This window comes from Vigna umbellata, chromosome 3 (assembly GCF_029865625.1).
Source record: "Vigna umbellata cultivar VRB3 chromosome 3, Vumbellata_1.0, whole genome shotgun sequence".
NCBI lineage: Eukaryota > Viridiplantae > Streptophyta > Magnoliopsida > Fabales > Fabaceae > Vigna > Vigna umbellata.
In genome coordinates this window covers 2247549-2319637 of record NC_142167.1, presented here as the reverse complement: position 1 = coordinate 2319637, position 72089 = coordinate 2247549, and the positions used below count along the sequence as shown (strand labels likewise).

The 72089-nt window shown below is 30.6% G+C and overlaps 4 protein-coding genes and 2 pseudogenes across 6 annotated transcripts; 2 read left to right on the top strand and 4 right to left on the bottom strand.

The window, feature by feature from the left end:
• Positions 1–3215: 3215 nt before the first annotated feature.
• Positions 3216–7837, bottom strand: LOC124845758 (integral membrane protein (Protein of unknown function DUF92, transmembrane)). Its single transcript, XM_047322916.2, has 5 exons — positions 7319–7837; positions 6559–6812; positions 5795–5918; positions 4084–4188; positions 3216–3792 (listed from the first exon to the last, which is right to left on the bottom strand). The coding sequence occupies exons 1-5, from the start codon at positions 7790–7792 to the stop codon at positions 3700–3702; spliced, it is 1050 nt and encodes a 349-aa protein (XP_047178872.1). The 5' UTR covers positions 7793–7837; the 3' UTR covers positions 3216–3699.
• A 3479-nt stretch (positions 7838–11316) lies between these two features.
• Positions 11317–13038, top strand: APC11 (anaphase-promoting complex/cyclosome 11). Its single transcript, XM_088108724.1, has 2 exons — positions 11317–11435; positions 12746–13038. Exons 1-2 carry the CDS (start codon positions 11378–11380, stop codon positions 12859–12861), a joined length of 174 nt encoding a protein of 57 aa, XP_087964850.1. The 5' UTR covers positions 11317–11377; the 3' UTR covers positions 12862–13038.
• A 1547-nt stretch (positions 13039–14585) lies between these two features.
• Positions 14586–30640, top strand: LOC124845802 (receptor-like protein 14; annotated as a pseudogene). Its single transcript, XR_015784611.1, has 8 exons — positions 14586–15007; positions 21552–21701; positions 21791–21871; positions 23768–23923; positions 24019–24093; positions 27890–28051; positions 28170–28244; positions 28491–30640. The product of XR_015784611.1 is annotated as a receptor-like protein 14 (transcript).
• Positions 30641–33049: 2409 nt separating this feature from the next.
• LOC148201398 (protein trichome birefringence-like 42) lies at positions 33050–34942 on the bottom strand. Its single transcript, XM_088108196.1, has 5 exons — positions 34444–34942; positions 34032–34206; positions 33760–33938; positions 33508–33666; positions 33050–33425 (listed from the first exon to the last, which is right to left on the bottom strand). The coding sequence occupies exons 1-5, from the start codon at positions 34710–34712 to the stop codon at positions 33158–33160; spliced, it is 1050 nt and encodes a 349-aa protein (XP_087964322.1). The 5' UTR covers positions 34713–34942; the 3' UTR covers positions 33050–33157.
• Positions 34943–43090: 8148 nt separating this feature from the next.
• On the bottom strand, positions 43091–47798 carry LOC124845805 (protein trichome birefringence-like 41). The gene is made up of 5 exons (XM_088110605.1): positions 47387–47798; positions 45205–45376; positions 43937–44112; positions 43638–43796; positions 43091–43545 (listed from the first exon to the last, which is right to left on the bottom strand). Exons 1-5 carry the CDS (start codon positions 47644–47646, stop codon positions 43251–43253), a joined length of 1062 nt encoding a protein of 353 aa, XP_087966731.1. The 5' UTR covers positions 47647–47798; the 3' UTR covers positions 43091–43250.
• Positions 47799–58905: 11107 nt separating this feature from the next.
• LOC148201397 (putative LRR receptor-like serine/threonine-protein kinase At1g53420) lies at positions 58906–71387 on the bottom strand (annotated as a pseudogene). Its single transcript, XR_015784581.1, has 24 exons — positions 71297–71387; positions 70870–71029; positions 67538–67609; positions 67392–67460; positions 66846–66917; positions 66676–66747; positions 65994–66065; positions 65808–65879; positions 65658–65729; positions 65471–65542; positions 65245–65316; positions 64003–64074; positions 63609–63671; positions 63406–63471; positions 63282–63317; positions 63137–63177; positions 62588–62961; positions 62280–62475; positions 61763–61909; positions 60914–61032; positions 60614–60825; positions 60264–60501; positions 59894–60044; positions 58906–59356 (listed from the first exon to the last, which is right to left on the bottom strand). The product of XR_015784581.1 is annotated as a putative LRR receptor-like serine/threonine-protein kinase At1g53420 (transcript).
• Between the last annotated feature and the right edge of the window lie 702 nt (positions 71388–72089).

The window sequence follows — 72089 nt, the reverse complement described above, 5'->3', positions numbered from 1 at the left end:
ATATAAAAAATTATGAAAACCACACATAGATTTATACATTAAAGATTCAACAAATGAAATATAGATTTATATCATCTGAAAAATACATGTTAAATATGTTCAGGTAAAATTTAATCCAACATTCGTACTAGTCCACTATTTAAAGATAAAATAAGTGCATATTTATGTCCTTATTTGACCTTTAATAATAGATTCTTAGTTAGTTTTTATACTTTAATAAGATATTTTATATAAAATTTGTTATAATTGGATTTATTTAGTTTGAGATATAAAAACATGTTAAAAATAACTTTTCAATTACATAAATATTTTTACTTATGAATTATTACATACCGATTTAGATTTGTATGTAATAGACCTGTTACATACGATATTATATATAGATATTAGAAGTTAAGTTATATATAAAAAAAAACTTCTATATAATGGAAAAGATCTTTATATATAAATTTTTCTTATGTAAGATTCGTATATTAGAAATTAGTGAATTGTTTTTATTTTGCTTAAAAAACACATAAAATGTGTGTGTGAGTGCGTGTTGTGCGTAAATTTGCGGGGTGCAGTGTTTGATTAAGTTTTGGGATAGAAAGAGATTTGTTGAAACTCTGACAGTGGTATAAGAAAAAATGGGTTGTGACACATTTTTTTTATATATATTATTTTTGATAAACTAAATTCAAGAAAATTAAAAGTAGTTTATCAAATTTGAAAGTTTATTCGTTGTTATTATTAAGTGAGTGATTGTTTTGTAGGATATGACTTGTTCTTAAAAAATGTGATTATAGAATGAAAGTTTTGGTATGTTATACAAGTATTTGGAATAAATGGATTAAAAAGATGGGTTTTATGAAGATATATATTTTGAAAAGTTGTGTTTGTGAATGTGTTTTACCATAGCAGCAGAGAGGTAGCTTGGAAGAGTTATTTGCTTCATTAGTCAAGGAGCTACTTGGAAGAGTTATTTGTTCCATTAGTTGGAAAGATTACTCAAAAGAATGATTTGTTCCATTAGTTGGAAAGATTATTTAGAAGGATGATTTGTTCCATTAGTCAGGGAGGCTATTGTGTGAGAGCAATGTCTTCCATTTTTGGTCGGAGAGACTCTCTTGTAAGGATGATACGGTATATTTTTGGTCGGGGAGGCTACCGTATGAGGACAATCACTTATGGCTAGGAAGACTTCTCTTTAAAGGCATTGGGTGTATATTTATGTGAAAAGATTTTATTTATTTATTTAGGTTTAATCACTTTGGAGGACCCTATTTCTGCAAATTCGTATCAATTGGGTCCTCATATTTTGAAAGTTCTCAATTGGGTCTCTATTTTGGTAATATTGAGTCAATAATGCCCTTGTCGTTAATTGCTGTGGACGGCGTTAGCTTTCTTGCCTGGTGACATGCTGAGGTATCCTTTAATAACCACGTGGCACAGAATAAGGGTATTACGTGGATTTAAATGATTTTAATAAAAGCATAATTTAAAAATGATTTGTGGAAATCAAATAAAAAGTTATTAGGGTTAACTTTCCTATGTTTAGGTCAAATATTGAGTTTATGCGAAATTAGGCAAAATAGGGTTTGTGGGTTCATCCTTGTGCTTGGAAATTGGTGAACTTAGTGACAAATTAGCTATAGATAAAGCTTCGTTGTACGAAATTGTTGTCATCTATCGGTGGTTTTTCGGTCGAAACGGCTAATTGTTGGACGGTCAATCACATGGAAGAGTTTCGCGAAGGTCGTTGGAGGTGAAACACGTGTTGAGGTTAGTAATTGTTGAATTGTTTGAATATTTTGTCCTTTTATGGTTTTTGGACAATGATGCATGGTCATTCGTGTTCTCTTGTTAATTGTAATGTGGTCCCCCATGTTTGAAGTGTTGTCGTAGCGTGTTTCTAATGTTGTGCTTTAAATTGTTGTTGCAATGTGGTCTGCCAAGTTTGTTTCTTGTGCTTTTTATTTTGTTTAACTTATGTTGTCCTTGATCCCCATGTTTCATTGTTGTGGTTCTAATTTTGTATAATTTTTGTTGTCGTTGGCCTTGTTATTATTTTATAGGATATATATTGTTATACTGTTGTACATGGAGGATCATTTTGAAGTTGTTTTCCACCATGGAGGGTAGTTCATAAATGATGGACCACTTAAGTATGAGGGGGAAAGCACAACTATGTCTTTTGACCCAGACATGTGAAGCTACTTCCCTTTAGTCAGTGTAGTAAAAGGACTTGGATATGATGAGTTTAAGGACTTGTGGTATTCTGTAGGGGGATACTATGTTAGATAATAGGTTAGAGCCTTTGTGTGATGATAGAGGAGCCATGCACATGATTAACTTAGCTAGGCTAAATGATGAGGTTCATCTATTTGTTGTTCACACAGTCTCTAAACCTGAGGTCATACACTTATTAGAAAATCGACCTGGGCTGAAAGTGTTTTTTTTAAGAATTAATTAAAATCTTATAGTATGTCAAACCATTTTAACCCTTACTTTAACCTCTCTCCCTTACTTTAACCTCTTTTGAGAGGGCTTTGAAAGTGGATTAAGACTTAACACTAGGTTATGGATCAAATTTTGACAATCGTAATTAGCATAAAATCAATGAGAGAATTTATATATCTTGCAGTATTTAATGGGCTGCTTGTAAGTTGCGTTGTAATTGTTTTAAACATTGGTTAATTGATGAAATAATGGGATTACATGTTCTCAAGCTAATTTGATATTGGTCTTGTAAATTATTTTGTCTATTATATCTGCTTCAATTATATTTATAAGATCGTGAAGAGGTGCTTGACTGGCTTTAGCTGGGGAAGTGAATTGGCTGAAATTCTAAGTTTACAATATGATTGGACATTATTAACTTATCTTCTGGTTTGCTGCCATTTAGTCGCCCTATTGTGATTGGTTGGATAACATTGGATGAATAATCCTTTTAGTATGTTTATTTAATTCACTAAATAGCAAAATTGGGGGAGTGTTCATCCTATACAATAGAAACTTATAAATTACTTGTATCTTAGTGTAATGTTATTTAGTCCTTTTTTACTTTTTTCTTTTATCTCCTTTAATAGCTTAAGTCAGTCTTTTTTGTCAAGTAAATGGTTTCAAAAACAACAAAATACTCTCATAAATTGATATTCAGAGACTAAAAACTGCTAAAATAGAACAAAGGACTAAATTGAAAATTTTAAAATGAAAAATAATTAGAGGATCAAATCTAAACCAAAATATTAATTCCACGCCTCAGTCATCTTATATAATTTTATGAAAAGTGTGAAGTAACGGTGTTCGATTTGCTAGTCAGAAACGATTACTTTTTCCAAAACTAGTTTAATATAATAAAAGAATATACAACTTTCACGTAATTGAATTTTGTACTAAAACTTATGAAACCTATTTTGGAGATGAAAGGCCTCCAAACATAATTGAGTTCACACCTACATTCCAGAGAGAACGGTTAAATTTCTTGATAGTAAGCTGGATCAAGAAAAGGAAGTTCACACCTACATTTTGAAAGAACCACAGCTTCTCGTACATTAGACTTGACTTGAATCGTGACAACAGCTTAATTGAGTTTTCTGTTTCAATTGCCACTGCTATTCAGCTTTGTAATAACCAAAGTCATCTGAGTATGACCACTGATCGGAAGGACAGTCTTCTGTCCATGTTAATGTGATTGAGCTTCTCAAAAACTCATCAACTTTAAGAACACCAGATCTGGAGTGCTTGCTGCATGAAGACGGCTATGATGCTGCCCATTAATATATTGATGACATTGACTGCGTCATTGTTGAGCTGCAAAAAATAGAAAAGTAATCATAAATAACTAGTGAAAAAGTACATCTTCATACTGCTACCAGATATACAAAAGTTAAGCTGGTGAATGTAAAAAATGAAATCCAGCTTTGAGCGCGCAAGCTCAAGCATTCTGTTTGAATTTGGACCAACATTTAATCTTATTAGCAAATTGGTATTCAAGAATTCCATAACTCAGAAGAAACTAGAACATATGTACGCAAATTTAATGGGCAAGACGGACTTTTGACATGGATCTGAAAATAAAATATTAGTGCTTTGTTAACCTACCCATTTAAATCCTTCCTTCTCTTGAAGTGCAGCACCAATTACACTCTCGCCAAGATTAGCAATCTGAGCAGCTAGTACACATATAATTGCTTCATGTGAACCAACCTGTTTAACAATAAAAACACTGAAGCAAGTCACAAAAAGAATTTAAATTCATAAAGTCATCAACAATTGGTCATAAAAGAATAACTACATACGTAAAAGATTCTTCTATGCTAACTTTGCAGTAGAGGTGACTTAAATGGGAGTCAAGCTATGTTCCCTGAACTTGTTGAGCCAATGATGTTTAGTCGCTTAATTTGCACTAAATTTCACATTTTACTCCTATGATAAAGTTCCAATTAAAAAACATAAGAAGGCATTCACATAGTTCTGCTCCTATAATTTATATTCTATCCCTCACAAAAACCCAAACAGCAAATTGTAAAATTATTGATGTGGTTTATTTTATTTTCCATTCCCTTTCTCAATATCGAATTTCCCAATTTCATAGGCATGTCTACAACAATTAAGTGTTGATGCCCCTGTTTCAGATCTAACAGTAAAACTATGTTTTATGTTATATGTCAAATGAATCCCATTTAACTAGTTCAAAGTTATGAAACAACAAATGAGAGAAAAATTATTCATTAGAAGGATGCACGGCTAAATTTCAGGAAAAGTATCTTAACTCTTTGTTGATATGTTGCATTTCATATTACTATTAGGTATCATTTTAGTTAGGAAGGATCGCATTAATTCATGTTTAGGACTTGGCTTTGTAAATTTGGTGGATCTTTCCTTTTTTGAGTATTATATATGCAGTATATCCTATTTACTTTGTATTGTAAGAAATAAAATAGCAGTCGTCCCTTTTCCTGCTATAGCAATTTCAGAATTTGACAGGACCTGCTAAGCACTACTATCTAAGATTTATACTTTTGTGTTCAATGATTAGAAAGCTGATCTGTTCATACTAAACCTACCACTCACTTTAAAATAATTTAAAAACAAAATCAATATCCTGCTATTAAATCCCTCTAAGATGTTCTTTCAACAAATGAGTGCAACACCAACATCTTTCAAACACAAATCAACTGGCATAGAAATGCACTACCACCTTAAAAAGACCTAATGCAACCATTATTAGCCTTGCAAAAGTTAGAACTTTACCTCACACAAAACCCTAACACCACCACAATATAACCTAAAAAGGTTGCCGTAATTCAACCAAATTCCATTTCCATAAGTTTGTATATTTAACCTTATAATAACATAGTATTTACTATTTCAAAATCAATTTACTAGCATTTCAGACCCTAAACACAGCTTCCTGAATGCCAAAAACAGTAATATTGTAGGTTTAACAAGCCATCGAGGGGAGGACATGAGAAGCCTACTGGCTATCATGAAGCAAATTATAAGAGCGCAATTCAAAATTAATGTAATAGAAGCTCTAAAAAATAATAAATTACTCTCCCTGTATGTACTCAGAAAACACTACATTGCTCAAATAGTAAAAATTGAGGTAAGTGGTTAATTATAGTAGAGTTTGTGATCTAGAGATAAGTGGTTGTTTATTTCTCTCGCATTAAAGATGGAGATGAATTGTTTCAATCCCAAAGTGATAGAGGTGGTTGCTTAGGTTTGGGAAGCCTATTCTCTATTTAGTATTTCAGTTTAAGAATTTGTGATTAGTATAGATGTTAAGAGACAGGAATTACTGAAGTACCTCACCCACGAGAAAACTGATAAAAGCAAGAACTACGGAAGCTACAATTCCTGCCAAGGTTCCTTCAACGCTAACAGCCCCTTCTGTGCCTCTTGGAACAACCTTAAATGTCGTAACTAGGTACCTGGATATTATGCCAGAAAATGTTTAGAATTGATAATCATAATTCACATTTCACAATTAATGAGAAACCAGGTTAATAAATTCAGAACAAAAGTACTAGTAGTGGCAATAAAAAAATGTACAAAAATATATTACATCTGATTATGTTATAGATTGAATTCACAATGCAATAGATATTGTCAGCATAATCCATGCACCACAACATATGGGTTACGCCAGGGTAGCTTCCAGTTGGAAAATTTATCACCAGAAATTACAGAACAGTTTAGAAGATCTCTGCATCAATAGGGAATCATGATTCTTTGAGGGGTTTCCTCAGTTCATGGCACAAAACTAATATTAGGGGAAGGGGGCAAGGTTCCAAGGTTTTAAAAAACAGTTTGCAATTGCAACTTTAAGTTCAAATGCAATGTTATGGTTTTTGGGGTCTCTTGTAATCACATTGCATCCACAATCGTGGCCACACCAACTGCATTCATCCAAAATTTTCCACAATATCAAGATAGCAGCAAAACAGTGTTTGCAATTTCAAACCTTGGGGTTCTATAAAAGCTAAAATATAAAAATGCATAACAATCTTCATAAGTAGAGATTGATAACAAAATAACACAAACAACATACACATAGAGTTCACTACTCACGTTGTTTTTCCATATGCCTTCCCAATCTCACTTGAGACAGTGTCGCTCAACTTGGTACAGAAACTGGCAACAAACCCGAGCCTCCAAAGCCGAGAAAATGTCTCTCCCCCAACACCAAAAATAGTAAGGAAGGCGCAAATGCAACCAGCAGCACTAGATCCAATAACACTACCGGGACCCCTTCTTCCTCTTCTTTTCTCAGCAACCCCCTGAGCCACTTTCTGCGCCATTTTGACCTTTGTAGCAGCTGTACCCTAACAAACCCCAAACAAATCAAATCCAAAGAACACAGCCTCAAACCCAGAAGAAAAAGAAAGGAAAATTCTCACGTCCATTCTCGAAATTGCACAGAACTCCATCAATAAGCAATCCCTCTTCTCTAAAAAAAGCTCATCATTTTCGCCATACACTAAATCTAGAAAAACCTCCCCACCCACCTTCAGAATTGAATATAATTCCACGCAAAACCATTTTTTCCCTCAAAACTAATATCTTTCAAATCAAGTTAAGGAACAACTTGATCTCCCACACTATTTGATCTCCACAGTTGTCATTCTCAAAATAAGGAAAAACCACCACCCAATTTCACATCACAGTTGTTCAACTAATACCAAAATTTGATCTCAACATTCATCACTCTCAAAGAGCCCACATTCCCCACCCCAGAATAAAACTCCACGCCACTCCCCAAACCCCAACTTTAAACTGAGAAAAGCACCACCTTCAAAACAAGCTTAGCAAGTAAGAAAAGTGAACTCACAATAACAAAGTAGACAGCAACAAGAAAGAACCCAGAGGGCCCAAAAGCGCGCCAAGTAAGCGTTCCGAGCAGAAAAGCGGCAACGATGCCGGAGAGAGACAGCCCAGTGACCAAAATCGGAGAACCCAAAAGAAATATCATGGCATTGCTGAAAAGCGCAGAGTGCCATGTGGCGGGAGACGATTGGACGAGGGAAATTGCCCCTCCAATGGCATCTTGGATGGACGAGACGTGCATGGCTCGAGGGAAAGAGCGAAGGGGACGAGAGTTGAGAAGTAGAGTGGTGGGTTTTGGAAAGGAAGAAGAGGGTTTGAGGTGGGAAGAAGAAGAAGAAGAAGAAAAAGTAAAAGAAAAGGAAGGTACTGGGAAGGTTTGGAGAGTTGAAAAGGCCATAAATTTGTATTGTGTGAGATGGCGTGAATGGGAATTGAAAAGGGAAAATGAGAGAGGGTTACTCCATGTCGCTGATTCCATGAGGGTGGTTGCGTGTTGGGAAGTCTCTTCAGTACACACCACCAAAAATCACGGTGGCAAGTCTCATTGAATACATATCATGGTAATTTTACCCAAATGAAGACCTAAACCCTAAACTTTTAATTAACAATATTTTATGAAAAAATAATTTGTTATAATAATATACAATATAATCATAATTATTAATTTTTTTTCAATATTTTTGTTACTTAAAAAGATAGTTCCTCTGGTAAAAGGTAAAATGTAAGATCCTCACAAGTCATGTGTTAGAATTGATATTATGTTTTAAATAATGATATTTAATTATTTTAATATTAAAAATTTAAAGTATAAATAGAATTTTTATAAACGAGTTTTATTATCTTCAATCACATAATCTCTCTAAACTTTCTTTCTCTAGAACTTTCTCACTCTTATATAAAATTTTTAACCACCCACACATTTGTTTGTTTTTAATCATTAACTTGTTCAGTTGTGGATAGTTTATGCACAACCTTGAACTACTATCATTATTTTTTAAAAACAAAATTGAAGCTCCCAATATGTCTGATAAATTCTTTTCTAGCAGTTCCTCAATCTATCTCTTTAGCTTTGCTAACTCTGCCAGAACCATTCTGTACGAGGCCACAAACACTAGTCCAACTTTTGGCCCAAATCTATAAGAACTCCACTTCTCTATTTAGCGACAATCCTGACAATAATACATTCGCAAAATCTCCTACCACCGAGATACCCATTGTCTGCTCCTCAGAACTCTTCTTCTTCTCCTAAGCCATCACCATAAAAAACATGGTTCCATCACTAACGTCCTTTAGGACTTCCTTGGTTGAGATAAACTCTAAACCATTTGAGTCTGGAAACACCAATTGTTGTCGTCTACAGTCAAGAAGAACATGATTGGTAGTCAACAATCCATTCCTATATATCCAGGCCTTGAAGAGACAAGGAGATCAGTTCACTTTGAACTTACATCCGACGACTACAATCAACATCCAACACAAACTAAATTGGTCGAGATCTAACCGATGCTAGTGTAGAAACCATCAGTTCACACCTTAGATCACTCACTAGTAGACAACAAAGCAGACGAAACAAAGGAGCTCCAGAATCATACAAGACATGCACACATCTTCCAAACAAAAAGACATGTGTCTAGGATGAGATTTTCTGGCTTAACGGCCTCTTCACCAGTCAAAGCAAAAACTCTCCCAACTGCCTTGGGCTTCACCCTCGAGGAACTTGGTTGTTGTTGTGCATTCACCATCTTCTTCTTAGGACAAACATGAACAAAATGTCCTGGCTTATTACACACAAAGCACCTCTTCTCTTCAACCTTCACTCCAAAGAGCTTAAGGCAGTTCCTCTTGTAGTGCGCACAACCGCATTCAAAGCACTTCACGGCTACTGGCACAAACGGTTGGGATCACTGATAGGGCTTCTTCCCTGGCTTTCCTCTAACAAACTTGTTCTTATGAGTCTTTTCGACTCGGCCTCGGTTCATCTTCAGTATCTCTACTTTCTTTGTCTTCCTGACCAAAGCTGGAAACTTCTTGATTTTCAGAGGTACAATCATCCTCATTAGATCATACCTCAGCCCCTGTTCAAACCTTTGACACTTTTACTCTTTCGCCATACTTTGACTATAAAAACGAATCAGATACTCAATCTTGTCGATGTAGTCCTGCACCGACATCTTGTCTTGACGCAATGCCAAAAACTCATGCTCCCTTTCGATCTTGGCACTACTCGGAAAGTATTTTTCTAAAAACATAGCTTTGAAACTGTTCTAGGTGATAGCCTCCCAGTCAAATTCCATCAGCCACTGCATACCATCCCACCAGTACTAAGCTTCTTCTTCTAACAAGAAAGTTGTGTAGTTCAACTTTTCCTCCTCTATGCATCTGATCACACGAAAGTTATTACAAAAAGACCTTACACTTATATATTTTCTATTTCTTAAATAATTTATTTATCCATCTCTTATTGTTTAATAATTAAAAAAAATTAAATTTAATATCTTTTATTTTACAACATCCAACCATAAATATAAATATACTTCAATCTACTAAACATATATATTTTTAAAAATTTTTCATACCCTTTATTTTGATGAAATTCGAAAAAAAAATTGTAAAACCAATTCAGAATTCAGATTCCCAAAAATCGAATTTGGACTGGTATTAAGGTCAAAATTTCAACCAACCATGTTCAAAATTCGTGTCGAGGAACCCCATTCTAACCTACAGCCAAAACTCTACTATGTAGGTAAATATTGAATTTGAATTCTTTACTGAGTTTTTTCTGTATTATCCCTCTGTTGTGTCTTTGTAACATACTAATGACCACTGATTTTAAAATTTTAAAATATATTAAAAATATTTTTAAATTATTTTTAATGCTGAAGGACAAAACCAAAAAATCTAGAAAATCTGGACTCATAAATATTATCTATGCTACTTGGGTAATTGAAAATCCAACCTGTGCTACTGCAGAAAAAAAAAAAAAATCTAATTTTCAGATCTTACAACTTGTATAATATGTTGATGAAAATTCAATATTAAATATGATTTTTTTAATGAAATATTAAAGTATCATACATTGCAAAATTTATTTTTATTTAAATATTATCTTTCAAAATAAATATATTTACTATTTTTAAGTAAATTTTATTATTAATAAGAATTATTATTTAATTAAATAATATATAACAAAACTTCTTAATACATATTTTTATTTAGAATATTTTACTTAAAAAAAATTATGTTATTTTGAAAATGTTATCTATATTGTTAATGTTTATTTATTTATAAAATTATATATATTCTAACTGTTAAGTTAAGAATGAAAGATTTATTGATGAAAAACTGAGAGGGCTGGCTCGCATTCCATCTCTTCTCTTTCTCGCAGGCGCGGCTCCTCCATTAGCCATTGTTGTTGTTAGGCACGGGATCGGAGATGAAAGTGAAGATCTTGCGTATCCTTTTCACATTCCGTTTAGCATCATTTTTCCCCTTTATTAGTTGATTGATTATTGCATCTTTGTTTTGGTACAGTATGCTTTTCAAATTTTCATTGCAGAAAACAAATTAAATAATAAAAATGATGTTTTTCTTGACTAAGGTCTCTGATTGGGTACCTCCTGATTTTCTAAACAGAGTAAGTTCTTTCTTTTATCTTCAACATAACTTACATGCTGTTATGAATTTGTTTTGCTTAGTTTATCTGTCAGATAATTCATGGATGATGCTTTCTCATATGTGTGGATTACCATGTTTGAATAGTTAAGGTTAGAGAAGATGAAAAGTAAGGAGGGAGTGGAAATAATTTTTAGGAGGACAGAAGTTGGTGCCGGTGTGAAATTGAGTTCCATTGCCTTTTCACTTCAATTTTCTATTAAACATGAAGAATTTAATTTAACCCTATTTTTGTTCTGAATTGTCAGTCTCCTTTATCATTTTTTCTAGTCATTTGTAAATAAATGTTAAGCTCTTCCTAAATTTTTTGTTCTTTCTTGGTAAATGTAGATGGCACGGTATTGCTTCGTGGACTTGGGATGCTCAGGATGAAACGTGTGGGATCTGTAGAATGGCCTTTGATGGATGTTGTCCAGACTGTAAACTTCCAGGGGATGACTGTCCTCTGAGTAAGCTATATATAATTTTTTTATGTGGTAGACTGTGTTGTTATTATATTTGGACCAACTTGTCCTAGTTAAATTTCTCGATTAATCATTGTGCTTTGGGTAACTGTGTTAGTGATATAGTGTTAAACTCAACTACACATTGTGTAACTGTTTGTGATTTTATTTGATTTAAGAGTCTCACACTGAGTAGAATATAAGCCTTAAGACTCTCCTACTTAATGGACTAATTCTTAGGTTGGAATACCCTCTTGTATTTAAGTCCCAACAATTGTTTCTTTTATTGAGAGTTATCTTACAGGAAAAAGGCTAATTATAAGCTAGATTAAGCTGCAAAGCCAATACTAATAAATGAGTAAAGTTGTCTTAAAAGCTTTATGCTCAGTGTCTCAAAAAAATTAATATGCTCAGTGTCAATAGTGTGAGAAGGTTATGGACATCAGGCATTAAGGGGGTTAACAATGTTAAAAGTGTCACATTGAGTAGGATAAGCTGTGAGCTCTCTTACATGATGGACTATTCTTTTGGGTGGGATATCCTCTTGTGCTTAAATCCTAACGTATGTGTTCTGTTATTATTTGTGTAGACAGTGGTCCTATTGTGAGGGCTGAAGGAAGTCTCAGAAAAATGTTTTAGTTGTAATATCACTGCCTGGGCCTTGATTAACTAATCATCAACATTGTGTAAATGAATCAATGAAGCTTCCAAGCTTTGCTTATAAGTTTGTAGGATTATAGAAAAAGAGTCCTTTTATTTGGTTTCTTTTTCTCTTCACACATAGTACACTGTATCACTCTGTCCAAATTTTGTTAATTTTCTAATTATCTCTAAAATTACATCGTTTGTAGTCCTAATTATGATGCAAATGTATTTAAAATGCAAACTTCTCTTGTTGAACTCCTGCAAAGATAGTTGTTGCTCATGTGGGTGACTTGACATTTATGCAAAATATATACTCTAACATTGTATGTTACATTCTTTCCAACACACTTATATTAGGTGAAATTCATGACAATTTCGTTTGTTATTTATTGAGATTCTCACAAATTTACTCAACTAAAGTGTGTGTTACTGTTAGTTTTTGGTTTATGCCGAAGCAGTTTCACATGATTGAGAACCTTTTAAGACATCAGTAAGATAAAAATATTATATTTTGAGCTATAAATTCGCGCTTGACTCCCCTTGAAAAACTGTTTGTATTAATGTATGGATGATATCTTTTTCTCGGTGTCAAGATTTGCTCATCAAATTGTAGTGTTATGTAATTCTTTATAACGAAAGTGAGTAATACTTGTTCTTTTTTCTTCTTGCAGTTTGGGGTGTATGCAATCATGCGTTTCATTTGCACTGTATCCTGAAATGGGTTAATTCTCAAACATCACAAGCGCATTGCCCAATGTGCCGTCGTGAATGGCAGTTTAAAGGATAAGAGCATTGGCTTTTTCCCTTAAGGGTGACTACTAAACATTGTAAATGTGGTCTTGTTAATTTGAATATACTTCAATTTTACCATGCATATAAATGTACTGGATTGTGATTAGTGTTGTATTGTGCCTCTTCATGGATTGTAGGGTTCTTATTTATATTTAGTTATTTCTTTTTATCATGATTATGCCAAAATTAAGGAGTGTCATGCCTGATTTTTCTCATATAATTAATCTATGAATTGGACTTTTTCTTACCCAATTTAGATAGGGCCCTTCAATGATTTGGGATTATTCTTTAGTAAATTTTATGTGCTGATATCTTTACATTATTGGAATCCTCGTGTTACTTATTTTTATTTGCAGAAGATTTGGTATTTCTTTTGTTAGTCTCCAAATAGGGGCGATCTCTTAATTTGGTATAAAATCTGATACAATATTTTCCTATTATATTGTCTGCTTGATTGTAATTTTTGAAATAAATTTCCTAACAATATTTCAAATATGTACGCAATATTTTGTTATTTTTTTTATTATTCACACTAATACATTGTAGTTTCCTAAATTGGTTTGGTGAGCGTTTGAAGATTCAACAGGTTCCTCAGTCTTGGCAGTGTTGGCCCGGAAACAAAAAAAATCTAATCAGAAACAGGTTTTTCTGAGGCAACATCTAACTACAGAATTACTAAAAAGTCACGTTTAGACATTAGTAACATATTATTACGTGTGTAGATGTAGATTGTGATTTGTAAGTACCATGTTTCATAATGAAGTCTCAAGTATTTGAAGCATGAAACTGCCCTTGCGATGTAATTTTATTGTGGGTGGTAATCTCATGTTTTTCTTTTATTATTATTTTTTTAGTTTTTTAATAAAATCTTTATATAATGTTAGCGAGATAATAACATAAACTTACTTGGAAAATGCAAACCTTGTTGACTTTTGTGGAAAAAATGCTCGACAAAGAAATATAGTATTATAAGTTTCAAATTCTCATGGGTTGAGACATCCCTAATATCTCATTATTTTAGTTATATATTAATTATTATCGATAAAGAAAAACAAATCATTGTTGATATTATACTGACTAATATTTATTTATTAAAAAAAGTTAAAAATAATTTTTTAACATTTTTTAAAAAGAACTGGACTTTGTGTATTGCGTGAATATCAAGAAACCATTAAACTAAAATCACATTTTAGTCAACACTGATATTTAAAAATTAATTTTATATTTTATTGTAGTATCATAATTTTGCATAATAACAAGTGTCACAGACTTTAGAGGAGGACCCTCTAGAGACCTGGTCAACCTCACAAGCGCAGCAAAATTGTTTAAATATAATCATGACATGGATATGTTAACACAAGTCGGACAATCTGGAATCTAATTTAATATATTTTCGTCATGACATAAGGTACCCGTATTGACGTTACAGTATCGTCAAGAGCAAACAAATACTTATCTTTCTAAGTAGTGTGTGGAGACACGGTTTTATTTGTAATCACGCACTCGGACAGGTTTTTGAGACATGCAGAAGATTTCCATCCACTCATGAATCTTTCTAGGGTTTATCTCGCTATTTTTATTCAATGGTTGAGTAGCAATCGTATGTCGCGTTCCAATTTTGCCAAAATGTTAAGAGGGTGATTGCTATATATGCACATTACAAATTGTAAAGTAGTAATTTTGAAGTCATTCTTCCATATGGAGTTGTGTGGGAAGAAAGCGTGGTTGGTGTTGATGGGAGTAATGGTAGTTTTGGGTCATGTGTTAGGCACAAATGGTTGTTTGGAAGAAGAGAGGAATGCACTGTTAGATTTCAAAGCTAGTTATGGCAATGAGTCATATGTGCTACCTTCGTGGTTGAATGACCCAAAGAGCAATTGTTGCTCCTGGGAAAGAGTCACGTGCAGTTCATCTTCTGGCCACATCATTCATCTCGCACTTGGCAATCTTCATACAAAGGAAACTGGAATGGAACTATATGGATTTCCATATGGTGAAATGGGACCATATAGGTAGTGTATTGAGACCATTTTGTTTGCAGCCCATGCGTAGCTTAAACTGGTCATTGTTCCTTCCCTTGAGGGAACTGAGAAGCCTTGGATTGTCCAATTTTTGTTTTCCGGGATTCGTTCTGAATCAAGGTACAAAAAGCTAATATATTGCATCTTCATTTACTTCTATACTCTTTATTTCTTTATTTTAATTAATTGTTGTTTGGGTTCCTTAACTAGATATTTTAGGTAGAGTTAGTTCATCAGCAAACAAAAGAATATAGGAAGCATTCGGAGTTTTTCAACCCATATAGTAAAACATGTTTCGTACATATATGATAGAGAATGCGCTCATACTCATTGTTTCTTTCTCTTATCCTTTCAATGTGCCAATAATATGCATTTGGGGATGGCAACAAGTCGGTGAAGCACGAACAATGTCTACTCGCAACCTGATCCGAAAAAAAAAAATTCACCTACTATTCAACCTGGGGTATCGCTCCCTCCACCACCACCCCTTACTCCCTCCACCACCCCATTTATGTTTTACCCCTCTTCTTATTTTTCCATTCCTATTTTATCCTTAGTAAAATTTTAGGGTCAATATTTTTTAACCTCTACCCACTCCAATCATCTACATGTATGCAGCGACAACTCTTCTTCCTCTTTATCGTTCGTCCCCTCATTGTTTCATTACGTTCTTCTTCCTCTTTTTCACGTTCCACTTCTTTCTCTCATTCTTTAATTGTGATAGAATTGTGGTCTCAGAGTGTGATGGACTTTCATTAGATGGTGTGCTTAGTGAGAGATTGCAAGTGATGGTGGAAGCAATTGATCAGCCGTGCCAAAATCGGTGTGTGGTGGTGCTTGAAGGATTCGTCGTGAATGTGCGTAATAAACCCTAAAAAAATAAATGTATAATCTTTAAACGGATGTGAGCATCCCTCAACGGATGTAATTTATATGTTTTGATGTATTACTTTTGAATATATTTTTGATGTATTTTAATAATGTATTTTTGAAGATATTTATTGTTATTAGTTTATATTTATATTTTTTTTGTTTTTTTCGTTTTTTGTATAATATATATTTTTATATATGCTTTTTGTATTCTTTAACAATTTTATAATTATATTAAAAATTATTTATTAGTTTAATTATATAAAATATATAATTTTATTATATTAATATTTTTGTAATTAAAACAAACGGATGTGGTGGAGTTGGGGGGTTGGGAATCTGAAAAGAGAGAAAATGAGAGTTGGGAGGTGGGGCTGAGTGGAAAGTAAAAATGGGTAGAAAGACAGGGTTTGAGTTTAGTAAAAAAGTTGTAATTAAAATTTTTTTCAGAAGGTTGGGGAGGTGGAGGGAGAAGTGGTGGTGGTGGAGGGAGGAACACCCCTCAACCTGTTTATCTACTTAAAAAATATTCGCGAATATTTTAAAATCTATGAATACCTGCATATACTTGCAAACATTTAAAAAAATATATTTTTATAAATTATTAAAATAAAATTCAAATAAAATTACAAAAAATATATAAAATATAATATAAGTTAAATTAAATATAAATTAAAATTTAATTTTAATTAAATTTAACCTTATAAAATATAAATTAATTTTAATTTTAATTAAATTTAACTTAATAAAATATAAATTAAATTTTTTTATTTTTTTAGGATAACAGAGATATGCGGGTATGAATAATATAATATCCGCACTCGACCTGTTTATAAATGGGTATTAAAATATCTGCTACCCGCAACCCACGGATAGTAGATATCGACAGATACCAACTATTTGTCGCGGATTTTATCCACAAATATCTGTAGGTCTGTGGACACGAATTTTTTCGACTTTCATATATGCATTTCACATTGGTAATAACATCATCACATTATTGATTTAACTTGCTTAATTTCTTGAATTCATTTTAACTTGTGTTATGTTGTTTTGATGAGTACTTCAGTAGTTGTTGTTCAAGTGACCTATTAATTAATCCGTGTAAATCTTCACCAAATTAGTCTTGTGTGCATTTCCTCCTCAGTATAACCTATGTAAAATTTGAAATAAGTTATTTTTCAATAGTGTGGTATGACTATACAATATAAAGTTGTGTAATTTATTTGGGGCTTTCACTTCTTAAAAACACAAGAGGAATAACCTAAATACAATTATTAAGATTTTTTTTGGAAAATATTATTTTTAAAATATATAAAAACTGCTTAATTTTTTTTAAGATTTATTTTCCCCGAAACACTCACATTATTATCACTACTATTTTTAAGTGAAATAATTCTTTAACTAAAGCTCAAACAAGCACTCCATTTTAATTTTATGGAACTAATTAAAATATTTTGATGTATAGGCATTTATTTAGAGAGACCTGGATCTACCAATAAATAAATAATAATTCGCAAGTTTTAGCAAAAATAAAACCCACTTGTATATCCCTTTCATTATCAATAAAAAAAAAGTACTATATAAATCGATATATTAGAACAGTTTTTTATCATTTTGTTCACTTGAATTGATTTGGGGGAGAGTGATTGAGTGAATTTAAGAGAATTTGAAGATAATTTTTTTTTTATTTTTTAATTAAGTGAGAGTGAATTTGGAAGCAACATTTGTGAGAATTAGTGTAAGATTTGATTGATGTGACAAATTAAAAAAATTTACTTCCAAATTCACACTCACTTACCTCCAAATTCACTCAAATAAACAACAAAAAAGTTTATCTTCAAATCCACTCAATTACTCTCCCCCAAATCCATTCAAGTAAACAAAGCCTAAAAGTGAAACGGTTGAATTTTGTCCTTATAAATAGATTATTCGTTTTCAAATGATGTAATTTTAGTCATGCATCAAAACATAATTGTTTATCGTTTTAAGGTGTAAAAAAATCAAATTCTTATGTGAATTAAAAAAAAAATGTAATCGCATCATACTATAAGACAATTTTCTTGGTATAGAAATTAAGCGTGTTTTTTTTTTCTCTTACTTTAAAGAATTAGTCAATACATATTTTCAAAATTCTTAGACTGTGTAGCTTAACTTCTATGTACAATAAAGTGAATAAAATAGAAGATGTCTTTCTACAAATCCAACCCTTTTTGTTGAACAAAATTGTTTTTCATTCTCATCTTCATTCACACTATTTTGAAGAAAATCTTGAGGTGAAGTTGATGTAAATTCTTGTTATATTTTTGCAAATACCGTGTAATGTTCATTAAGAAAGCTGAATGAAGATTTTTACTAGACATTAAGATAGCAAACTATCTAAATGTAAAGGTTCACTTTAAAAAGTTTTAGAGGAGAGGAGAGTTCACTCAGACACAATAACAAACGATGATATTCTTTAAAACACAAAATAAGTTGAAATGACAAGTAAATGGAAAAAAATAGAAAGAGGAGAAAAAGGTGATAGAGTGTCCCTTGAAGGGGGTCCTAAGGCAATCCAACCCTTAAGTTGAATGGTGAAGTGTCACCACTTGAGCTTGCTCAAGATAAGGCAAGGATAGTTTCACTCCAAAGCAAAAATCTCACACCAAAGGTTGAATAAAGTGTTTATATTTCTTCAAATTGATCACCCTTTTACAAGTCAAGTATAACCCCTTAAATATGTGAGCATAAAGAGTCTCTAAGCAAGGAAAATATGACCTAAGGGTGTCTCTACAAATAACAAAAGTTAGTTTCTAGAAACTAGATTAACATTAGGTTAAAAAGAAGACAACTTTGGTGTGAAAAATGGTGGTTCCAAGTTGATTATGTCTAAGCATATGGTAGGCGGCCTAGGTGCATGTACCAAGGTGGTACAAGTTGCTTTATACTTTATGCCTTATTATTTCCTCTCTTCTCCACCTCATATACGACCCACTTTTTGCCATGCCATTTAGGTATACCTTAAACCATTCAAATTGTTAAGACAATATTGTTTATAAGACATGACCGTCTATCACTTTCATGTTTTGAAGTTTAAAAAACGATAAACGAAATGAGCATTTGACAACGTATAAACCCTGTAAAAACAATATCGTTGAATGAAAGACATTATATGAAACAAGTGTTACAACATCTGAAAGAACAAAGAAAGAGGTTTAGTAAACGCGCTACTAAACGATGTTTTATTATGAATTGAAATTGTGAGAAACACTAGAAGGGGGATTGAATAATGTTTCTGGAAATCTTTTTTGATGCTAATGTTTAAGAATCCTTTGTAGTGATTAAATGATCCACATGGGCAGTTAAACCCTTGATTTGTAAAAAATTGCTTTGATTGAAGCGTTTATAGCTCCAAGTTTAGCTAATTTTCTATAGCGTCTAAGAGAACTAGCTCTTAAGGAATAATGTGTCTCATGATAAGATTGTTTGTCAAAGATTAGCTATGCAAAACATCTTTTGCGTTTGTAGATAGGATGTTTGTAAAGCTAAGACACTAAGCACAAACATTTTGTACCTGTTCACTCAACTTATCTACGTCCAGTTCTCCTTTAAGAATCTTATAGGGTTCCATTAGATTTTCAATGAAGTACATTTGAGTATTCGCACTACTCCTGGCTACACTAGTCAAACTCAGTAACCCCCGTTATTGTGACTAGAACTGAGTATCACCCACTCCTAGTTGTGCAATATTCTTCATCACTCCTAGTATCCTTAGACAATCCCGATATCTTGCCGATACGGTGTCTAGTTGAGTTTTACCTACTCCCGGTTTTCCTAGTCAACCTAGTAACCTCCGTTACTCTGACTATAATCGAGTTTCACCTACTCCTAGTTGTGCATTATTCTTCACCACTCCTGGTATCCCAAACAATCTCGGTATCTTCCCGATATGTTGTCTAGTTGAGTTTTACCTACTTCTGGTTTTCCTAGTCAACCTAATAACCTTGTTACTGTGCTATAACTGAGGTTCACCCACTCTTGATTATGCAATATTCTTCACCACTTCTGGTATCCCTGGACAATCTCAGTATCTTCTTGATACGTTGTTTAGTTGAGTTTCACCCACTCCTGGTTTCAACTAGACAAACCCATATAGTACCATTTAACCCCACTGAGTTAAGCGTTAAGTGTTTGTATTCTCTTCATAATTTGCAATCAATCAGACCGCTTACAAGTCCTTAGACGATTACTCTCACAGAAAGGATATGTTTACAATACAATTTAATCTAATAGACTTTTTGAATTTTTTTTCTCTTCTTACAAATGTAAGTTTTTGACTCTATACAGATCTGAGAGTATTTTCTAGAATTCTTGGTCTTCCATGAGGATGATTTTTCTTTATGTCTCTTATGTGCCCATCCTCTCACTCTTCTCATCCAAAGGTCTTCTTTTTATAAGCTTTATGAGAATTTAGCCATTAGATGATGCTTGTCTTTGATTTTCAACTCTTCATAGCCTTTGTCATAGGTAATTGTCATAGGTTGAAGTCTACTTGTCAAAGTAGACATCCTTTTTAAGTACTTCATCAAAAGTAGGTTGTACGAAATCTTTAGCACGACTTTTGATGGAGAGATCATTCCGTGAATGTCTTTTTTGTCTCTAACGTCCATTTCTGACTTGTATATAATAGAGAAGTGGATGCTTGACTTAGGCAATCTGCATAGAGTAGAGTAGATATGCATTCAAGCATATATGTCCTTTTTGCTTTCACTTTTGTTGTTTTGAGACGTTGTGCATTTAATGTTATTTAATGCACGTTCAGAACAACTATAAGCTTTTCAAATTTTCGTTGCTAGATCAACATTTGATCTTTTAAGCATTCTAGTAGAGATACCAAGCAACTCATGAGAGTTTCATCTTGGATGAAAACATCGTTTAACACAAGGTATCACTTAGCCTATGCAGGGCTTTTCCTAGCAGCGCCTTATTTAGTGATTATTCGTTTGGTTCAAGAACGCGTTTAATAAGATATCTTCCAACATAAGTTTTTGAAACAATGTTTGTACCTTTTAGCTTTTTTACCAAAATCATCATTTTATACATCATAGTGAGATGTATTTGTACCTTTTAGCATTTTGTGAGGAAATTGTTTGGTAAAGCGTCTACTCATATATTGGTGCGTTTACTAAGACTTTTCTTTCATAAGAAGCCTTTTGATATGGGTTACACAAAGGTAATGCTTTGTTAATCATCTATTTCGCTCATGACTTGTTCGTTAGTCCTTAAACCATGTGAAGATGCTAGATGATCTTGATTTTTGTCTTAGCAAACTTCATTTCTTCTTGTAGTATTGATTTGTTGTTCAACACTAACGTTTTGTATTATGTCTCTTCTTAGGAGTGAAGTGTTGTCTTTTAGGCTAAAGATACATTCTTTTATTTTGCAAATATTTTCTTTAAAAAACAATACCCGTTGCAAGGCATGTGTTACTTGATTGATTCTTGTGCTCAATGCTTTACCAGATTTACTTGGACATTTCTTATGCTCATTACTTTGTGATTGTATATTTTTAGGCATACTATATGTAGACTTCTTCTACTGATCAGACGCTTCTATGTCATTTCAGCTCATCTCTTCCGCGTTCTTCCGTCGTTTAACGCCTCATATAGCTTTACACATAACCTTGATTTTTACTCCTTATGGTTTTTGAAGCATAGATTCTTCTAATCTTTAGACATTGAATTAGTTAAGCCTATTTAAAACATATACAGTGAATGGTTGTAAATAATGAAGTGATACATATATCTTTCAGATGATGGCAAGTCAACGTTAAAGAAGTTAGAGACATTAGATCTGAGTTATAATTATCTCAATGAGAGCATAATGGAACTTGTGGGTACTCTTCCATCTATCAAGAATTTAAATCTTTCTGGTAATTCTATTCGTGGACCTTTTATGAAAGGTATGAATGCAACTACGTAAGTACTATTATATGTTTCACACTTGGAGATTATAAATGTTCTAATTTACTTTTTTTTTCTTTGTTCCAAGAATTATCACGTTTACCAAACTTGGAAGTGTTGGATTTGAGCATGAATTTTATTGGCAATGGCACCTTTCTTGCATCTCAAGGTACATGTGTGTATCGTTGCTTTTTTAGTATCATTTAATTGTTCGAGACCATTGGCTAACAAAGTGATGAACGCATAATAAGAATTCTACCAAAAAGAGAAATTACACTACTGCTTGCTAAAATTTGCTAATGACACTAGTAAAAAACATAGATTCTGTTGCGCCATATACGCTTCGTTTATGCGAAAACCGAAGTGTACAACCATATATACCTCGGTCACAACTTAACCCGTGGCGGAACTAAGATATTGCCTCAGTCAACATGAGACCCGAGGTCTATACCCCTACACAGTGCTCCTATTGCTTCGGGTTGACTGCAATCGGTGCCTAAATCACTCTCTATTGTCTCGGTCTGCTTGGGAACCGATGCCTAAACCACTGCTACACCTGCCACTTACCTGCTACGCTTGCTCCACTTCATTTTTTCAAAACCCTTGCGTCGCACAACTTCTTCTTCCTCTGCGTATACCTTCTGCTTCCTCTGCGTAAGTTCGTCTTCCTTTGCGGGTTCGTTTGCGCCACCCCTGTGCTGCTAGTGGTCTCGCCACCCCTGCCTCCGTCTTGCGGGTTCGTCTGTGCCACCCTTACCTCCGTCTTGCTAGTGGTCGTGCATTCCACCGCTCTTCGTTGTTCTTGGCCATGCCTCCTGCCTTCGTTGTCGCGCCATTGGTGCCCCGCCGGTGCTACCTCTGCCATTACTGCCTTCGCTGCTGCTGCCTCCACCGCTGCTTCAGTCTTACTGCTTTCAATCTTCCACGACGAAGGCTCCGTCCTCAACGTCGCCACCAAAACAGTCAAGCTTCCCCTTTTTCACTGCGATTCTAGGGTTCAGACCATCCCTAACAGGTTTAGCTTGATTTTGCAGGTTGAAAATTTTTGGTGAGGATGAATGGAGGTTGAACAGGGTTGCGCGAAGTAAGGTTTGGGGATTTGCGATCTGCGTGGACGCTGGCGGTGGCTACGGTGGTGGTGGTGCGATATGTTGGTTTCCTTTCTGATTGCAGGTTGTGCGAAGGAGAGAGAGAGCTCTCGCGGTGGTTCTGTGTGGCCGGTAAAGGTGGTTCGATGAATGGAGTGTTGAAGATTGGTGGAGTCGTGACGGCGTCCTGGTTCTTCAGTGGTTCTGTGGTGGTCCGGCAATGGTTGCCTTTCTGGTTCCCTCATTTCTAATCTGAGTCACGATATTGTGCGACAGTCGCGGCGGCGGCGTGCTGGTTCTGTGGCTTGGTGGGTTCTGTGGCTTGGTTCTCTGGCTGTGAAAATGGAGAATATCGGTGGTTCTGTGGTGGTCTGTGGCTTGGTTCTCAGGATTGGTTCTCTGGCTGTGAAGATTGGCAGGACTCGAGAGTGAAAATGCCAAAGTTACCTGCTCTGACCCGAGAGAACCCGAACAGACAATAGCAAAAAAAAAATAGTAATCACCTTACTAACTCGGTTCAGAAGGAACCAAAAGTCCTTAAAAAAGTAAAAAAAAAAACCCTACTATTTCGGTTACTGTGAACCGAGACCAAAAGCCCATCCCTTTATGCCTCGGTTCTGAACCGAGGCCAAAAGCCCACCCCTTTTTACCTCGCCTGTATATGCCTTGATTCAAGAACCGCTATCGTTTCTCCTGACTGCACTAGTGTGATATGAATGATGTTTCTTCTTTTATCTTAAAAAAAGTGCTAATAACTAATATTTACTGATAAAGAAAAACTGAAAAAAAGTGTTAATAAAACAGTTAATGCTCTTAATTAGAAATATGAAGGGATCAAACTATTTTCTAAATCTATACGCAACACAATTTTGTTAAGAATAATGTCCTTATATTCATATATATGTTCTTAGAATTTATTATTATATTTTTATTTATTTTTTCATCAATCATTGAAGTAAATTTCGGAAACCTTGCAGATTATCAAAGCATGTCAAGATTGAAAAAGTTGCGAACAGTAGATCTGAGTTTCAATTATCTCAATGAGAGTATAATGGAACTGGTGAGTGCTCTCCCATCCATCAAGAATTTAGCAATGGCTGCTAACTTTTTAGGTGGCCCCTTTCCGATGAAAGGTAAGAATATCTGAATGCAGACAATTAATAATTATTTCATCTCTAAATTGGAGACCTTTTTCACATTCTGATTTGTTTTTGTTTTCTTCTTCAAGAATTGACACTTTTACCAAACTTGGAAATGTTGGATTTGAGTGGGAATCGTCTTGTAAGCCACATTCCAAACCAAGGTATGTACTTTATGCTGCTAAAGGTGTTCTTTGTAGTTCAGACTTTTTTTTATCAAGGTTTGCTAAGTTTTAGCTTATGTTTAATAATTTCAAGAAATTAAAATTTATGTATTTAAATTACTAACAATTTTCATTTTTTAAATAGTTAGATTCAATAGAATAATTAAAATGTTTCAAATTTAAATTTTCTTATTTAGATAAAACAATTTAGTTTTCCTTTTAAAGAAAATTTTTATTTTAAATATTTTTGGATAACTTGCCTATAGCTAGACTTTCAACTCAAAATGGCTCATCTTGATCTTCAATTTAACCTAACTCGTCCTGACCTTTGACTTGTGCTGATTGTCATGACATTCAGTCATGATTGAGACGAGTCGCTCTGAGTCTAGATGGACTCATCTCGACCTTCGGCTTGAGCAACTAATATGGACCTTCAGTCAGATTAACTCATATCAACCTTCGACTCGAGTCTAGTCGTCTCGACCTTTAACCCACCTTAATCATCTCAACCTTCAACCTAGTTTATTTGTCTTAACCTTTGGTCATCATGAACTTTGGCACAGGCAAACTCACTTGGACCTTTGCTTGGACTAGTTTGTCTCGACCTTTACCCGAGTCTGCATAAACAAGACCTCCAACTTAGGTTGAATCTCTTTGACCTTTGGTCCTAGTCGACTGACTCAACCTTCGACTTGGGTAGATTTAGCTCAACCTTTTTCTTAGGTCGAGTCAGCTCGACCTTTTGCCATACCAAATCAACTCAACCATTGAGTTAAGATGACTCAACTTTCTTCCTGAGCCGACTCGATTTGTCCTTTAGTTTGGGTTGACCTTTAGTTTTGGTCGACTAGGGTCGATCTTCATCCTAAGCCAACTAGACTCGAATTTTGATCCAAGTCGACTCGGGTCGACCTTTCGATCCAAATCAACTAGGATCAAACTTTGACTCGATCAACCTGGGCTCACTATGGCTCTGTCCAAACTAATTTGGATCGATCTTCTATCTACATTCTTTTCGAACCAACTTGAGTCAACCTTTGACCCAACCAACTAAGCTCGACCATCAATTAAGGTTTACTTGACGTGTCCTTGATTCCAAAGTGAATGAGCTTAACTTTTTGCCCGAGTTAGAATTGCTCAACCTTCAACCTCTTCTAAACAATCTTTATGGTTGTTCAACCATCTCCTTCTAAAGAGTATTTCTTTCATTTGCCATCACATGTCACTTTGCATCATGGTTAAAGTTTTCAAATTTTACATTTACCTTTTTTACTTCTTTGAGCTCCTTATGAAGACCAGCCAGATTTTGTAGCTTATATCCTTAAGATTCTCACCCTTAATGATATTTCACAAGGGATATTCGTACAAAAGAATCTACCTTAAAAAATAATTTGTTGTATTTCATTTAGAATAGATCGCTGGAGTATTTATCTTTATCATGGTGGGCATAATTAATATCCTTTATTTTTCTCCTATTATACTAAGTTAATTAAAGGTCTTTATTTTTAGGCTTAAATGTTTACTTCGTCCTCATGTTAAGAGGTGAATTTCTGTTTAGTACCCGGTTTTAAAAATGAAGACATTGGGTCCCTATGTTATGAAAAGTGTATGAATAAGGTCATGTCCGTTAAGTTGACAGCAACGACGTTAAGTCCATGCTGATGTGGCCGTACTTTTTCTCTTCTCTCTTCTGTTGTCCAGCTTTTTCTATCTCTTGTTCAACTTTTTCTTTGATGATTTGTTGAACTTGTTCTTTCTTTGTGGACCTTATTCATATATTTTTCATAACATAGGGACCCAATGTCTTCATTTTTAAAACCGGGTACTAAACAAAAATTCACTTCTTAACATGGGGACGAAGTAAGCATTTAAGCCTTATTTTTATGGTGGAATTCTTCACTAAATAGATTGAGATCGAACTAATGACAAAAAAAATGCCTTAAACCATATGAAAATAACAAAACATATGAAATATGTTTCTTTTCCAATATGCCTTAAACCATATGAAAATAACAAAACATATGAAATATGTTTCTTTTCCAATATGCCTTAAACAATATGAAAACAAAAGGTAACACATTGTTTCATATAAGAATAGTCAATAATCATAAACAAAAACAACAATTATGAATCAAAATTGTCACCACCTATCCACCATATTCGTCCAATAAGGGCAAATCATGCGATAGATGTTGTTGATGTGCTGTTTTCCATGAGGATGTGTTCGTTTCCCTGTTTATAGTTAGTGATAAGGAGATAGAAGGTAATGGAGAAGGATTATAATGTTTCCATTTAAAAGAATGAAAATTAATTAAATGCAAAACATTTCACCTAAAACAAAGGTTTAAGGTGAGATTGTTTAGGAGAAGGGTAATAGTGGCGAACAATGGAGGCCAGAGAGACAAATGATGAAGTCAAAGAGTGACGGTGAAAGATGGAGGCAAATAGTGGAGAAGAACGACAAAGGTGAGAATGTCAGGATTGATGCAAAAATGAAGAAGACGTACCTGTTATAATGTGTATGCAATTAGGTTTGTTTATTTAATGTTAGGTTGAGACGTGGCATAAAAGAACGACAAAGACAAGAATGTCAAAATGTTTATGTTTGTTTGCCTGATATTAAGGTTAAAATTAGTAGAGGTGAATATAGAAGGTAATTTATAGAGAAATGAGAAAGTAGAGTATTATATAAAAGTGAAAGACCCATCAACCCATTGCCTTAAGGTTTTGGATAAAGAGTGGTGTCAATTACTTATATGGTTGAGCTCAAATGTCATTGATTATTTATATCTCATCGGTGAACTTCCTCCTTGATAAACCCAACATTGGTATCAGAGCCGATGATTAGTCTTGGTGACCGGCTCAAACGAGTACAATAGTCCCTATATCGAAAGTCTTTCCGGCGAAGGGTTCCAATAAGCGAGTCCCGTTAAGATGAACAACGGTATGAAGGGCTACTCGTGATTGTGGTTGGTTGGGAATGCTTTCGCTGGAGGGAGAAATGCACTATGTGGAAGAGACTCATCCTTGAGGGGGAGATTGTTGGAAATTCAAGTGTGAGTCCAAGTCCCACATTGGATAGAAATGAAAAAATAGAAGCACTATATAAAGGGGAAAGGCTCATTAACCCATTATCTTAAGGTTTTGGGAAAGAGTGGTATCAATCCCTTATATGATTGAGGTCATATGTCATTAGTGTTTGTGGTTCCCAGGTGAATCTCCTCCTCAATAGACCCACGATTATCAATGAGATTTTTATATTAAGGTTAAAATTAATAAAAGGTAAATATCGATCACAAAGATAAAATCTTGCAAGACACAATGTCATCATGAGATTTTTAGATTGTTAGTTGGAAGTACAAGAGTGAATCTTGAGTTAAAGTTTCATATCATCTATACTAAACTCATAACCTAACTCGTACAAAAGTTAATTTGAATTAGGTCAAATTTGACAAAATAATAAATAAAACTCAATCCGGTCTTATTGGCTAAGTCATGTATTTACAAACTACAACGTAACGTTTGTGTAATTTTATTTGCTTACCGTCTTTTTTAACAAACCTTATCAATTAATCACAGGTTACGCGACGTGGACGGAAGCTGATTAAAAATAACCATCTATTTGCAAACCTATTTATATTGCTAATTCACATGGATTATAGAAAAATTATTAAATTAATTTTATAAGAAATTTCAAAAAATTGTCTAAAGGATACAAAATTCTGCATTTGTTTTTCTAGCTGCAACAGTGATGTAATTTAATCAATACCTATAATAAACTAACACAATATTTCAGATGCCCATAGCGTTGAGTTCTATGTATTCAAGAAGTTGAAGACACTTAACTTAGCTGACAATTATTTGGACAAGGGAATATTGAAGTCGTTAGTTGCTTTCCCCGCTCTCAGATTTTTGGACCTAGGTTTTAATCCAATCAAAGTGGATCTTGATGAAAAAGGTATGTTTGCCCTACGATATTTCATTCTTTAACTTTGATTTCTGCATTTGAAGTATCAATTAAGAGTATGTATAAGCTAATAATATTGGTAAATAACCTCTTTTATTCTTTGCTGAAGTTTTGTCTGATCTAAGCAAACTGGAAGTTCTTCACCTAAGTAACGCAGGTATCAATGGAATTTTACCAAATCAAGGTGAGTATGTATCATTTATGTGATTCTTTTTGTCCTTGTTCCAAATCTAATATACGTATACATTAGTAGCATATACTTTAAGTGTATTATTATCATAAGAGTTTAATAACTATACTTGTTGAATTATCAATCAATTAAAAATCACTCTCATGAATTTAAGGTAGTTGTAAAAATAAATTTAAAGACATAGTAAACAATAGATTTTTTTTTTCTTAAATAACATAACCTGTCACTGTCTGAATATAGGTTTATGTAAAATGAAGCAACTTCGGGAACTAGATCTGTCATTCAATAATCTGAGAGGAACTTTGGATGCATGCCTTGAAAACTTGACATCATTTCGCTATCTTGATGTCTCCTTCAACTACTTAAGTGGGAATGTGACACCCTTCCTTGCTCAACTAACATCTGCCGAATCTCTTAGCATTCGATCCAATAACTTTGAGGATATATTCTCATTCAACTTTTTTGCCAACCATTCAAAACTTAAGAATTTGATGATTGGGAATATGAAAGTGGAAACCGAAAATCCGCCTTGGGTTGCATCATTTCAGTTGGAAGGACTCCAAATGTGCGGTTGTGAGTTAAACTTACCAGCAGAAATTCCAACTTTCCTTTCAAATCAAACTAGCTTGAGATTTCTTGATTTATCAAGAAATAACCTTGTTGGTAAGTTTCCTAGCTGGTTGCTCATGAACAACACAAATTTAGAAGAAGTCTACTTATTTGATAATTCTTTCACTGGACCTTTTGAACTACTCTTTGATAAAAATCATCGCATGGATCAAATGACAGTGTTGTCCATAGCAAACAACAAATTCCAAGGCGAGCTCCCTAACAACGTTGGATTCTTCTTCCCACGTTTGGAGATTTTGGATGCCTCAAACAATAAGTTTGATGGTCCTATTCCGGCTTCAATTGGAGAGATGTCAAGCTTAGTGGAATTGCTTATAGGGAGCAATAACTTTTCTGGCAATGTACCTGAGTACATTCTTAACAGATGCTTCTCATTAGAAACATTGACGATTGAGAATAACCAGTTCAATGGATCACTATTGAGTACCATCAGAAAGCTTAGGCTTACTTATTTAGCTGCGTCAAGGAACAACATTGAAGGAGCAATAACAGATGAATGGTGCCAACATGAGTTGTTTATGTTAGACATATCTTACAATAAGTTCTCTGGTGCACTGCCCTCCTGCTTCAAAACGCCAGGTTACTTGCTCCTGCAGGGAAACAATTTTACAGGCACGATACCTGAATTATTCATGAGCAACCACTATAGAGCAGTAGCCATTGATTTTAGTGACAACAAGTTTACTTGGAACAATACCTGATAGTGTATACAAGCTTTGGTCTTTAAATTTTCTTTTATTGGCTGGTAATCACTTGCAAGGCCAAATTTCCAGTCAAATATGCCAATTAAAACATATCAATATCTTAGACCTTTCGAAAAATAATTTCAGTGGGTCCATACCTGCTTGCTTCAGTAATATGTCATTCGGAAACGTTACCGGTCCCTTTTATCCTACTGATAGGGAAAAACCATTTATCACTGGACGTCCTCTTGTGGTAATGCAACTCAGAACAAAAAATTTATATCTTTCCTTCGGCAGTGATAGATATCAGTTACTGTCCGAACTAGATTTGTCATGTAATCAATTGACAGGAGAGATTCCACACGAATTAGGAGATCTACATGGCCTTCATTCTCTCAACTTATCTCACAACCATCTAAATGGTCTGATCCCAGAGAGCTTCCAGAAGCTACAAAACATAGAGAGTTTAGATATTTCAAATAACAACCTGAGTGGACAAATCCCTCTTCAGTTACAGGACTTGCACTATTTGGCTGTCTTCAATGTTTCCTACAACAATTTGTCAGGAAGAGCACTTGAAAAGGGACAGTTTTGTACCTTTGATGGGAGTAGCTACAAAGGAAATCCGTATCTTACGTGGGATACCTGTAAAAGTGAACGTTCAAAACCACCACTACGACCAACTCTGTTGCCTGGTGAAGTAGAAGAAGAAAACTCTGAAATTGATTTCAATGTCTTCTGTTGGAGTTTTGCTGCATGTTATGTCATGGTAATCCTAGCGTTGGTGACACTCCTTTGGTTCAGTCCTCATTGCTGGAGAATGTGGTTTTATTTTGTCGACGTGTGCCTTCGTAAATGCTTTGGTCAATTTCTTCATGGTTACCACTAAGTTATGAAATAAATGGCTCATGTTAGATATGTTACTTTTAGGCTTAATAGTTTTTTTTTTTTTTGTTTCTAATATTTAAGGAGTTTCTTTAATGTGATCTCAACTTTTCTTTTCGTTAACTCAGTTCCTGTTTATTTTAAGAGTCAATATGGTCCATTTCAATAAATTGAGAGTGACAAATTTTGAAACGTGATTATGTGTAAATATGCCTTTGAATTTCTCCAACTTTTGACTCTCTCAATTTCTACTCATACACATGTCTCTATTCTGTGCAAAAGCAATCTTTGAGGTATGGTGAGTAGAAACAGAGTGGATGAAGAATTGGATAAGTCTAAAGTCGCTGATACATGATCATATTTTAAAAATGATGTCAGCATCAATTTAACAGTAAAGACCACGTTAATTCCTTCTAAATAAAATAGGAACTGAAATGAAGAAAAAAAAATAGAAGATTACATTAAATAAATTCTTTAAATATTGAAATAAAAAAATTTATTAAACCTTACTTTTAACAATAAATGGTATGATAAGTGATGAAAAGATTGTAGTTTGTTTTATTTTCATCAAGTTCCTCAAATTTTGTCATACTTTTGAAGTGTTTAAGTAGTGTGAAAGTGTCGTAGGGTTACTCTTCAAATATTAAGAGTCAGTGTGTCTATGTAAGATTTGAAGTTGGTTGGTTTAAAGTTTCACATTGTTATATGTTTATGCAACAACTATTATCACTTCAATGTCAATGCAAGAAAGTTATTGATCATCAAGTGTTAGATGATTTTGAAAATGAGGTAATCCCAAAAATGTGTCTATTGGAAATGTATTTCCCATTGTTGCTTTTTGATATCATGGTGCATTACATAGTTCATTTGGTGGGAGAAATTTGGTTATGTGGCACTATTTATCTAAGATGGACGTACCTAGTTGAGAGATACATGAAAATCTTTAAAGATCAATTGTGGAGTAGTATGTATGCCAAGTTGTGAACCAATAATAGTTTCAAAGAGTCAACATGATGAGAGATGTGAAGGTAAGGGTATTCAATTAATCAAGATTAAAATGTAAGTAAAAAAAAATTGATGAACTTAAACAACATTGATGAACTTATTCTTTATATTTCCTAACACATTGTTGAAATCAAGTCGACACACCCATGTATGAATGAAAATTGGGCAGTTAATGAACACAACAAAACTTTCTTATTTATGTTTAAGAGAAAGGTTTACTCTCAAATTAATGTTTTCAAAACTATGTTGATGCTAGCTCGTAAGCCTAACAATCATGTCATCATATATAATGACGTTAATTTTATATATATATATATATATATTCTTTATGTTTTTATCATGTTTATATATTAATAACACCATGTATTTGTACTAGAATTAATATATCATCCTTTAGTGTATAGTAAACATTTGAGATAAATATGATTTTAGTTCATAAACTTTGATGTGAAGTTGAAATGCGTTTATGTTTGAATTTTAATACATTTTAGTCTCCAAACTTAAAAAATGAATGGATATAGCTCTTTTAACCTAGTTATGTTAAATTTTTCTAATGTGTCAAATATTTTTCATGCTAACATTTCAATTGTGTACATCGTTTAACATGTTCCCACTTCAATATTAGCTGGAAAACACATTTGACAGGTAAAAAAAAGTTAACGAAATTGAATTAAAAAGAATATATCTATTCATTTTTAAAGTTTGAGAACCAAAATATATCAATATTTTCATGAACGAATTTTAATTTTGCGTCAAAGTTCAAAGACTAAAAACATCATAGACTAAAAACATATATAATTTTAAAATTTTTTCACTTTCTCAAACAAACACAACCAATGAAATCTAGAATTTTTAAACTAACATCTATTGCGCATTCTTTTATTGTTTTAGCTTTGGCCAACAAGATTTAAGGAAAAGGAATATATATTGAGCATTAAGCTCCATTATAACAAGGGTCATTGAATGCCCATGTTTGAAAAAAAAAAAAGAAAAACAATTCAAAATATTTATATTAAATTTCAATCCTTTGATAGTTTTATTAGTATTAAACATTTATATTGTAGAATAAGGTTTAAAGTAATAATAATAATTATTGTATAATAATAATAATAGTAGTAATGAAATTGTAAAACTTAGTGAAACCAATTTTGTGTCATAAAAGCCAGAACTGAAAATAAAAAATATATCTATGCATGTCTAGTAAAAACTGGTTGAAAAGGTGAAAATTTTTCTACCTTACATTTAATAACCATGTTCATCCTTTGACTATAATCATATCGTCCTTTAATTACAACCATGTTAGACTAGGTCATTTATGAACTTTTGTGTATCTCAAAATTATAACTTTTCATTTTATCGAGACAAATGAAAAAAAAAATAGTATTCTAGAGGAAAGTGTATTCTCGTATTAAAAGAGATAAACTATAATTAGTTTCCCTGTGTATTTAAAGAGATAAACTGTAATATCAATTTCACTTGATGAGGATTTTCCACCCAGACAATGTATGTCATCTCAAACTTAAAATTTTTCATATTATTTTGTTACTAATATCCCACAGAAATCACCTAGTAACACATGATTATTTCAACTTTCAGATTAGCCCAAGTTACAATACTGATAACATCTACACTTCCTCAAGGGCAATAAACAACCAAGGAGTCTTCCATGGCAATAAATAATCAAGAATAAGATGAATGAAGGTACTAATTTCCAAGTAGAACAGCATACAAAATTTCATTCCAAGCATCAGGAACACCAGCCAGACACCAGTGACTACAGTCATCAAAAGAAGTTCCACGCCCTGTGTAGATAGAGGGATGACCATCTCTCCTCAGTTGTGTAAGCACAGTGATGTCTAGCAATTGTACAGGATTTGCCATGTTACTGATAACTTTCTTAACAATATCCACACCAGGATATGCTGCCATTGCTCCTTCCTCTGGTTTAGTTTGCCTTAGGCACCCCTTTTTGCTGTTCAAATGAAGGAAGAAAAGAAAGAAAAGAGTAAGTCCATGAATGCAAATTCAAAGTTATACAAGTGAAATCAACTTACTCAACATGGGAAGCAGCAATTCCCTGAAACAAAACTCTAGTCTTTGAAGGGTCAATGTTAGAATCAACCCATTTAGCCCAAGTAGTGAGTCCAATCTTGAAAGCTTCCATGTGATCCATGTCCTTGATCAGTTCAGTCCCTATTTGAAAGTAATCCCACCTACAAAACATTAAATTGAAGCCATTAGCCACATGGCTACCTCCTCTCATAAAGCATAAAAAAAGGTAGCTCAAATCTAAGGTTTTTCATTACGCTTGAGCGTGTCCTGTGTGAGTCCACCAATGGTAAGAATTGAAAATCAAAACATCAACTCCTTTCCACTGATCCCCAGAGCTAATGGTGTCCAACTTCAAAATCCTGCCTTTTTCTTTATCAATAGCCAAATCCACTAAGAACCCATTTTTCAACCACATGATTGAAGCTTTGTACTCCTACAATGTCCCAAAAGTTGAACCAAATTATAAGCCAATCAAACAACTACAAAGGCTCAACACTTTCCTCTGTAAACAGAAAAAAACAACTACCGGAAACGAAAACACGAGAAGTTGCTGTGTCTGACTCGTTGAAATGTAAGTTGAGTTTGGGACTGCAATGTGAAGCAGACAAGTGAGTGACTGCCACATGTTGTTACTTATGGAGTCCCCCACAAACATTATCTTCTTTCCTGTGTTTCTCTCCAAGAACTTCTTACCATCAAACCTGTCACCAATAACACCATTTGGGGAGGGAAGAAAAAAAATTCAAATTTGAAAACCTCATGATGACAGCTTGCAAGTCAGAAAAAAACAATGCTGCCATTTAAAATATATGATAAACATTGCACTCAAAACTACAAATTAAACTAAAACATCTAGATGAATGAGACTCAAAACTACCAGCAAAACTGAAACAATTCGATATAAAACAAAGGTAGAGTTAAGTTAATCATCACATTACCTTGGAAGGTCACAACCAGAGGGCTTCCATCTATAATTGAGGTACTCCTTATCTGGTCTGCCATTTCTTAAGCAATCAAATCCTTGGCCAATGAAAGGACAGTCCCTTGAAGCTTCATAGAGAGGGTGGGAAGAGGGTTCATCAATGACCCATTTTCCCTCAGAAAAATCGCATCTTTGGTATGGTGGAGGAGATGCCAGTGCCCATACAAAAGCTGAGGCTAGGAGCAGAGGACCCAACCACAGGGAGAACACCATTTCAAATTGCATCAGACAATGTGTTCAGAGCGCGTGAATGTTAACGTTTGTTTATATAAATAATATAAAAACATGTGGGGTTGGTCCTATGGGCATGTCTAGTGGTAGCTTTAATGAAAGTAATGCAGAGACAAACTATTTGTGTATATAGTTGCTGCATCAAATAAAAGTTAGAATAAGGATAGTACGAGAGATATTGATATTTATTTGAAATATTTAATAAAAGTAAAATGGTTTTAAAAAAATAATTTTTTGTAATTTTTAAAAGAAAAAGAAAATATAAAGAAAAATAATGAATGTAAAAAAATTATGTGTATAAAAATATATTTTTTTAAAAGTCATGGTTCGCCATTAATTTGATCACGTGATGTGATTTACGTTTAATTTCTCTAAAGAAAAGGTGTTACTTATTGTTGAAAGTACAAGTTTATTTATAAATGTCAAAGTTTTATATTATGATTGTCTGTGGAAAGTTTCGGTTTCCCAAATCTGGGTTAATCATAATTGCTGTATTTAATAATAATCTGACGTATCACCTCTTCAATGTTAACTATCTCTGTCTTCATAACAGTTGTTTTTCAGTTTTCAATTTAAAACAAGAATATTTTAATTCAATTTTAAATTAATTACTCTTTTCCTTATTTCACACTAAATATTAATGAATTATTATATTAATTAATTATTCACTCCATATTAATTAGATTAAGGATATATAATTAAAAAAGGTAGTCAAGTCTCAAATTTTAAAATTAAAATAAATGAACAATTTACAAAAATGCAAAAGATATTTAGACTTGTTTAGATTGGGATAGGTGAAAAGAAAAGGAAATGAGAGAAAAGAAGGTGAGATTTATGGTACATTTAGTAAAAAGTTTCTAGATGATAAAATTGACATGACTAAAAAAATTTATCGTGTGTAATGCAAAGAAAAAAAAACAAACATTTATTATTATTGCTAAATTAGATATGTGTGTGTAAACACGTGTGTGCGTGATGCATATATGTGTGCGTGTGAAAGAGTACGAGGGATGTGTGTCGGTGGATGAAGTGTGTGTATCTGTGAATACTTGTGCATATGTGAATACGAATACTTGTGCATATGTGAATACGAATACTTGTGCATATGTGAATACGAATACTTGTGTACACATACGTATCTACGAGGGTGAATACATGCATTCACGTTGTGAGTAGGTGAGGGTGTGTGGGGATATACGTAGAGAGGTGTTTGTGTGTGTAATAAATTGAAAATAAGGTTGAAAGTAGCGTTCAACGCCTTTCAACACTAGAACCATTCAGAGCTCTATGTAAGGGTGGCGCTTGGTGCTGTAAAGTGGCGCTCTCTATGTAAGGGTGGCACTCGGTGCTTTAAAGTGGCGCTCAGTTCCTGACAATTTAGATAACGTTCTAAAATGTAAGTGTTTTTATACGCGTCCATTGTTATTTGCTTCAAATTTATTTTTTATTGTTCCAAAACATGTTCACTTGAGTTTTTGCTAGTTTTTCTCTACTAGAATTGATTCCTATTCATTTATTTCATACATTCAAACAAAGATATTAGAAGTAAAAATAAGCATATACTAAATAAAACACAAGAAAACTAGAAAATTCACTAAACTTGAGGATAAAACAAGGTAAAAGCTACGAAGAAGTTGATTTATTCATAAAATATACATACAAAACACGTAAAATCAATTGTTATCAAGCATTCCAAGTTTTAGCCTAAATCTCGCCCAGTCAACTTAGTTTTAGCTTAAGTGAAAATGTTCCCGTGCATATCTCGCCCAAGCGAGAAGGTTTAGCTTAGGCGAAAATACTGTCAGCATCTCACGTAAGAGCCTCTTAAATGGTGTTTGTCCAATTTGACGACAAACCTCTATTTGTTTCAATTTTTCAAAAATAAGGACATAATTGAGACACCGAATTTGTAGGGGACCTATTTAAGATTCTGGACGAAAAAAGTGACCTACCAAAATATTAGACCTAAATATTATTCATGTTTGCTGACATTGTTTGACACCGTTTTTATCAAACATATTCTTTAGACGATTTAAGTTATAAACACTATTTTGTTGAATGTTCGTTTGTTAAACTTCAAAATAAGAGTTGCTAGACAATCTTGTCTCTCTAGACAATCTTTTTCTTAATCGTTTACATAAGCTTTTAGTAACTCTATATAAAGACATATAAGTTCAAGATAATCTGAAAACTTTAAAATAAAGTCTAGAGCCCAAAACACATAAAAATAACAAAAGACAAAAATTATAGACTAGACTTTCGCCTAATGAAGTCCGCTTGCTTAACAAACATAAAACTGATTCGGCCAACGAATTTAACATTATGTAACATTAAAATAAAATTACAACTTATTTAATTTTCTAAATTATTCTTCGATTGTACTCAAGATCTTCATTTAAGTTTTCTTCTTCATGGAATATTATAAGATTCAAGGAGACGTGTTTTGATCTTTGACTTTGTCTTGAAAATTTTTTTCCTCAATTTATTCTTATATATTTTCAGGAGATAATCTTTTATCACACTCACTCTCATGTTCATTCTTTTTTATTCACAAGATCCCATCTCTTACTAACACTTCAACACTTAAAAATCTTTTACCGATGAATCTTTATTCATATTTCAACCCTCAATAATACAGGTCAAAAATTTCAGAACCATTCAAATCATATCAGTTGTCCAAAGATTCACATTCAAATCCTCATAAAAAAAATGATATTCCATAATATAATTAGTTACACTTAAGTAAACATTATTTTAATACACTCCCTCATTTAACAAAACATACAATCCTCACAATAATTAATTTCATGAAATTATTTAATTTAAACTTTGTAATTTAGACATGAATTAAAAACGATGAAACTAATCAATAAATTAAATATAGACAAATTTTCCATTTACACCTAATACGGATGAACGTCATTTGGAAGAAAACATTTTATCACCTAGTGAGCGTGAAAATTTACCAATTCAAGAGGGAATTGAAGCAATAATAGCTTAAGGTTGAAAAGTCAATTATTCATCTGAGATTAAATAAAATACAATGTTCTGGTTTAACTTCACTTATTATATTTTAAATTAATTTGACTTGGTCTAATCTTATATTGTGTTGGGTTTATTTTAAAAAATAATTTTTTTAAATGATTTAAATTTAAAAAAAGATAAAAATAAAAATTTTATTTTTAAATTTTAAATCACAACTAAACTTACTTCCAATCTTATTACGACTTGATATCTAAATCTCTATATATATATATATATATATATATATATATATATATATATATATATATATATATATATAATAAAATATATTTTTCTTTTTTATCGAGAAATATAATAATAGAATATTTGGAGTGTTTTAACTTTTGTTACAAATATACAATGCTATTGCTCTAAGTAATATGCAATTTCCACAAAATCTGTAGTTTGAAACAAACCTATCAATTTCCAAATTTAATATGACCAAAATACAGTCGTCATAAATGTATTATGTGCTTAAGAAACTTTCCGCATAATATCAACATTACTTTTGTAATTCTTATTATTTAAAAAAATTATAATTAAACCAGTGAGCCAAACTTTTTATCCATTAATTCTTAATGGGTCAGACCGAATTCAAATTTTTTTGACTCGCTAATGAATGAAGTTAGGTTGGATTGGACACTAAGTGACTAACTGTGATGGACGTCGGGTTTTAACACTTCAATATAAAAGTAATTTTAGTTTTGAAAATCGTTTATCCTAAATTTTTTTTAATATAATATTTTCTCACTCTTAATTATTAATATTTTATAACTCTTTTACTTTTTGTGTTAATTAACTAATTAATTCATTTAACTCTTTTCGTATTATTATAGTATAAGATTTCTTTTACCGTTAATTATTAAGATTTTATTACTTTTTTAAATTTTAAGTTAATTAATTAATCAATTCATTTAACTTTTATTAATAAAGAAATTAATTATCGGAAAACATTCACCCCAAATTCTTTTTTATATATAGTATAACATTTTCTCACCATTAATTATTGATATACTTTATTATTCTTTTAATTTTAAGGTTAATTAATTCAATAATTTATTAAAATTTTATTTCTAAAAATAATTTTAATTATTATAAGAAAATTTTGTATCATAGATTTTTATCACAATTAATTATTGATATTTTATTGCTTTTTAATTTTTATGTTAATTAATTAATTCATTTACATTTTATTGACAAATGGGAAAACATTTATCCCAAATTTCTTTTTTTATAGTATAATATTTTCACACCACTAATTATTGATGTTTTGTTACTTTTTAATTTTTTTTTCTAATTAATTAATTCCTGTTTTGTTTTTCTATTATAGCATTACTATATAAGATTTTTTCACCATTAGTTATTGATATTTTATTATTTCTTTAATTTTTAAGTTAATTAATTAAGTAATTCCTTTAACTTTTATTAGTAAAATATTTTTAATTATAGAAAAACATTTATCCAATTTTATCATTTTTATAGTATAAATTTTTTTACCATTAATTATAATTGATATTTTATTACTATTTTAATTTTTGTGCTAATTAATTAATTAATTCATTTAAATTTTATGAATAAAAATAATTTTAATTAACGGAAAACATTTATCTTAATTTTTTTTCACCATTAATTATTGATATTTTTTTATTTTATGTTAATTAATTAATTCATTTAAGTTTTATTGATAAAAATAATTTTATTTATGGAAAAGCACTTATCTCAATTTTCTTTTTTTATAGTACTATTATATTCACAACATTAATTATTGATAATTTGTTACTTTTTTAATTTTTAATTTAATTAATTAATTTAAATTTTATTGATAAAAAAATTTAATTATAGAAAAATATTTATCTCAGATTTTTTATCATTAGTTATTGATATTTTAATATTTTTTTAATTTTTGTGTTAATTAATTAATTCATTCATTTAACTATTATTTATAAAAATAATTTTATTTATAAGAAAACATTTATCTCAAAATTTTCATCTTATATTATAATAATATTTCATCATTAATTATATTTTTTTTGAATTTTTGTGGTAATTAAGCTAGATTCAAAAGAGAATTCATATACATTTGTATATTAAGCATCATACTTAAATCACATTAAATAAGTAAATCAAACATCCTAAAACATACCAAGACTTAAATTGGATTATCCGGATTTGGAATGAATGTCGAATTATGGTGAGTTGTGCACTTGTTGTGACCTCTACTGCTTTGCAAAGTCATTGCCAACGGGTTTCATCCTATCAAACTCACAAGATTATAGTCTGTTCCACGCCTTTGATCATACTAGAAGCACTCAAGACTAAGACGTTTTACTACTCTCACCACACCACATATGTTAATCTTCTGTACTTAAGAATGAAAGACGATTAACGTATCAGAATAACCCTCAAGAGTGAGCTACCTACACTCATTCTAACAACACTTAAAATCACACTCAGGAATTCCACCTTGAAACTCATTTCACCACTTTGAAACTAGATACACATCCATTAACTAAAAAATCACGACAAGATACTTGTCAATAAAATAAACATAGATAATAAAATTAATTTTCTAGTATTTTCTTTTCTTATATTATATAGATAATAGATTATTAATATTTATCTATTAATTTTTTTACGAGAAATTTTGCAAAAGGAAAATTTTAAAAATCAACCACTTTTCTTGTGTTTTTAACTCAAACACTAATGAAATAAATGAATAAATAATGAACGTGTGTGCAGAAAAATTGACAGAATTTTTTTCCAAAAACTTTTGGCAAAGCAGCACCAATTTTTTGCAAACTATTATTCATAGAAATATTTACAAGTATTTTTCTAAGAAATTTTTTCCGAGAGAAATCAACAAAAAAAATGTGTCTAATTCTAGTAGTGGATATAATGATAATAATAAAAAAAGTAGCTAAACTGCATTGACTCGAATGGAATCATCTAGTAGATTATAATGCGATCTAGAGAAATTTAGAAACGTGAAATAAGGTAACGAGTAAAATATTAGAAAATAAATTTTTAAGTCTATCTCAATTTCACAAAATCGACTTATAAAGTAAGGTTTACACATAACTTTTATATATATATATATATATATATATTATAAATTGGCCTTATCTTTAGTGATGTGAGACTTCCAATGCATTCCTTTACGCTGAAGTATAAACATCTCGTTTGTAATAATAGAAATTAAATAATCCAATAACGGTTCGCCAACGGGTGGAAACAGAAATATAATATCTATATTCTTATTATACATACTTTTTTACCTATCAACATTGGTTAACTTATGCAACAGAGACATTTCTTAACTAAATAGTTGAGTAAGTAATCATGAATTATGCTAGTTTAAATATAGAACAAATTCTATTACAAAGGAAGTACTGTCTTATCAAAGTATTATTACTTTTATTATGATTAGTTAGTACAATGTAATGGTTTTAGAAAAAAGAAGAAGAAAGATATCATATAAATATTCATTTTTTTATTAAATTCCATTTTGGACAAGAAAATTAAGAACTTACATGCATCTAATGATCGAAAAAAAAATGACATAAATTAGTGTATATGCATATAGAAGTTAAGAATTGATTGAATTATGAATAGTATTGATGTACATATATAGGTTATATTTGATTAGAGAGGGAATCCCGCCGACAAAAGGAGATAAACTAATTTTGTCAGTTTTAAACTTTGATTGGGGCACTGCAACAACCAACACATACATGCAAGTGTCTTCCGGTGGTTGACACTCAAAAGAATCTTGGACTTAACGTAACAACCTCAACCTCTTGCCCCAAAAACAACTCATCACATCTAACCAAAACAAAACATTTTTGCTATCTTACAAATTACCTTTTGTGGTCCATTTATTTACCCTTATAAATTAATATTAAAAAATTGAATAATATTTAAAATTTATTTTTTGTTAAATGTTTCAAAGCATTCATATACAAAAAATGTGGAATTTCATTCTACCTTTTATATTGCGTATTTGTTTTGATAAGGCTACGAAATTAGTGGTAGGAAATTATCTAGTACTGGACCATTCTACGTAAGATCATGGTCTGACATCTTTTACTGGCAGTGTTATTTATATTTTTTTTCCAATTTTATTAATTTTTGTCGATTTTCTCTCTTAATCACACATATCCCTTACCTTACCCTAGGCAGCGTTTCATTATAATACGTATTAATTTAACATAACTTTTATAGGGTAAGAAAGCATGGACGTTTTGGTTGATTTTTCTTCTTCCATGACACTATAATACGCACCCACGAAAGTTGATGGTTTTCATTAAAATTTAATCAATCATAAGTTGAAACTAATTGAAAGCAAAATCAGCATATAGTGAGTGAATTTTTTTGCCAATTAATAATTTATATATTAGAAAAGTTAAACAAACCCAATCTGAATGGAATTGCTTATCTTCGCTTATAGCCACAAATAATTGTTAACGTATTTGAGGCCACTGTCTACGAATTTTATCGTAATATACTTAAAAAATATAAGTGTTGTTTGCTTCAATCTTATTACTTGTGAGACAATAAGTCATTCCGGAAACTAATTAAAATAACAACTTTAATTTTAAAGTCGTGATAAAATAATGACTTTTCAATTTTCTATATAGATTTTTTGACAAGAGAATCGATGTCTATATTTTATTTGACATCGGAAACCTATTTAATCGATTTATATAATGATATTTTATGTATAAAACTGTCACTGATATTTGTTATGTTTGATTTCTTTTCGTTAAAAGTTAAACATGTGTGGACTAAATGCTACTTCAACTTTAGTGATGACTTCATTAATTGAAACACAGTGCATGAACATGAAAATCCACTGTATCTCACGTAATTTTTTTCTAGTTGTTGCATCTGTGATTGAGATGTTATATTGTTATGATGTTACTTTCATGCACATCATCACCTGATTATCCACCACACACGTTCTTTCCTTAGAGACGTAGTGCATTATCATTATGCCATCAAATTTTAGTCGCATTAAATTCACTTTTTCTTTTTCTAATTTTTTGTAATCGACTCTCCACTACTTTTGCACTGAAAGGAAAGTCCCCTTCTCAAATACGTTACATGGTTTGGCTCAAATTGTTGATCAAGTTTGAGATCAGCGTGACTAACAAAAGGATAAGGTACGTTGAAAAATAAAGAGTGTATATGTAGAATTGTAGATATAAATATTAGTAAATTAGTGCTTATAAATATTATAAATTAATAATTATGTTAAATTAATAAACTTGAAGGTGGAAAAATTATAAATAATTATTTCCTATGATGAATAATACGTAGTAATAGAATGATGTAAAAAAAGAAGTAAATAAAGATGAATGATATAATCTTATTAATATTATTCACCTTAATTAGGCATGTTTCAATTAATGAGTGTGGTCATAAGCCAACCCAGTTTTCTTTTGTGTACAATTTTATTTTCTTTTGGTATAAGAATCGACTAACCCCCCAATTAAATGATGAATGAAATCAAATAATAAGGTTGTACAGTATTTCATTCCAAGTGTCTGGAACACCAGGAAGACACCAATGGCTGCAATCCATTCCCGTAGGTCCACCTAGCCCATAAATGGAAGGGTGTCCATCTTTTCTTAGCAGTGATAGGGTTGTGATGTCAAGCAATGTCACCGGTGTTTTGATTGTTCTCAGCACACCCTTCAGCACCGCCACAGCCGGCGGCAATCCGCCGGGGTAGGTTGATCCGGGCACCGGTGTCTGCTGCCGGAGACAGGTCTTTGCACTCGGCTCGTTCCATAGGCTGCCACTGAAAAATCAATGTTCAAATAAAAAAACGTTAATTTGATTAGAATATATACAAATTATAAAATAGATAATAAGGTTAGTGATTTTGCTTACTTGTAGTGAGATGGAGAAATTCCTTGAAAGAAGACCTTCACTTTTGTAGGGTCAACGCTTGAGTCAACCCATTTACCCCAGGTCTTAAGTGCTTCTTCAAAAGCCTTCATCCTATCCATGTCTTTCAAGATTTTATTTCCCAGTTGGATATAATCCCATCTGAGAAATTCACCAATTTGTTACAAACCCATTTCATAATTAACGAAAACTATAAGAAATTCAGATGATTTTGCAAAAAGTGATTTTTAAACGTGATTTCATGTCCAAAAAGTGATTTAATTAAGAATTAATGAACTTACGGTTGAGTGGGTCCTCTTCTGTACCACCAGTGCCATGTGTTGAAGATAAGCGTATCAATCCCTTGCCACAGTTTGCTTCCTTCTATTGTATCGAGCTTCAACACTCTCCCTATCTTCTCTTTCACAACGTCAACCAGATACACGTTCCTATCTAGCATCACTTTAACCTTATACTCCTGCAAATTGTTTCATAAAATACGTACTCATCAATTAAGATTCCTTTAAGATAATCATTAAATAAAAAACATCAAGGAATTTTGGCGTCAGAATCACTTCAATTACGCTAATTTTGGCGTCAGAATCACTTCACAAACCATGCATTTCAAACCTTTATATCGATATCTTGGAGGTAAAAAAAGGTTGAAACATTTCAAAATAGTTTTACTTTAAACATAAATTATGAATCAGCATATGAGTAAAACGATCCATGATAACTATCAATTTATCATATGAAATAGCAGTCCAAAGGAGTTGAAAGGGACACGTAAAGACTTAATCAATAGAAAAATATTATCTTATACACCAAAACTTTTTATATTTATTTTATTTTTTTATTTTTTTATTTTTTCTTTTTCTAAAAAATATAAAAAATTATATTTTTATGATTATTTTATCTTTATACTCTATATCTAAAAATGTAAAAATATGTCAATGTTACCTAATCAATAGAAAAAAAGCTGAGGGCATTTGCTCAAGTAATTTAGGAAAACGAACAAGCAAATCAAAGGGACCACTTCTGACTTATTCATTGCAAATTTGCACCTTTCTCTTGTGGTTTCACTACAAACAATTTCTTACACATCTGTTTTCTAGCGTATTTTAGATGCAAAATTTATTGTTTTTGTTGCTACTTAGAATTTATGTACTAGAAGTTTGTCATATAGTAATAGTAGTTCACCCCAATTTTGTACTAGTGTTTATAACACGTTTATTAACTTTAAAATAATTATTTTAAAGTTATATCAACAATATATAGGATTAAATAAAATTTTATCACCATAAAAAAAGTAATTTAAAATATAATTTTAATCCTTTTTTATTTTCCATCGTGAATTTTATTTATTTTTTATTCTTTTCTTATATTCCAGGTTATACATTGTCATTCAATTATATCTTAAATATAAGAAAAATAAATTAAATAAAATATAATATGAAAAATTGATGATTGAATTGAAATCATATATATATATTTTTATTAGAATAAAAATAAAGTAAACACGCACGTGTTTCCATGAGTTTAACATATAATGAAGATTAGAAAATCATACCGTTAATGTGAAAATTGAAACATCTCCGACTCTAGTTAAAGTATAATTTGAATTGGGCACTGCTGAATGAAGCAAACAAGTCAAGGACTGCCATTGATTCCTGCTCAGTGAATCTCCCACGAACATGATGCTCTTCCCTCTCATCTTCTCCAGAAAATCTTTCCCATCAAATCTGTAACCAAACATTACAATTTGAAATTTTAAAAAAAATAAAAAAACAACGACACATTTATTAAAATATATCAAATATTTTATTAACTATAGACATTATTATAGTTTATATTGTTTCTATAATAAATAAAAAATACATTAAAATTATTTTTTAAATATTTTAATATCAATTAAATACACTGACATCACTTTTCAGAAAAAAGTTAATGAAACAGCTACATAGAAAACTCAACAACTGTTACAATCTGCCGCTGACTTCACTTTCCAGTTCAAGTTGTTCTCCAAAAAGAGATAAATTTGTATAAAAGGAAAATGGACACATTGGGGATTAGATGAAATGTAAAAGGTGGCAAATGGAAAGTGCAAAAACACAAGCAAGAGTTTCCGACCATGGACGAGAGAACCTGAGTGAATCAACTGACACTGTTTTTTTATGGGGGCAGATGTTTTAGTTTCTACGTTAAAAAAACGGGGAAAGGAAAATGGAAATCTAGTGAAATGTTGGGTTGTTGGTTTGTAACTGACATGTTAAAAAGCACTTTTGCTTAGCAAGTGCAAAAGTGCTTTTATGGGAGCACGTGAAACCGCGTTTTCCACCCCAAGCCAAACAAACATTCGGAACCTCTGTTTCCTCGCTGATGTCTTTCTCGTTTTTTTTTTAAGAATAAAACTCCCATTAGTAAGCATTTTACAGGCTGGATCACATGATAAGAAATGTTGGAAGTTATTTAACTTTACCATTGGTCTATTTGAGAATTAGAAAATATCATTAATTATTATAAAATTAATAATTTTAAAAATATATAATGCGTTTTTAGTATTTTGTCATTAATCGAGGTCAAAATAAACAAGTAACAGAAACGAGGACCACATATATTTAATATAAATATTAATTGAGAGTAATTACTTTCATACGTTTGGAAAAATAAAAGTACTCAATATTTGTCGTTTTATATTAATAAATGTTCAAAACCTAGACCGAAAGTACTAATTAATACATAATTCTCACCTTCAATTTTAAGTACTATATTTGTGAAATTTTAAATAATTTTTTGCTATTTATACTTTAAATATACGATGTAACGCAGAAAAAAAAACATAACTTATAAACATTTTATTAAAGTTAAGAAAATTAATTATCTTTATTTTTTTAAAATAACCTTAAAATACATTTTGAGAAAAACGAGAAAACATTTGGTAATCTTTAAAGAATCTTGAGTAGTCGTACAGCATCAAACTTTGATCATTAGTCAGTGCTCACAAAAATAAAACGGTTACCAGACAATTTTTTTAGGAGCACCACCACACACATAACTCTTCAATTTCAACCTAAATTACGTATAACTGATATCGAAATTCAATAAAAATAAATAAATCTTTCATCAAATTTCAAAATTTAATAAAAAAAATGAAATTTTTTTATTCAAAACTCGATAAATAAAATAAAAATTTTCTTATCAAATTTTAAAACTTCATAAAAAAATTAAAAAATTTATCATCAGATTTGAAATTCAATAAAAAGTGAAAAATTGTTAACCAAATTTTGAAATTGTTAGATTTTTTTAATTATTGAGGATAGTTTTAGAATTTTAAAAAAATTTAGAAATATAAAATAAAATGAATGGAGATGCGAATGAAACACGTATTTTGGTAAAATATAAAATTTGAAGTCAACCAGTCCAAAATTAAAAAACTAATATAACACTAATGAAATCCAAAACGAAAGAGTACAAAATTTGTGAATTAAAGAAGTAGAGAGAACCAAAAGGAAAAGCTGATGAAAGTTATATGTAATGTATAAGAAGGAATTAAACTAGATAATCTAAAAATGATTTAAAATGGTGGTATAAATATAAAATAAAGAGTAAAGAAAAAGGTCTGCGTTTGTGTCAGAAACAGGGAAGCAATTTTCCTTGAAAAGAAAAATGGTAATAAATAAATAATTAGGTTAGTTATCATTCTTAAAAGTGTATGAGAGAAAAAGAGAAAGTAATGATAAAAGGGTACCAACCTGAGTAATTTGCTGGCAAGCGGCTGCCATCGATAATGGGTGTAAATCAGATCAGGCCGTCCATTCCCCTCGCACCTGAACTCGCGCTCGATGAAGGGACACGTGGACGGCTGATAGAGCGGGTACGATTTGTCCAGCATCCATGTGCCCGTGAAAAAATCACCATTCCCATCATAAACTGAACCTCTCACCTTCAACGCAAGAAGAAGCAGGAAGAAGAAGAACAAACAGAAGAAACCACGTTGTACACGCTCGCTCATTTCTCACTTTCTTTCTCTCTGTATCGAAAACGGTCCGAGGAAAGAAAAAACCAGACACAAAGGTGGTAATGCGGAATGAACTAAGGAGAGGTTTCTCTTTCTGCCTCTCTCTCTCTCTCTTACGAATCTGTGTTGTTCTTCGAACTGAGCTCTCTCAATGGATTTATACAATTGTGGCTGCATGTGTTTGTAGCACACTCTGAAGATAGAGACAGAGAGAGGGAGAGATTTATTTTATTTTATTTTATTTTGTTTTGTTTTGTTTTATTTTTCTTTTAGAAAAAGAAATTGAGAAATTGGTTGTTACTACCAAATAATGGAGTGATGAAAGGGGAATTAGGGAAGCTTATGAGATTCGTCTTCTACCTGTGAGTTGAAACTGGATTTTCATGATGTGTAAATTGTTCATTAAGAGTTAAATAGTGTCATATTTAAAAATAATTAATTTCGTATTGAAATGTACACAGCCAAAGTTATTAAATTTTTTCTTTTTTACATTAAAAATTTTATTTTCTGAATCATCTTTACTGTTTAAATGCAGTCAGACCATTTAAAGCGTGCTGTGTAATTTATTTTGTTTACTTCAATGTAATGTGTATTAAATTTTATATTTAATTGTTGGCATATATGAAACTTACTTACTCTAAAATGAAATGGAAAACTTACATTTAATGTTATCCTTTTATTTTATTATAAATTTATTATTTAAATTAATTACATAATATTTACATTTAATTCATTATTAAAACTTATTAATATATTTAATAATTTTCAACAGAAAAAACATCGCAATGAAAATCTTCCTTATTCTCCACACAATTCTTCTTTATATGTGTGTATGTATTAATTATATGTGATTATATTATAAGTATTTTAAAAATTAATTATAATAATATTTTAACTAAGTATATTATAGCATGATACTATTGATAATAATTAAATAAACAAATTTAATATAATATTATGAATTTATTAAAATTACTAACTATTGTGACATTTATTAATATTTTAATTAATCTTTTAATAATCTGATTTTTTTTAATAATATAAATTTTAATTATTTAAGATATTGATTCATTTTTTAGATAGTTATATAATAAATATATTTATACCATAAAATTTTAAGTGTATGATTTTATAATTTCTATTTAACATATCTTCAAAATAATATAAATATAGTTAAATATTTATTTCAAATGTAATTTTAGTTAAAATATAAAAAATTTTATAGCCTCAAAATTATAACAGGAATATGTTTAATTTTTAATTTATTTTAATAGAAAATATAAGGTATTATTATTTTTATTAATATTTTTAGTAATTAATAAATATAATATTTTTATTCAATTTCTTTTTGCAAAAAAAATTATTATACTTGTAAAATAATTAAGTAAAAAGGTTATATAAATTTATGTTTTATATTATTATATAATTATCTATAAAGAAACTTATTAATATTTCAAAGTATTAATAGTTAAATTACTAACAAATTAATTAAAATATACAAAAATTATTTAAAACATTAATAATTTAATAAATTCATAATACTATATTAAACTTTAAAAATATGATTGATTGTGCATTTTGAAGAGAATTCAAACACTTGTTGATTAACTCAATTGAATTAAAGGATTACTAGGCAGCATATCAAGTTGATATCAAAATTGTTTAGTGGAAACCAAGAGTGGTTGAAACTCAACTAGATGAGTGTATCAAGTGGATACCAGGAACATCTAAGGATACCAAGAGTGATGAATAATACTATGCAATCAAGAGTAGGTGAAATTCAACTAGTCAGGGTAACAATGGTTACTTTGTGTGACTAGGGATACCAGGAGTGGTGAGAATACTTTGTGTAGCACTTTAACAATAATCTATTTTATCTCACATTCTTCCTAACACAAAATTTTCATCCCCAAAAATTGTACTTACCAAGAAAAAGACATGGATATGCCCTTGATATATCTTCCTCTAACTCCCATGTGATATCTTGAGTCTTTTTCTCCAACTCCCTTATATAACACACACTAGTTAATTCCCTTATGTACTTCCTCCTTATAAATTAGCCTATGAGTTGAATGATTAAGATTAAATCTAAATAAATGAAGAATGATAATTTTAAAATTGTCTGAGAGTTGTATTCCTTAAACTGATTTTGAATAACAACTTTGAAAACTTTTTTATTCTACTCTATGAGGTCACAATATTTTTGTTCAAACAAAAATAAAATAAAAACTAAACCTTACTTTTAGCTTTATTTTTACTTAAATGGAGGGCTTTTTAAAGTGAATATAACACTACAACTCGATCTTTGATTTGGTCATATTCTTGTTAAAATAAGCCAATTTTTACTTAAGCTATAAAAAAAAGTAAATTCTTTGTTTATTTCTTTTTGCTTCTTTTCTTTTTATGGATTATATTTGAATATATGTAATAAATGTAAATTGAATATTAGTTTGTATATTTTTAATTTATTTGTGATTTCATTTAAATGAATTGTGTTGTATAGAATGATTATTAAGAATAATAAGACTTGGATCAATTTGTGGTCATATGTACAAGATAATATGTGAATTATTGTTTGATTATTATAATATATGTCATTTTACTTCGTTGATAATCTAAGCTACATAGATTAAGATATCATGTGATGAGAAGTTGAGAGAAGTGTTCGTGCATACCATGACATGTGTAGATGTGCGGTTTGGATTCTGATGAACTTACCTAATCCCTTATCTTAGGTTAACTTGTTAATCTAAGTAGTATGTGTTTAATCACGCGTTAGTGTTTAGTAGAACATATTTAATACAAATCTTTCAAAAGACATCACTTAATATTTTATTTATTGAATGTATTTGATATTTAGATCCACATGTGGTCTTTATGAATTTTGTATAGGTATTTTGATAAAATTAAATTGTTTTTGGTTTATTAATAATAATGTTTCTTTTTTATATATATTTTCTTAAAATTTTAAATTTATTTCAGTAGCTTTTAAATTAAAATAATTATTAAAATAAATTGTTCTAATCTACATATAATTTATATATTATTTTAATCTAAAAAAATTGAAACTTACTTTAATTATTTTCTTTGTTATTTTGGAGACTAAAGAGATTGTTAGTTAATAATGTTAAATATTACTTTTTGCTTTAACAATTTTAAGAATTGATATATGATTTTATCCGAATTTAGATTGCTAATTTTGTTTGGAGAGGGCTTCCTTCTTGGTGAGAGAGGAAGATCCATCTATAGATTGTGAAGTATCAACTATGAAGTGAGTATCCTTTAAAGGTTACTCATATATTTATAGGATCAACATGGAGCGTGTTGCTCCCTCCACCACCCGAAGTACTTCTGCACCTCTCCACTATTTTCTTTTATTCTAAAAATACTCTATATCTCCCCACTATTTTCTTTTATTTCAAAAATACCATACACCTCCCCACTATATTCAACATTCTTTCTCTTTTTTTCTCCATATTAATGGAGTATTCACATGACTCATATTTAAACTTGTGATATATTGCTTTACACTTTCCCTTAAATAAGTTTGATTCAATCTTATTTTCACTGTTCAATATTTTTTTTTCTTCAAATTACTTAATAAATGGTAAAATTTTGTTCTAAATTTCTAGAATTTTTTTTATATATATGTGTGTTTTTTTTACATTTAATATCTATAATTTTTAACATTATATTATGTTTTAACTTACCGACATGTTTGACTCAAATAATTTGAATAAAGTATTTAATTTATTAGATAAATAATATAAAAAAATTATTAAATACTTAAAATATAAAAGAAAAGTTATTTGTTAAAGATTTGAAATTTATTTAGTTCTTTCGTCATTATAAAGTTAGTATATAATAATAATAATATATTATTTACTATTAATATTATTATGTTTATTATTTTGTATTTGCATCTAACTTTTAAGTTTATAAAATAGAAGTGTTTAGAAGCACTAATATTTAAGTTTTCTCTGAATTTTATATTTGGCAATATATCACAAGTTTAAATCTAAGCCACATGAATACTCCATTAATGTAGAGAGAGAAAGAAAAAGATTGTTGAGGATAATGGAGAGGTATAGGGTATTTTTGGAATAAAAGAAAATAGTGGAAAGATGTAGAGTATTTTTGGAATAAAAGAAAACAGTGGAGAGGTACATAAACACTTGGGATGGTGGAGGAGCAACACCCCAACACGGATAATTTTAGATCCGTCAATTTAGTCCCTCTTACATGGTTTGACCCTGATTCATGTGAGTTGGGGTTAGAAAAACTCGTAGGACTAAAAAGCCCCCATAGAAAAAGCCTACAAAATCAAATATCTACAAAAATCCTGTGAACTAGGGTCAACCATGAACATTTTTTTTAGAAGTAATAACTTGTTAAACAAATAATAACCCGTTTTTCTCTCTTACTAGTTTAATTTTCTTTTATTAATATACACTTTTAAATCTTATTTTAAGTAATTAAAATAATTTTTTATATTAAAATTATCTGAATATTAAAAAGGATTGTTATATAATAATTCATTTTTTATATAGTCATTATTATTAATATTATATAAAGGCTATTAGTATAAGTAAAGTTATCTGTATACATCTTTCATAATTTTATTTTTTTATTACATTTTAAATTGAAAAATTAAAAAATTATTCACATAGTAAAAGGTAACTAATCACAAATACTTTAACACAGTAAGATATTATAAACCACCCATATTCTATAGCAGCACGATTACTGTAAATTATTATTATTTATTTAATCATTATTATTACTTTTTTAATTTTTCAAAAATATATAAAAACATGAAGCGTTTTTTCTTGCTTCAATCAACAAATTAGATCAATGTTTTAAAATTTGTACGTTTTCCATTTCTTACCTTAAAATAATAATAAAAAACTCTAATGTTCAAATCCATAATTGTGATTTTCAGATTATTATTTTGAGTGTTATACCTTCTTTAAATATTGATTTAATTTTTCAAGTTAATTTTTTATTGTTTGAATTATTTAATTATATTTTAGAAGAATATTTATTTGAAATTCAATTTAAGATGTTAGATTATTAAAGTTTAAAATAAATAAAAAAACATAATTTAAATTTTTTAAAATATCTGATTATTTAATATTAGTTTTGATTCAATAATGACTACATATTGTTTTTCAGTTACCTCAACAATTATATAATTACATAAAAGCTTTAACGTTATCATTTATAGTCTGAGACCAATTTCATTAGTAAATATAACTTAGTGAAAAATTATTGTTTGAACTTTAACTTAAATATGTTAAATTAATTCTAGAAAATATAATTTAATGTATTCTTAGACTTTATTAGTAAATGCAAAAATCTCACACTAAACGTAATTATATAATATCAATATTTTTTTTTATAAAAGTTAATAATTAATAAAATCAATAAATATTTAACGTAATTATATGACGATATATAAAAAAATATATATGAAATGTTATTATATATTTTATTTAACATAATAATAAGTATGATATATAAATATTGATTTAAATATAATAAAATTATAACATATTAAAATATTTAATATAATATATAGTTTTATATGCATATATAAATGATAATGTTTCTAAAAATTAGTTAAAGTTTTGTAATGAGACTAAACTCACTTAACCCTAATCTTAATTTACTTGAGAAAGAACTTTGGGGATTCAAAATTTTTTTTGGCTTTCACTTAAAGGACTTCCTAAAATGGAGTTTTTTAAGAATGTATTAGAAGTAGCCCATAGAAGATGGGTCAAGTTGACAACTCAAAAAGTTTATGTTCTATTAGAATAATTTTCATCTTGAATAATAATAATAGTATAACAAATAATGATAAAAAATAAAATAACAACTAATATATCAAACTAGTGAGATTTAATAAGAATATGTGATAATAGTCTAAAATAGATGTAAATTTGGACTATTTTTATAAAAAAAATCTTATTGAAGAGTGCTATTAATTATGTCTTTTTGAGCTTGGTGGTATCCATATATTTTTTATAATCTTAAAGAACTGGATAACGAATACCAGTAATTCCAAATATTGTTTTAATGCATTATTCAAAAAAGAAAGAAAGCAAGAAAACGTTCTTTCTTGCAAAATGAACATGCATCATTCTTATCTCTTTCAACATTCTTATCCTATCATCAAATTGTGATTCTAAAGATTCATCATTCAATATTTTCCCTATCAAATATCAACTCAATAAGGATTCATCATTAATGTGTTACGAAACTATTTAATTATTAAAGGAATAAAAGGAATCGTGTATGAGAAATATACTTTAAAGTATTTGGAAAGATATATCATGGTGTAATATTTGTGTATAAAAAAATGATAATTTTTTTTTGTCTTTCAAACCCATAATATGGTATTTTGTAGTTTTAAAGAAAGAAAATTTACACATAAATTTCTACTTTCTTTTGATATCTGATATTTTATTTTTAATTTTAATATTAGATTTTTATGATCGAAAATAATTGTTAGAAGTATTGAGAAGAAGTATTTCCTCAACATATATATATATTTTTAAGGAAAAAGGTTTTAGTAGTGAAACACACTAGTGGAAAATATACATTTTATAACAATTTTTTATACTTATTCTAACACTAGTAATATAAAAGTGAGATTCTTTTATATTTATTGTAGCATCAACAGGTATAGGAAAAAAGTTTCTTTTCTTTCTACACCAGTTCAGGAGCAGATATAAAAAATTGAAAATTTTCTATGTCCCTACTTCTATGCCTGCTCGAAAACAGGTATAAAACACGGTTTTTAAGAGATATAAAATTTTTTTTCATTAGTGACGGAATTACTAAACATTGGTTTTGACTGAATGACTTCTACTTTGGTGTGTCATGCCATTCAGGTCAACTCTACAACTATCATTTTACCAATATATATATATATATATATAAACTATAGTCATTACTTAGAAATTAGAATAATTATATATATCTTCGTATAAATTTTTTCGAGTGTTTTGTTTTAATTCATAACAATACATCTTATTTTATTTTCAAAAATAATCTCTAACTTTTAAATTTGAATTACCTCTCTGTTTCAGTAATCTGAATTCTATTTTTGAATATATAATAAAAGGTAGGAATAATTGGGCCTTCGAGTTCATTCTATAATTTTTTTATTTAAAATATAAAAAATAATACCTAATTTTTACTTGTGGAATTAATATGCGTAACATTCATTAAATAAAAGTACTTTATTTTCTAATTAGAACCAATCCCTGCTGTCCAAGTTTGAAAGTAATTAATTAACTGCTCCACAATGTTCTAAGTAATTGGACATGAATAGATTAGAAAACAAAAGACATTGACATTATCCTAACTAGGTTAAGTATATCGTATTTAACAGTTTATATAAATTCTAAACGCGTGTTTATATATACGTGTCTTTCAAAAAATTGATATAATTCATAGCTTTTTGCGTAAAATTAATTAACACAGTTGAACGTGATATTTATTTTATATATATATATATATATATATATATATATATATATATATATATATATATATATATATATAAATAAATATATATAAATTAATGTGAAAACGTTTCAACAGAAAAAACAATAATGAAAAAGAAGAATAAGGAACATTAATTCAAACCATCGTGTATGAATATGGATATGTACGAAGGTTTGCCATGTCTACATGGATTGTGACAAAGGTCATAATCATATTTATGTATTGATTAGAATTTTATACTTGCAAGTTGCAATTTCATTTCCACTTTATGAGCTTACGTACGATGCTTTGCTCGCTGCATATGCAAATATTTTATCTATTCCCAACTTATATAAATAAGACGGACTCTAAAATCCAATATTTCTCTCACATTTCACATATGTTATGTTTTATATGTATGTCTAATATCTAATTTTGATCAATATGAAGTATTGATTTATTTTTTTAAGGAGATGATTTTTCTGGATTTTTTTCAAATAAATGATATATTTTATTAATTTTTTCATGAACTTGAAGACTAGTAAGTGTGCATTATTATTGTTTTGATGTCTTTTGAAAGTTTTTTTTTTAATTTTTAATATAGATGATTAGATTGTAAAAATCTCCAATGAGACATATACATTATCTTTCTTTCATGTTTCAATTAATGAGATGCAATCTTTTTTTCACATATACAACATGCTTTATGATCATTGACACTGTACCTTCACAAATTATTGTAAGATGAAAAGTCATTAATGGTGCAAAATAAAATTGCATGCATCAAGATAAAGTTTCAGAAGTGAAGATATGAAATATTTCAATCCTATCAACCTAGAACAACTTCAAGTCTTTAATTAGTGGATTGGAATAAACATTTATGTCATTTTCAGGCTACTTTGGACCATATATCATTATAGACAACATCATGTACTTCTCTCATGCATACTCCAAAGATAAGTTATAAATTATCAATATAACGAGTCAACAACTGTAATTGATACTTAAATTACCAAATAGGTTCATTCCATCAATAGCTAAATAAAACCTAAGATTTCTACATTCTTGACCAAATTAGGGGAATTGTTTATCAATATTTTTCCATTGCTTTGAATCAGCTGGATGACGAAGCAACCTGTTAGTTGTTCTCTCATTTGCATGTCATCTAAGGTTTTTAACGTCTTTTAGATTTGCAAACAAACGCTTAAGTCTAGTCACGATTGGAAGGTACCAAACTATTTTCAAAGCAAAACCCTTTTTTTCTATTTGACCGTTATCTTCACCATTGTTTTTTGACTTGCATCATAATAACACATTTGTCGAGTTTTGGATTTATCAAATACATGCTTAAATGCTCGACGTTATAAATGATTGTAAAAGATAATTACTTTTAACGTGGTATTTAGAATGTACACTACATTGTTTGTAAAGAACTTCCTTAGTTGAACAATAATCGTTTAGTGCAGAAGGTTCTTGTATTTAGAAATAAAAATGTAGTTGCAGGTTTTATAAGAGAAGCGTTTTTAGACAAGAGATAAATAGCAATTGATCATATATTTTTATACTTGTTCACTCCAACTAAGCTACGTTCAATCTCCTCTGGAGTGATTTCTACTATAATCTTCAACAAGATTACAACTGAGTATTCACACCACTTCTAGTCTTCTTAGTCACCGAATAACCTCCTGTTACCTTAGACTAGATGAGTATTCTCACCACTCATGGTCTCCTCAATCAATGAATAATCTCCTGTTATCCTAGACTGGATGAGTATTCGCACCACTCTTGCTCTCCTTAGTCAGTGAATAACCTTTTGTTATCCTAGAGTGGATAGTATTCTCACCACTCCTGGTACTAGACAACATTGCCTAGATTTTCTTAACTCAACCGAGTTCAACAAGTGTTTTAATTCTCTTTAGAATTGTAATCAACGATTGCTTACAAGTCGTTTAGACTATTACTCTCACGGAGAGGATGTGATTACAACACAATACAGTCTAAACAATCGCAGGTATTTCTTTTTTTTTTCTCTCTCTCTTTCTTACAACAATAAGCAAATATTACAATGAAGCTCGAGAGTATTGCTTTTCTTCTTTTCTCTTTTTCTGCTCAAATGTATTGCTTTTCTTCTTTTCTGTTTTTCTGCTCAAATGTCTTCTTTTCTTAAGTTTTTTTTGTGCTTTTCTTTCGAATGCTTCTTAATGGATGAATATTTATGTTGTATGTTATCCTCTTGATTCTTCATCTGAATGATATTCTATTTAATGGCTCTTGGATAAATGTCCGTTAGACTAAGCTCTTGGCCTTGATTCTTGTGTATTCTCTTTCTTCGTGTATAAAATCAACTTGTCAGAGCAGACATGCTTTTTCAGTACTTTACTTGAAGTAGGTTGTACTTTCCTCTAGACACCGCTTCTTAAGTGAAGAACATTTCGTGAATATCTCTTTTGTCTCGTTCGCTTTTAATTGAAGCTTGGAGATGCGTATAAAGTAGGTTATCTACAAAAAATAGAATAGATTGTGCATGCAACATATATGTCTTATCTCTTATCACTTTATTTTTAAACATTGAATTTTTAGTGTCATTTAATGCTTACTCATAATAACATTGCTAATGTGTGTTTTTTATTATTATTATTTAAAGATGTTAGAGACGGGCTATTACTACTGAAACATGTTATGGATCATGGTTGTAATATACCTTTGTTTTGGTCAGAATGTGATTTGACATTATTCATTCCAATTTTACATAATTTTCCTCTTTTTAGAAAAATTTGAACAAAATATGGCAAGTGTATATGATTATATATTTGTTTCGGTATGAATGTTTTCCGGTGTGTCTTTGTTGCTTCTTAATATCTGGGATGCTCGCTTCTCCTCAATTGTTGTCGTTCGCGCTCCTTCAGCTCGTATCGCTCGTCAACAGAGGGGGAGATACCTGCGAAGATACTCCGCTCAAGTCAGATGTGAGTTATGGAGCCTCAGCTCTCAACAAGAGAGTGATTATAATATCACCCTAGAATATTATCTAGAGTCTCTAGACCGTAGAGGGTTTGCCCTGTCATTGTATTTATAAGCCAAATAAAAATAACCTTACCTAAAAATCTGGTTAGTTATTCATAAATATCTTAACCACTTAAAATATCTAAGATATTTTATCCAATAAATATCTTACTATACAATATTCATTTATGAATTTTAAATTTTTAGATTTTTCATGAAGGTAATAAGTGAATGGATAAATTTACAAAAACTTGATTTAGAAGAAAGAATTACTTTTAAGAGGATCAATTCCTTTCCTAATCGTATTAAGTTTTAAATTCTTTATGAATGAATTTTATCTACAAATTTTAGGTATATTATTATGAGTCTTAATTGGTTTTTCGTAGTACAGTTGTATTTTTTTTATTTTTTTCTTTTAATATTTTAACATATAACAAATAATTGATAGATTTTGAAATATTATCATTATTAGATTTCTTGGTTCCATAGTAATGCCTTTAACGTTAATCTTTTCGAAAAAATATTAGACATATTATTTAATTTTACCTTTCCGATTGATTTTATTTTATATGTATAAACTAATTAGATTTTCTTTCTTTTAAGAAAAACAACATAGATACTGTAAACTTTGTACAATGACAAAAGGGAACTTTTTACCACCTTATTAAGATTAGTTAACTTACAACATTGTCGGCCATAACAAGATGACAAATAGGTTTTCCTTTTCAATAATATAAAACGCTAATCATCCATCGAATAAATACAAAAGAATGATATACCTAAGTATAATCTATGTATCATGTACTAGGGGATGATTATTATATCTATTAACTTTTGTTTAGGAAGAAGAATCCATGTTGACAGAATATAAATCTGTATCAGACATAAATGCTGAAGTCTCACCCATTGAGATGCTCTCTTCTGGAGTTGCAAGAGTCTTATTTTTCTCTCTCATATTGTAATATTGTTGCATCTCCAACTTCTTTCCATCCAATACTTCTCTTGTATCTAACACCACCTCTTTAACATCAGTTTTTCCTTCAAGCATGCATACAACTGAAGCCATGGTGGGTCTGTGCATTGGAGAAACTTGTGTGCATAAAAGAGCCACATTAATCATTACCACTACTTCTTCTCTTTTAAAATCATTACCCAACCTCTCATCAACTAGGTCCATTAGGTCACCTTCTTCTCTCAAGACATGCACCTATAAAAACAAAATAGAAATTAGCTCTGATATAAATTAAAATTAAATCTCTACAACATATAAACTTATGGTTGTTTTGTTCTTCAAATGTTGCACCACATAACATGTGATTAATTAGATAAAACATGTTTATGAGATAATATGCCTTAACTAGATCAGTCATAACCAAAAACTCATTTCAAAACCTATAAATACAACGATAAGGTAAGAAAGTAGATAGCTGCATTTATTGAACATTTAAGATTTAATTACGATAATCGATCACTAATTAAACATTAACTTAAATGTCGAAGTGTCTTTATAATATATATATATCAGCTCAGACTTGAACTGAACTCCGAAGGAGAAGTTTCCATAAGATATTGGAGGAAGTGAAATGAAATTAAAGAGAAGTAATTGATTTAAATTATGAAGGTGTGGTTCTCCACCCTACGTACTGAAATAAAACTAAATGATGTTTTTAGCAGAGTTTATGAAGCAAAATTTTTCTCAGATATTATACAATACAATTTGGAGATTATGAGAGTAAAAGCTTACCAAATCAACGAGAGAGAAACATCCATCCTTTGGCCAGTTCAAGGTGTTACTCTTTCCGCTAACAATTTCTAGGGCAACAATGCCAAAACTATACACATCTGCTTTGTCAGTTAAATAACCATGCATTGCATATTCTGGAGCCATGTATCCACTGCAGTGTTGAAAACTCATACATTAATACATTTTTCAAATCAAAATAGGTTGACCAAAAGAAATTGGTGATACATTTCACATATTTCAAGTCATGATGCATGTAATCTTAAATATAAAAAGATAAATATAACTAAAAGAATTCATAAAAAACATATATATATATATATATATATATATATATATATATATATATATATATATATATATAATAACTCACTAGGTGCCAGCTACTCTGGTAGTTATGTGTGTGTAGCCCTCTTCATCAAGTTTGGCCAAACCAAAATCAGATATTTTTGGGTTGAGATCTTTGTCTAATAACACATTAGTGGCCTTTATGTCTCTATGAACTATCTTTAGCCTAGACTCTCCATGAAGGTAAGCCAAACCTCTAGCAATTCCAACACAGATCCTTTGCCTTGTTGACCAATCCAACTTCAATTGAGATTTTTCTGCTGCTGCATTTGCATTTATATCACAAAAAGTAAAACACATAACATACTGTAAACTGAACATATTTCTAGATTGTTGATAGAGTTACCAAACTTAACACAGTTTCAAGAAAATCACCAAATAAAGCACGAGCAAGGACTGTTGTTTTCCATGTATTCATATATCAGCATCAGTTGATCTCCCTCCATACAACAACCATAAAGTTTAACTAGACAAGGATGTTTCAAAGCAGAAATCATGCCAATCTCGTTTATAAACTCACGATTCCCTTGTCTCGATTTAGAAGAAAGTTGTTTCACTGCTATTACCGTGCCATCTGAGAGAACACCCTGCATATTTTCAGCTTTGATATTAAAGTTTTGCTTTATGTGTGGGAAGTTTTAAATAAAGTACAAAATGTTGAAAAATTCATAATACCTTGTAAACAGGACCAAAACCTCCTTCTCCGATCTTGAAGTTAATATCAAAGTTTCTAGTTGCAGCTTTGATTTGTCGTAAGCTAAATAAGCCAGTTTGGAAATCTACACCCATTAGTTCTGTTGAGATATAAGAAAAACATAAATATGTTTTCTGAAATCTTTCTACAATATTATGATTGAAGATGGCAATTATATTACATATGTACTCACACAATTAAAACCAACATTTCATATATATATTGCCAGTAGGTTTTTGTAAGATGTAAGTTTCGATATATTTTATATTTTATATTTTAGAAACTTAAATTTCGATATATGCTTTTTGACAATATTTATGAAACTAAATATAACACGATTTGACAAAAGTAATATATTTACATAACATGGTATGAGTGGGTGTTGCCATTTTAAGAATAATCATAGAAAATGCTGAATGTGTGAAACATTACTACATCAATCATCAAGTGTAAACATATTTAGTTAGTCAAAAGGCACAAACCATATAAAAGTGTAAGATTTGGTACTTGTTATTTTTTATTATGATCTCAAAACAGAGTACTAATAAATAGACAAAATTGCAATTATTTAGCCATATAATCACGTGAATAACTTATGAACTATAGAAATAGTGTCAAGTAATTTGTTTTCATCAAAATGCATTCTTTTGAAGCATTGTTTTAAAGATTCTCAAAAGCATTTAAAAGGGATTTTAAATCATTAATTGATCACCCGCATTCTTTACCTCTAAATCCCCAATTGTTTTATATGCTGGCAAAATGAATCATGCTCAAGAATTTCCTTCTATTAAAAAAAAACCTTATAGTTATTATAATCTCTTGGTCCTTACCTTTTTCTAACGAAACCTTTCTCCTTAAACATCCTCTCCACCAAGCTATGCCAAATATTATGATGATAACAAGTGCTCCAGTAACTACAATTCCAGCAACATAATGCTTAGGTACACCATCTTTATCTTCCTCTTGTGGTGTAAAATCTGTTTGATTATGAAAAAAATGGATTAGAAGATATATTATATCAGATGAGGTGATGACACAAGAAAAATAATGATTAATGATAAGAAATGGATTTTTAAACCTAACTCAATTTCACAAAATCTAATTTCACAAAATCTATTTTAAAACGAGGTTTTCATCTATTTATATATATTATAAATCGGTCTTATTTCTAATTGATACGAGACTTCGAATACATTCCTCACGCTGAGATATATACATATCGAACATGAAACTAGATATTAATGGATGAAATAATATATTTACACATATTTCGCTAGGACAAACTCTAACTTTACTCTGTGGAAGGGAGTTAAACTTAGAAGTCCACTCTTAACAATTAGCACTAACCAGGATGAACTGATATAGCTGATATAAGAGGACCATGAACTGATCCAAAAGGTATAGCAGTTGTCCCTTTCCCAGCCCACTGCAACCGAATCTCTAAGGTACTGCTATTCACAGAAGCAGTGAAATTTTTTATGATTGCTTTACCAACTCCTCCGGCTTCTTTTGCAATATTGAAATCCTTCAGCACCAACTTTCTCTGCAATACTTCAATCCAAACACAAATGGTTCACAACGGATTGCAAAGATCAAAAGGAAGTTGTTCGATGTTACAACGTAGAAGACAAAGGTAAAATGCTGAAACCATGCACCTGAACATATATGTCAAATATACGCCTTCCAAGGCTGCTATAGGTTTGATCATCAGTGAACATAATTTCTGCAAAATGAAGGCTTACTGTGTAGCTTCCATTTCCCATGCAGAATGCATAATATGTGAGAGAAAGTGCAGAGACACGTGCATCCATGTACAATTCGCCATTGTTCATATCAAGCTTAGTTGTGTTAGACCAAGTATAGTAGTCTACGCGACCACTATCAAAGAAATGACCAGTGTTGCTGAATACCCAGTTTGATCCTGTTCGACGAAATCTTGCTGGTCCAGCTTCTTGTGAATCATCATCATAGTTTATGTTTCCCTTCGATATTAACTTCCCTCCACAATTTACATAGAGAGAGTACCAGGCTGGGACATCCAAGAAAAGGTGAAAAAACAATGTAAGGAATCAACCATACTAAGAAGATTGTTAATATTGTTTTATACAAAAACAAATATATTAAAAACTAGAAAATTGGACAAGTTCAAATAACAAAGCATTAGCTAAATACTAATGTTAGAAACATAGAAGATATAAACTTACTTTTAGGACAGTTGATATTCCCTAGACATGGAATCATTCCCCTGAGAAAATAATAGACATGTTAAATCAGTGTTGTCACAATTAATAATCATAAGATATAAGTATTATGAGATTAATTTAGCAGCGGCAATACAAATCTTACAACTCATTATTTCCCTTCAATGATGATGCAAATAAGTTCCTAAGGCACATAGTAAATGGGAAAGGCTCAGACAATACAGTCAAAATTCTCGAAAATAGAAGCATTATGCAAAGCAAAAGATTCTTACACGCTTCCCTGTTGGCATGTCAATTGCTCTGGCTTTTCGATGCTCAAATTGTTGTATGACAGATCACTGTGTCAATGTATGCATGTGATCAGTTCAGAGCCAAAGACTAAACTAATAATTTTATCAAACACTTGGTGGCACAGAAACGTAGAAGACATAATTTAGTGTAGAAAATCGTAAGTTGCATATTAAGAATTACTTACGTGTAGTCTGGCCTATCTATCCAGTTGGGTAGTGGTCCATTGAAATGGTTTCCGGTTAAATATCTAGGTAAAAACAATTAAAAGAAAAATTAATTTTATAGGAATTATTAATTACAGATAAATTAGATAATTTATATTAATAGAAATAACATCAATTTATAATATAAATAAATATAAATTTTATTTAAATCTTTATTGTGAAATTGAATTAAACTTAAATTTACAATTTACTTTCTAATGAATAAAAATATTATGAACATATATGGAAGCAACTGGAATATAAAACCCCACTAAACTAAGATACATTTCAGTGATACTACCCAAGTATATGCATAATAAATGAATTCACTATGGTGAAATAATAAATCAATTGAAGCTAAAAAATGTTGCTTACAACATATTTATATCGTTTAGGCCACCCAAGGTTCTTGGAATCGGTCCAGTTAATTTGTTAAAGCTGAGATCGCTGGGAAAGGTATAATGTCATAAGAGAGGAAAATCATTATTTGTCAGACATCATGGAATGTTTAGCCCTACAATGCAATAGAAAAAACACAATAGACAAGTATAAAAGTGCAACACCTATATGTTTCGAAAACAAGCTAGAAATGTTTTAACTTAAAAAATAAAGTTTATGGAAAATTTCGATACTTTTAATTGAATTTTTATCAAATTTTTTTGTTCTTCTGAGTACTTAAAATATATATATATATATATATATATATATATATTTGAAGCTTTTTAGTTTGATTTTTTTTGTTAGTTACTTAGCTTGACTGTTATCGTGTCTTAATTTACTTATTTGTCTTTACTTATTAATTACTGTGATGTAGTAGTTAAATGTAAAATATAAAGTGATTTTCATTTTAATTAACTGCAGTCTCTTTATATATATATATATTAATCACAAAATTTAATACATTTTAATAATAAAAACAAGGTTTAATCCTTTTCGACATCCCTATTTATGTACGAATGTCTCAATTGGGTCCTCGTTTTCTAAAGTGTATCAAAATGGTCCTTAATTTTGAAAATTGATATCAATTGAGTCCTTTCCGTTAAGTTGGCTGAACGGCGTTAAAAAAATTGATGAGTGGATGCTGAGATGACGAACGAACGCTCGTCCACCAGTGAACGAATGCTCGTCCATCAGCGAACGAACGCTCGTCGACCACCGAACGAACGGTCGTCCAGTGTGGAACGAACGATCGTCCAGCAGTAAGAGGTCGACGAGCGTTCGTTCTCTGGTGGACGAGCGTTCGTTCGTTGGTGGACGAGCGTTCGTTCGCTGGTGGACGAGCGTTTGTTCGTCATCTCAGCATCCACTCATCAATTTTTTTAACGCCGTCCAGCCAACTTAACGGAAAAGGACTCAATTGATATCAATTTTCAAAATTAGGGACCATTTTGATACACTTTAAAAAACGAGGACCCAATTGAGACATTCGAAAAGGATTAAACCTAAAAACAAATAAATAAGATAATAGTCACGTTATTTAATAAAAATTAAATTACATAAACTCAACTGAAAAATAAAATTTAAATACTTAATAAACTAAAAAATAAATAAAAACTTAACAAAAAAATATTTAATTTTATAAAAAACATCCAACCAAATTAAGTATTGGACACTTACAGTGATCGTAAGCCAATCAAATCTCCAAGGTATTCAGGAACCATTCCTACGAGATTGCAACTCCTCAGTACTCTAAAAAACCATTTAACAACATGTAAATATGTAGCAATAGAAAGACATTAAAATCCTTTATTAATTATTTTTAATTATAAGAACATTTTATTTTTAACACACCTTATAACACAATGAAAATGATAAATTATAATAGTAATACAAGTATACTCACATTGTCTGCAAATTTGTTAAGTTTTTAAGTTGGGGGAATGAAGAATCTGGTCCTTTCAAGTCGCTAATTCTCCTGCATCACATCTCAAACATGTTGAAAATATAGCAGAGAAAATTAAATTTTTAATATATATATATATATATATATATTGTTTTTTCAAAATTTAATTTTCTATATATATACTTACAAATCAGTGAGATTCTTCAAAAGAGAAATTCCAGAAGGAATTGGACCACTAAAACCACTTCCTTGCATCACCCTATCATAGTTAAAAACAATTACCCTAATAAACCAATAAATAAATAGCCTTAAATTGTAAAAGAAGAAAGGTTCATACAGCCTCTCCAAACTTTTCCATTTCTGAACGAAATCAGGTAAAGTTCCAGAAAATTGATTGTCACCAAGTCGACTGCATAATAATAGTTATAAATTAAAGAAATGTTGATTTTTGCAGTGAAACAAAACATAATTAATGCAATTGAGATTGAGAATAATAAAAGTATAATAAAGGAATGACACTTACATGTGTTTTAGTGTAGTGAGTCTAGCAAATGTTGCAGGTAAATTTCCAGTAAAATAGTTGGATGTAAGAAGCCTATATAAACAACATTGAACATTAAATACATTAATAGTACAATGCACTTTCAAAGCTATTTTACACGAAACAAAAGAAACTCATTGAATCTGGAAATGATTTTCTCAAAATAATTATATATTATAGGTTTAATGTCTCAATAGGTCCCTATTTTTGTTCAGAATTTGAAATAGGTCCCTTTATTTTTTGACGTCTCAATTGGGTCCTTATTTTTGTTAATTTGATGCAAATAAATCCTTTCCGTCAATTTCATCAAACGGCGTTAATGAATGTGTGACGTGGCCTTACACGTGTCAATACTGTCCTCAGGCCACGTCACACATTCATTAACGCCGTTTGATGAAATTGACGGAAAGGATATGTGAAATTTTTTTTACCAATGAACATAAGTACTGGTCTTAAACAGCTAGGATAGACTCTAACACCATATTAAGAAGTAAACTTTAAACCTAACTCAACCTCACAAAATCAGCTTGTAAAATAAGGTATGCACTCACTTATATATTATAAATTGACCTTATCTCTAGTCAACGTGGAACTTTCAACAAATACTGTTTAATTTTGTTGTGGTAAAAATTAATGAACCAAGGAAAATCAACAAATGGCTTACAATCTTTCAAGTTGAGGGAGATTCCCAAGCTCTAGAGGAAGCTCACCAGATAATTGATTGAACTCGAGCACCCTATATATGCATTTCAAGTTTAAAGATAATGAGTTGCCAGAAACTTTTATAAATTCAAATGATAAAATTACTGTATGTGTGGATTATCATAAACTTACAAACTTTTCAGTGTTGTGATGTTTCCTAGTTCTTTTGGTATTGGACCTGTTACCCTATTTCCGAGAATGGATCTGCCATAATTAAGAAACAAGCATAACTGGTTAAATGTTTCAGAAATTAGTAGATGAAATTATGTAAAAAAATATAAATAAATAAATAAAGATTTTTAAATTCTTAAAGGTAAATGTTCGCTTTTGATAAAAAAAAGAAAAGAAATGCTTCACCAAATTTATTATGGGTAAAATCGCTTATACTATACCATACTTTACCTAATTATCTTATTCAATTTATATGAATTCACACAAAATTGATTGATCGTATTTCACTGTTTATTTAAATAATTACATTACATAATACATTTCCATAAAAACTATAAAAAAAATCAATTCTTCTACATATAACTTTAAAATGAGATTTACGTATAGTTATATATTATAAATTAATCTTATTTTTAGTTAAAATAAAACTTTCAACAATAATAATACTGTTTCAGATATAAAAAAAAAACATAGAAAATGGAAGAAAGGACAAGAAAGAGAGAGTACATGTTGACGAGGTTGAGGGAGCCCCATTGTGAAGGAATTGTACCATTAAGGTAGTTTCTGGTGAGGTCACTGTGCCACATTTGAAGTGAAAATCAAACAAGTAAATGATGATTATGTCAAAGAGATCAATTTTTAGAATTACATACATTTCTTGGAGGTATGGCAATCTCACTAGTTCACTTGGGAGTGTGCCCGAAAGATTTTGTGACTTCAGAACACTGCATCATAATAATCGTGTATTCATCAAAAAATGAAATATTTGAAATATTTAATATACATAATTGAAATATGAACTTGTTTATAATATTTAAGAATCTAATTTGTGCATTTAGAATATGAAAAAAATATATTAAGGGACTAAATGTGTAAATAGATCTAATAACGTTGTGTAAGATATGTTTGGAATTTTAATTCTTGGTTTTTTCATATAAATATAACCTTTTTATTTTTAATTATTTGATTTTTTTTAATTAGTTGATTTTTTTTGGATTAGACATGTTACTACCAAATATAATTTAATTCTCATTTAATATATTATTAAAAAAGAAAATTTAATAAAGTTATATACAATTAAAACTTAAGAAAAATTGAAAAAAATAAAAATAATAACAAAGACTGAAATTACAATTAAGCCTATTATTTCCAGGAATTTTCTTTATTTATGTGATTTTTTCCTCTAAATATTAATGCACTATTCTGAATTGGGCTAAAACCCACAAAATCTCAAAAGTTAATGGACCGTGATAGATATGAGGAAGTCCTTCACCTCCATATATTTCAATCTGCACTCCCACATACTTATGAAATAACCTTTATTTTTATCTTCTTCCTCCACTATCTCTCTGGAAATAAACTTAAATATGAGGGGTTTAATTGTAATTTTAATTCATTAGTTGCCGTATTTTTATTTCAATTTAGTTTTCATATTGTTAAGGCTCCGTCAGTTTTGTACACAACCAATAAATATACTCGGCTAATTTTCATTTCATTGAAGTTTTCAATCCTTATGTACTCGGCCCAGGTCCATAGTACCATTCAATGCAATTATTTGTGTTTCGCGGCTGTATCTTCAAAGTGGTATTAGAGCTTTCATGCTCTCTGAATGCCAAGTGAGAAAAGGAAGAGAGAGAGAGAGTGAAGCAGTATGAGTGAAACAATGTGTGTTTGAGCGTTTTCAAGAAAAAAAAAAGGTGAGTAAGATGGAAAATCAAGTGAAAGGTATGTTTCTAGTACAATTGAAGAAGAAAGTCAATTATGATAATTGAAGTATGCAAATGAAGGTTCTTCTTAGATTCCAAGATGTATGGAATGTTGTCGAGAATGGGTACCAAAAATTGACAGAGTATGAAAAGCAGACAATGACCCAGATTGTTATGTTGAAAAAGACGCGAGTTGAAGACAAATTGGCTTTGTACCTATTGTATAGAACAGTGGACGAATTAGGCTTTGAGAAGATTGTAAAAACTGCATCTTCAAAAGAAGTATGGGAGATCTTGGAGATTGCATATAGAGGAGACAACTATGTCAGACAAGTTCGACTTCAAACTCTCATATGAGAGTTTGAAAACTTGAAGATGAAGGACAAAGAACAAGTGACTGCGTACATAAATAAGGTGGAGACAATGGTTAATACACTCGACAGGATTGGAGAACCATTGCCAGCCAACTCAGTTGTGGAAAAGATCTTGAGATTATTGACAAATGATTTCGAGGCATTATGTGTGCAATTGAGGAGTCGAAGGACCTGACAACGCTCTCAATTGAGACCCATGAACAAAGGAGAAGGCAGAAGAAGAAACCTCTTGACCTAGAACTATAAGCGCAACTTGACTTAAAGGAAACTCAGAACACTCAAGGTCAAGTTCATGAGAGGTACTACATCGTTTGGGATGTTTTATACTAAGTTGGACAACTATCGACTGAGTGGGTACTCAGACAGTGACTGGTATGGAGATATGGAAGATCGAAGGAACACGACAGATTATATCTTTTACTTGGTTCTAAGAAAAGCAAGCTATTATGGTGCTATCGACATGTGAGGCCAGTACATGACAACATCTTGGAGTGTGTGACATGTAGTTTGATAATACAAAAAGGAAAGGTGGTAATTTGAATAGATAATAAATCCACGGTTAAACTAGCCAAGAACCTAGTTAATCACACAAAAGAAACAAACACATTAATGTTAATTTCATTATATCTAGAAAAAGATAAAAGAAGGAAGGATAGAGTTTGAAGATAATAAAAAGCAAATAACTGATATGTTTACGAAACTATTGTCTTCAACATCATTTCAAAAATACAAGAAACTGATAGATGAAAGATAAAAAGATTTAAATTTATGATAGAGTGTTGTTGGAATAAACTTATATATGAAAGGTTTAGTTGTAATTTTGTTTGATTTTATTTAATTAGTATATCAATTTACTATTTTCATTCAGTTTTTATAGTGTTACCGCTGGATCAATTTTGTACACGACCATTAATATACTCTACCAGTTTTTATTTCATTGCAGTTTTCATTTTTTATGTACTCGACCTAGGTCCATGTGCACAACTATTTAAAGGCTAGCACAATTCAGTAAAATATAACATAATGAATTACAGTGCAATTATTTGTGTCTCACGGTTCTACCCGTTTTTCCTCTTCGACCTTCATTGGAGTTCATTCTTCTTCTTCCTCTTCCACCCAATCTTCTTTCTTCATCTTCACTGAAATCTTCTTCACTTCCATCCACGTCCTTTCTTCTTCTACTACTAACCTCTCGCACCTGTCGCCTCACGTTCTGTTTTTCTTTTTTTATAAATATTTTTCAAATTATATAATCTAAAATATATATTTTATTTTATTCTGGATATACAGATTCAAGAGACTTGAATACCGGACAAATTTCCATCAGGTTTTGTATACGTAAAATTTATTCAAGTTTTGATAAATTCAAATTTGTACCTATTCAGAGTGATTTAGTTCTTGTTATCTACAGTTCGTGTAATAAGCATTATATATATCTCTACATATTAAAAGAAAAACCAAATCATAGAAACGCAAACAAACCAGTTACAAAACTCATACAAAAGGAATAAAATAGTGCTTTTAACATACATGATAAAAAAAAATACATGCTTAGACTAAGGAATAATGCTATTGTAATATTAATACATGACTTTCATGTAAAAGGATGGAAATATATTCAAAATATTTTTTATTTATTTAATTTTTATTGATGATGAATAAAATAAAAAATGTTTAAAGTTTAAAAAATAAAATTATAATATATAAGTAAATTTTCTTAAGTTAAATTAAATTTAAATTTCAATTATTTAATATCGTTATCGAAATTTCTGCTAATGTCAGGTTTGAGATATTTAATTCTTGGTGTGAAACAACATGTCGAAAATTTTCCATTTATTGACTGCAAAAGCGAAGTTAAATAATATTGTAATGATATTTGGGGAGACAGTGAGATGAAAGGCTTACATGCTGACGACGTGGCAGATAGTGGCATTGGCAAAAAGGCAATTGCAAGTGACAGCATTTTGAATAGACGAAGTCCAATTTCTCTGTCCAGTGCATGGATCTACGTTGAAATCCCAATCCTTCTTTCCAAGTCTCTTACCTATCTCTTTCATTACTTCCACTGTGTATCAAAACCACACACCAAATTACTGTTAACTTTCTAAACACAACTTTCCTATAAGAATTTCTACTAGATAAAAATATGAAAAGCAAAATTAAACATGACTTATTTATATAGTTAAAATTAGGTTATATACTACAAAAACAAAATTCCAAACAATTTTTATAACTTAATTTTGTAATGAAGACAATTTCATTTTTTTTTCTTTTCATTTTCTTTTAAATTTTTATCCAAAATATATTTCTATATAATGAATGAGTTGTGTACCTTCATCTTGAGGCAGAGTAGCTCCCCAAGCCGAAGAAGAGACGAAAGAAAAGGCAAGAAACCAAAGATGAAAAAGTAGATAGAAACTCATGTTGACGATGATGGCAGGAAAGACCTAGTTTGAAAGCTCAAAGAAGAGCTTATGAAATGAAGCAGCTAGATATAGAAACTTTAAGGATTATATATAAAGTTGACAGTGTTGAAAATAATATATTCCCACAGAAAGAGAAAAATTCGGCCCCAGCTTTATTGCCAGGTTTATGACTGAAAGACTTTATTTGCCAACTTGTGTCTAAACAAGAGAAAATACAAAGTGTTGAATAGAAAAGTTGAAGGTTGCTTTGAAACTCTGGCTAAGTTGTTACTACTTGAGTTAAATATATGAATGTTGATGAAGTATGAAGGAGGCTTCACGTGCATGCCTTGAAATGTGCGTCAAGTCAGAATTTTGTTTCAATTTATGATAATTTTTTCAGCAAGTTGCTAGTTATGATAATTTGATACCCGGTTATGGTGTTTCTAGTTATAAAAGTCTTGTTTGTTGGTTAACAAAGTCAATGAAGTGAGAAATAAAACAAATGAAATAAAAAAAGAAGGTTAATGATAGAATTTATTATATATTCACTACAAGTTACAACGATGTTTCTCACGAAACTGGCTTCTTTTTCTATAGCAATATAATATTGATTTTGTAGTGTTTCGTATTTTTTTTTTGGTTAAATATGTTTTTAGTCCCTAAACTATTGATCGTTTCTGGTTTTCGTCCCTCTTCCAAAGTAAGGTACAATTTAGT

Coding starts and splice junctions, on each gene's coding strand:
- LOC148201398 (XM_088108196.1), bottom strand. CDS start 34,712: ATGCAATTTGAAATGGTGTTCTCCCTGTGGTTGGGTCCTCTGCTCCTA. Junction 34,207..34,443: donor TCTGGTTGTGACCTTCCAAG/GTAATGTGATGA, acceptor TATTGGTGACAG/GTTTGATGGTAAGAAGTTCT. Junction 33,667..33,759: donor CACACAGGACACGCTCAAGC/GTAATGAAAAAC, acceptor AATGTTTTGTAG/GTGGGATTACTTTCAAATAG.
- LOC124845805 (XM_088110605.1), bottom strand. CDS start 47,646: ATGAGCGAGCGTGTACAACGTGGTTTCTTCTGTTTGTTCTTCTTCTTC. Junction 43,797..43,936: donor AGAAGAGGACCCACTCAACC/GTAAGTTCATTA, acceptor TGAATTTCTCAG/ATGGGATTATATCCAACTGG. Junction 43,546..43,637: donor ATTTCTCCATCTCACTACAA/GTAAGCAAAATC, acceptor TTGATTTTTCAG/TGGCAGCCTATGGAACGAGC.
- APC11 (XM_088108724.1), top strand. CDS start 11,378: ATGGCCTTTGATGGATGTTGTCCAGACTGTAAACTTCCAGGGGATGAC. Junction 11,436..12,745: donor AGGGGATGACTGTCCTCTGA/GTAAGCTATATA, acceptor TTCTTCTTGCAG/TTTGGGGTGTATGCAATCAT.
- LOC124845758 (XM_047322916.2), bottom strand. CDS start 7,792: ATGGAATCAGCGACATGGAGTAACCCTCTCTCATTTTCCCTTTTCAAT. Junction 5,919..6,558: donor AAGGCATATGGAAAAACAAC/GTGAGTAGTGAA, acceptor CATAATATCCAG/GTACCTAGTTACGACATTTA. Junction 4,189..5,794: donor TCAGTTTTCTCGTGGGTGAG/GTACTTCAGTAA, acceptor ATTGTTAAACAG/GTTGGTTCACATGAAGCAAT.